Here is a 66,120-nt window from a genome sequence, read left to right on the forward strand (position 1 = left end):
GTTGTTGTAACCTTTTAAGTATTTCAAATTCCATTTGGAAGTTTTAAAACTTCCCATTATCTCTCATTATGGCCTTAATGAGGCCATAAGTATTCAACCGTTATGCTTGGATGACAAAAGGCCTGTAAAGGAGCCATTCCTTGCATCTAAAAATAATACAACACAAAGTCTTCTTCTTGCTCTCCTAGTCTCTCCTTACCTCCATTTTCTCTTTTACAATTACATATATTATTTTATATTTTGGGCAACCAATATAGATTAGGTAATATGCCTACTACAGATGTGCATTGTAGATTAGGTCCGCTGTGAGCTGTTGGGTTGTATCTAGGGCTGGAAGTGGGCTCGGGCCGGCCCGAAGCCCATCGGGTCGGGCTGCCCGCGGGCCGGGCTATGGGCTAGGGCCAATGCATTTCGGGCCGGGCTCGGGCTGAATAATTAAGCCCGTTTCTATTTCAGGCCGGGCTCGGGTATCTCATTGGCCCGGCCCGGGCCCGACCCAAGCCTGCGCCCATACTCAGCCCGAACGCGGCCCGTCCAAGCCCGAGCCCGTATCAGCAATTTGCCCTAAAGGAAAACCTAAAGGCTTGAATCGCGACTCGCTCCGTCGCTCGTCACCATTTTCGACCCGAGGGATTTGCAGAGGCGGCGCGGACGAGCGGTGGAGGCGACGAGGCGCGGCGCGTGGAGCGGTGCAGGCGACGAGGCGTGGTCCGCTCGTCCACTCTTCCATTTCTCCGGTCGTCATCGTCGTCGTCGTCGTCGTCGACCGTCCCGGCCACCCTATCGTCGGCGAAGCTAGATTTTGAGGTACGATTTCTTCGTTTTGGTTGGGATCTTCTTCGTTTTGGTTGGGATCTTCTTCGTTTTGGTTGGGATTTGCCGAGGCGCAGAGTGGATGAGCGGCGAAGGCGTGGAGCTAGGGACCTAGGGTTTCTCCGCTTCCGGCTTCTCCTTCCGGTTTCTCCGCTTCCGGCTTCTCCTAATCTCCTTGCACTACTGTTTGATGATTTCTCTTTATGCTTTATAATTATGCTCGGTAGCAGCCTAGTAGGGTTTTAGTTGTGAGCATCAAAGGAGTATGGTTTTTAACAAATTTTAAGGGACCTCAACCTGCCTCTTTCTTACAGATAAAAGTGGCTGCTGATCCCCCTCAGGCCTCATGTGCTATGATGGAGCTCTTTATTCATTTTGTAGAGCATCATAAATTGATAATCTGATATATCTGTTGAGATGGTATGAACATATTGCGCGAGATATTCTGCTATGTCACCAAAAATATCAACTGAGATTGAACCGAAATATTGATGCCTATACTTTTTCATATCGGCAGATAATTTTTTAAAAAATAGTTCCTCAATTTTCTTTCTCGATATCTTGGCTAAGATAACAATATAGTCCTATATTGTGGTATCTTGACCGTGATGCAAAATATCTTATTTAATTATTTATATTATAAATTATTTTTTTAACATGAGTGCATGACAAGATAGTGATTTGTTATTATTTATTTGTTTATTTATTTATGGGTTCAATTTTCAAATGAGTTAGTAAATTTTTAGTTGAACTGGCAAGTTGATCATCTTTGTTATGTTATAGCAACTGGAAGTTTTCATGCTTTCAATTATGATGCCTGCTGAGGAGAATTGTTACAATAGTTGCAATTTGTGATATTTATTTTGTTATTTGGGCAGATTATTTTTACTAATGTCTCATTCTAAAGTGGGTGAAAATGAGATTGTTGAAGATTTAAGGAATGAGGATGATAGAAATAAAGATACTGCTGAAAATATTTGTGACAATTCTTCTAGAAAAAGATCTTGGGTATGGAATCACTTTATCGAGGAAAAAAATTCTGAAGGGTCAATAGCTAAGTGCAAATATTGTAAAAAAGTTTTAAGTGGGAGCACTAAAGGAGGAACGAGTCATCTAAAACGCCATCTTGAAAATGTTTGCAAGAAGTATCAAAAGAATTCGACTAATCAGTTGCTCTTACTACCAAGTTCAAAAGATCCGATAAAGTGTCTCAAATTCAATCAAGAAGAGAGTAGAAAAATTCTTGCAAAATTTATTATATATGCTGAGCTTCCATTTCGTATTGTTGAGCACACTGTTTTTCTGGATTTTATGAGATCTCTTCAGCCATTATTCAAAATTATGGGTCGTAAGACTGTAAAACATGATTGTATGGCTTTGTATCAAGAAGAGAGGAAAAAATTGCATGATGTATTCAAGAACCTAAGTTCTCGAGCTAGTTTCACTACTGATATTTGGACATCAAATCAGAAAATCGGTTCTATCACAGCACATTATATTGATTCTGACTTTACTCTGCATAAGAAGATTATTAGTTTCAAGAAACTTCCATACCCTCACACCAGCTTTGCAATTGAAGATGCTGTAAAAAAATGCCTTGTTGAATGAGAATTGGATTATAAAATATGTGCTATTACTTTGGATAATTGCAGCACAAATGATACTGTAATGAGAAGGCTCTGAGATCACTTTTGTTATTCAATGTTGTTTAGTGGGGAGTACAGTCATATTAGATGTTGTGCACATATATTAAATATTATGGTTCAGGATGGAATGAAAATCATTCATGAAGCTATTGAATGTATAAGAGAAATTGTTAGATATGTCTCTGCATCCCCATCTCGAATGCAAGCATTTAATGAAATTCTACAGCATATGAGACTTCCTGCTAGAAAAGGACTCACTTTGGATGTTCCTACAAGATGGAATTCTACTTATGAAATGTTGCATGATGCACTTGGTTATAAAGATGCTCTTATTAGATATGCAACTGAGCATTCATGTGTATGCCCCACCAATGATGAATGGAAAAAGGCTTCTATAATTCTTAAATTTTTAGAAGCCTTTCTTGATGCCACTAAAGTATTTTCTGGTTGTAAGTATCCCACATCCAATTTATACCTAAAAGAAGTTTGGGGAATTAGGGCTTTATTGATGGATGAAAGTATCGATACTGATGAAATAGTGAAGCAATTAACAAATGAGATGCTAAAGAAGTTTAACAAATATTGGTCTCAGTGCAATAATTTGTTGGTAATTGCTTCTATTTTGGATCCCAGATCAAAGTTGATATTTGTAGAATTTTGTTATCAAAAGGCATTTGAGTTGGAGGAGTGCAAGAAAAAGATTGATGATATTCGTGCTTGTCTTTTTCAATTGTATAATGAGTATGTAGATGCAACAAGAATGCATCCCTCTATGAGTTCAAGTGAGCGAACATCTAATTTTGGTGGACAAGGTGATATAAGTTCAGTTTCTTCCAAAAAAAAATTTGGTATGGATTTTGCTCAATTTAGAAGTCAGAGTTCTTCAAAACGCCCTAAGAGATCCGAGTTGGATAGTTATTTGGATGATGATGTACTTCCCGATTTGGAGAATAAAGAGTTTGACATCTTGGCTTGGTGGAAGAGCAATGCAGCAGTCTATCCTATACTATCAAGAATGGCTCGAGATGTTCTAGCTATTCCAGTCTTCACTGTTTCATTTGAGTCAGCATTCAGCACTGGTGGTAGAGTTGTGGATCAGTATCGAAGCTCTTTGAGCCCTTCTACCGTAGAAGCCTTAGTGTGTACCCAAAATTGGCTTCGTGAACAATATGATGAAGGTATATAAATCTTTTAAATTTATCTAATATTTTTTATTTGCTTATTGTACTTATAATTTAAACATTTATGATTGATTTGTGTGTTAACAGTTGCAAATTGCTCGAGTTCTGTAACGTTGAATGTAGATGACGACACCCTGGACTCCTGGAGTGGGCAATTTGGGAGAACTGAATGACGATACCCTCATCAGATCTAGTTCATACCTAAAGTATCAAGTATGAAGTATGTTTGTTGATGGAGTATTTTCATGTGGATCATGGTTATTTGTTGCAAAATTTTATGAGAGTTGTATGATTTTGAACTGCAGGCCTGAAGCTGACTTCAGGGGGTTTCTCTATTACATGGATATGATGAATATATTATTGTGCAGGGAACAACGACTTCAAGCCGATGATTTTTTTATCCTCCTATTTTTGATGGAATCCTTTTGTTTGGTTTCAGTTGTATCGTTGCAGTTGGTTGCATGGAATGAATTTTTTTGCAAGTTATCTTCAAACCATCAGATGCTATTTTGTTAATGATCTGTCTGATTGCCTACTTGGTCCATCTTATATTTGATTTAAGTTGAATAGGTTGTTTGCTTGTCGACATTTTTGCTTGTATGTTTCATGTACTTGTATTTGCACATACACCTCTGTGAAATTGTCCTCTGTGCAGCCGTGCAGCCTGTGCAGGTGATCTGTCATTTGAGCGTATTAACTTTACCTCAGCAATGCAATCCAAAGGTACGGACTCCTTACTACAATACTACTACACATTTGTCGAAGCATGTGTGTCCACGCCTCCACACATTATTTATGCTTGTGCTGAGATGTACAATGTCTACACTTTCTTGAACCAGAGCACAATAATCATTTTTCTGCTATATAAGAATAGTCTCTAATGCTCTCTCTATTTGGAAGTAATCCCTTTCCTTCTTCTTTTATCAAAATATCTGTCACTTTTAGAGTATGATCATCAGATACCAGCTTTTGAATCATGACGCCAACGTAATTCGAATGGAGAAAGCATGTAAGACAAGCATAAATAATATATGGAACTGATAAAATTAGCATGTGAATTGCAGCAAACGAGCTGGCCCAAACGGGCTGGCCGGGCTCGGGATCGGCCGGGCTGGGGATCGGGCCGGGCTCGGGACCGGGCTGGCCCAAACGAGCTGGCCCAAACGGGCCGGCCTAGGTTAGGGCCCAACTGGGCCGGCCCAAATGGGCTCGGGCCGGGCTCGGGCCGGGCTCGGGCCTTGTTCCTTAAAAATTTTTCGGGCCCCGGCCCGGCCCGAAGCCCGGAAAAAAAATTCGGGCCGGGCTTGGGTAGGGGTTTGGCCCGACCCGGCCCGGCCCACTTCCAGCCCTAGTTGTATCTGGGAGCCGTCGCTGACCGCTAATACCTGCACGTGGGGAGGCAACAACGGCTTTAGGACAGTGCGTCTCTTGGCGTGCGTCTTACACCTCATAAGCCAGATATTTTCTTACTACTATTTTATTATAATTGTTAGATTTTCTGTTCATGTGATTTAAATATTTTACAAAGCATCTTGCTGGACCAATATTCTAAAGCCGTTGGTACATTGTTCCATATATATATATATATATTCTGCAAGATGCATTGTTGAATACTGTTCTTGTTAATCTCTATTAGAAATTATTGTTAGTTTAGCTTTAGATTCTTAATTTTAACATTAAACTGTTTAATAAAAAAACAACAGTTTACTATTTTAATCAAGAAAAATAGTCTACTATTTTAATAAAAAAAAAGTTTACTGTTTAATCAACAAAAAAGTTTAATGTTTAATTAAAAAAATAGTTTACTGTTTTAATTAAGAAAACAGTTTACTGTTTAATAAAAAAAAGTTTACGGTTTAATAAAAAAACAGTTTACTGTTTAATATAAAAACAATTTACTGTTTAATTAAAGAAAACAGTTTACTGTTTAATTAAGAAAACAGTTTACTGTTTTAATAAGAAACAGTTTACTGTTTAATTAAAAAAATAGTTTACTGTTTTAATAAAAAAACAGTTTACTGTTTAATTAAAAAAACAGCTTATTGTTTAATAAAAAATAGTTTACTGTTTTAATCAAGAAAACAGATTACTGTTTTAATTAAAAAATAGTTTACTGTTTAATTAAAAAACAGTTTACTGTTTTAATTAAAAAATGTTTACTGTTTAATAAAAAAATAGTTTACTGTTTAATTTAAAAATTATATATATAGTTTACTGTTTTAATCAAGAAAACATATTACTGTTTTAATCAAAAAATAGTTTACCGTTTAATTAAAAAAATAGTTTACTGTTTAATAAAAAAACACTTTACTGTTTAATTAAAAAACAGTTTACTGTTTTAATCAAACAAAATAGTTTACTGTTTTAATAAAAAATAGTTTACTGTTTAATAAAAAAAATAGTTTACTGTTTTAATTAAAAAAATAGTTTACTGTTTAATAAAAAAATAGTTTACTGTTTGATAAAAAACAGTTTACTATTTAATTAAATAAAACAATTTACTGTTAAACTAAAAATAAAAAAATAAAACAGTTTACTGTTTTAATTAAGAAAACAGTTTACTGTTTTAATATAAAACAATAGTTTACTGTTTTAATTAATAAAATAGTTTACTGCTTTAATAAAAAAATAGTTTACTATTTAATCAAAAAATAGTTTGCTGTTTTAATTAAAAAATAGTTTTGGCGAAGATATATATAAAAAAAAGTAGGAAAAATTAAAAGAAAAAAGTTTGACTGATTGAAGTTATAATAAGTTTTGGAAGATCAAAAGAATTTAATTAGAATAGTTAAAAACAAACTCTTAGAATTTTAATTTTTGATAAAAATTTGCTTCAAGCAATAAAATGGTCATTTAATGAGAATTGTAATCATTTGCTTGCAAGTATTAAACCTATTTGGTGACATTGGTGTTGTTTTTTTTTGCAATTATTAATAAAGTTATTGTTACATAGTATATTATTAAGAGATACTCTTAGTAACATTTTGTTTACATTTATTCATTAGTGACGTTATCGTTATTATTTTTTCTCACAGTTGAATACTCTACTGTCCTTTTAAACTTTAAAATTTTAGAGTTTAAAATTTAAAATGGCAAATATGGAAGAAGCTAATAGTATTAAATCCGAAAAATTTAGTGGACAAAATTTTCGTAGGTGGCAAAAATAACTTAAATATTGGTTGACTGTGTTAGGACTTGTATCTGTTATAGAGGAACCACAGTCTAATCAAGAGTTACCTTCCCGGATGACTAATGAGCAAGTAAAGTATTGCTGCTATAATAGAATACTCAGTGCTTTATCTGACCACCTTTATGATGTGTATCATGCCACTACCTCAAGTGCAAAAGAACTTTGGGATGCTTTAGAGGCTGAATATGGGATAATAGATGCTAGCATTTATCGGTTTACTATCTCAAACTTTAATAGTTATAAAATAGTAGACAATAAACTAGTGGGAGATCAAATTCATGAGTATCAAGAACTTCTGAGAAGAGTTGAGAAAAAGAAAACCAAATTTAGTGAAGATTTTAAAGTCTCCTATCTTATAGATAAATTGCCATCATCTTGGAATGATTTTGTTAGGACCTTTAGGCATAAATAAGGAGAGTTAACCTTAACCAAAGTCATAAACTCTCTTAGAGTTGAGAAAAAGTATAGAGCCAATACTAAGAAAGAGGATGAAAAGACCCCTTATGAAATTTGGAAGAAAAGAACACCTAATCTTAAAATCTTGAAAGTGTGGGGGTGTTTAACAAAAGTAGCAATCTCTGAGCCTAAGCGAAAGAAAATAGGGCCTAAAACTATATATGTTGTATTTATAGGGTATGCTCAAAATAGTAGTGCTAATAGATTTTTAGTTATAAACTCTGAGATTAATAAAATTTCAAACAACACAGTTATAGAATCTAGACATGTTACCTATTTTGAAGATATATTTTCTTATAAAAATAAAATTTCACAACAAGTAATAAATAAATCATCTACTAATGATAAACTTTCCACTAGTACAAGTGCATCAAAGGAACCAGAAACACAATTAGAGTTAAGAAGGAGCAAAAGGTCTAGAATAAAGAAAAATTTTGGAGATGAATTTTATACCTTTTTAACAGAAGGAGATACTACTACCTATAAGAAAGCTATGTCTTCTTTAGATGCTCCATTTTAGAAGGAAGCTATACAAAGTGAGATAGAGTCTATTATTTAAAATAACACTTGGGAGTTAACTAATTTATCTCCTGGAAATAAAGCTATTGGGTGTAAATGGGTGTTCAAGAAGAAGTTAAAACCTGATGGAACCATAGACAAGTACAAAGCCAAACTAGTGGCTAAAGGTTTTACACAAAAGGAAGGAATATATTACTTTGATACATATTCACTTGTATCTAGGATAACTACTATTAGAATTTTAGTTGTCTTAGCATCAGTGCATAATCTAGTGATTCATCAAATGGATGTTAAGACTGTCTTTCTAAATGGAAACATAAATATATATGGAGCAACTTGAAGGTATTGTAGTTAAAGGTCAAGAACATAAGGTCTGTAGGTTAGTCCTTGTATGGTTTAAAACAAGCTCCAAAGCAATGGCATGAGAAGTTTGATAAGATGATCTTAGAATATGACTTTAAGATTAATAAATATGATAAGTGTGTGTACTGCAAAAAGAGTAATGGAGAACATGTGATCTTATGTCTTTATGTTGATGATATATTAATATTTGGGATAAATTTGGAGATAGTAAATGATGTTAAGTCTTATCTTTCGAGAAAGTTTGACATAAAGGATTTAGAAAAAGCCTATGTAATTTTAGGAATGAAGTTGGAAAGAACACCGAATGGAATTACTCTTAATCAAACCAGTACAATAGAAAGGATGTTAAAAAGTTTAATTATTTTGATTGTAAATCTATATCAATACCATATGATCTAAATGTGCATTTGAAAATAATAATAATGGTGAACTAGTATCTTAACTGAAGTACTCACAAATGATTGGATTATTATTATATATAGCAAATATAACTAGGCCTGATATAGCATATGATGTTGGAAGATTTAGTAGATATACTCATAATCCTAGCAAAGATCATTGGGTTGCTTTAGAGAGAGTCTTTAAATATCTTAGAGGAACCATGGAATACTCATTGTGTTATAAGGGATTTCCGAATGTCGTTGAAGGGTATAGTGATACGAATTGGATAACAGATAATATGGATGTGAAGTCCACTTCTGGGTATGTATTTCTTTTGGGTGGAGAAGCGACATCATGTTAGATGTATGCCCTAGAAGCCAATCTGGCTGATATATTATTAATTCTGGAACATAATTTTGTACTTGACGTTATTATTATTGAATAATAAATAGGCATCTTTTTCATTCATATTATTTATGTGTCTATGAATCGTCCAAAAAATTAATAAGATGATGATACATATTCTCAAGAGTTGAGAATTTGAGCCATGTATCATTGGTGATTAATTTCTAAATGCTCCTGATCAATGAATCATCACGAGGATGGTGATCGATCCGATGAAATCAGTGCACAGATCGCTTTCCTTATGGATGGACGAGACTCGAGTCCACAATATAGAGACACTAAAGTGATAGTATAGGTGCTTGTTAGAGAACAAGGGTACTGAGTGTGACCAAGACAAGAAGTCACTTGGGATGTCTATCCACTCGTCAGTGACTTACTTGATGTTGCAGTAGTATGACTGGTTCTTTGACCTGCAGTGCTTCGGCTACTCACAGTGAGATTATTATAGTTTGACTACACATATACATGGTTTCTAGTCATATGGATCCTTGTAGTGTAGATTGGTTGCAATAGGTTCACTGTAGGAGTAGGGTATGCACCTACATGAAATCTATCGATCTTAATAGATAAGGAGTGTTCCTATGTAATTTATAAGACTGAGTTCTAAGACCTTTGCCAGGGCAGTATATATAGTGGAGAAAGAGTTTTCCACTCTCGAACTCAAGTCAAATAAATCTAGGCATATGACAGACGACGGAATTTGATGAGTTATCCATGACCTCCTGCCTGTAGAGATCCATGATAGAATGACTGTATCATACGATAACTGCACCTAGAGGTTCATCATTCCATTCTGCTGGGTAGCCACTATATGCTGCTAGGTGTCACTAGTGGATGGTGAGACTCACAAGGACCATCTTGATGGTCGATAATCCCTAGTGAGTTGAGTTGGAATTGTTTCAACCCATTAAAAGGAGTTTTCAAAGATATTATGATAGAGATCGCAATATATCTCACTACCAGACAGAATAAAACCTATGGGGTCACACACATTAGAGGTATTGACTGATTCGATGGTTGAATGTGATTAAGAATCACAAATAATCAATTTAATTGATAATTAGATAACTCGCAAAGATTAGTGAGTTGAAGAAGGAATAATTGCAATCGGTTTGTAATTTAATTTAATTAATTGGACTTGATCACGAGTCCTACTTGGAGTAGGATTCTTGGAGTCCTAATTGGATTAAGATTTCAAATTAAATTAGAGTCCTACTTGGAGTAGGAGTTCTAAAGTCCTAATTGGTTTAGGGCTGAAATTTGAGAAGTCCTAATTAGATTAGGAGTTCTTAAGTCCTAATTAATTTTAATCTAATTAATCCAATGACTTCCAATTGGATTAGGATTGAAGAGTTCAATAGAGTCATGGTTCAATTAAATCCTAATTGGATTAGGATTTGGCATGAAAGAAAATGGGTGCACCTAATTCTATTTGGAATAGAATTGAACCCTAGCATAGGACCCAACCCAATCACCACTTAATATGATTAAGTGGTTGATTGAAATTGGATAAGAGGGAGGGGCGTACGCCCCTCCCTTGGTGCTGTGCGTGGAGAAAAGAGGAGGGGCGTACGCCCCTCCTAGCTAGCCAAATAAAGGGATAAAAATGAGCTCCTAAAAATTAGGAGCTCATCCTTATCCCTTAGGAGATTAAAAACAGGAGGGATTTCGGCCCCTCCTCTTGAGGCTTTCTCTAAGGAATTCGGCAGCACCTCTCCTCCTCCCATTCCTCCTTTCAGCCGCAAGAGAGAAGGGAAGAAAAGAAGCCTTGGCGTGGCCTCTTAAATCCCCTTCCTTGGTTCCAACGCGAAGAAAATAAAAAGGCTGCGAAGGGTTTTTGATCTTCTTCCATTGAACCTTCCTTCTTCTTCCTACTCTCAAGGCAATCAAGAGTTGATTCAAAAAAGAGAATTTCAGCCATCAATAGCTATTTCTATAAGGGAGCTAGCACTCTGGGGAGATACGAAACCTTCGATTGGTTCACTACTTCGTGTGGATACCCGTAGAGGCCGGACGCATGTGCGGCTTCCATCGAACCTTCAACAAATCCATGAATATTAGATTTGCGGAGACCATCTACCCGCACAAGGTGAAGATCTGATCTTCATAATGATTTAAAAATAGTTTAAAAGAATTAATCCTAATCTATTTATAAACGAAGTTTTAAAAATACATTCATACGATGAACGGGATCTCGCGCATGCCTTCCGCTGCGATCTGAAATTTTTTTGATTTTTCTGCGACATGCATGGGATCCTAACAGTGATATGAGAGCCAGGTTATATAGATTAAGATTAGGATTAATCATTAAAGGTATTTTAGATCTAAAATTTAAAGGATTATGCTTGCTGAAATTTTCTGCATGCAGAATTTTCAGCTTGCTGATTTTTCTGCATGCTGATTTTTGGATGCTTAGATTAATGATTCTATTGCTTTGATAATCTGATTACAAATATTTAGAATCATATCTTGCATAAGCAGCAAGTCATGAGATGAAATAATCAGTTAAATTACAGATCTGAAAATAATATTTATGCATGAGATGCGTACGGTGATGATCATGGATGAACACTTTTGAATGTGTTGAAATGTTCTGCGATGTTCTGTGATGCTATGTGATGGCATGTAATTTTAATTTTCAGATGCATGCGTGCATCTTAAATTCATGTATTAGAGACCTGCGTGTCTCATGAAAAAGGGTTGTAATTTATTCTTTTATTTAATTTAATTTTTAAAATAATTTAGGATTTAATCTGTAATGTGTGTTGCACGTCGATGGTTGATCGATGCGTACATCAACAAGCTCAACATGCGCGGATCAAGATCAAAGGTTGATTGAAGATGGATCAAGAAGTTGATCACAATTGGACCTAGGAGATCAAGATCGAGTCAAGAGTTGAAGATGACCTAACCATTTGACGTGCATGTGCTTGTAAAATGACCCCATCTTGAATCCATGATCATCACCAGTTATATTTATTTGTTGATATTATGCCTGGATGTTTATGCTTATGTCTATGCGGGTAGATATGTATTTGCATGAGATGTGAATAGTCGATCGAGAGAGACCTAAATACAAACCTCCTCAATCAGTCGAGAGTGAACCAACATGAGCTAGTCATATTAGATTAATTGATCTAATTGGTGTCTAGGCAAGCCTAAAAGGTGGTTATTTAATTAGGACCTTACTCTCCGAGTAAGGGGAGCCCCCCACCTGCTTACCTGGCCAATTGCTCGATTACCTCTTATGAAGAGCTCAAGGTTGAAAACACTAAGACATGATTACACAATATTAAGTCCATAGGTCTACCACCGTAGTAGAGTTGCTAAGATCTTTTCGGTGTTGATTTATCTCAGCTGGACATAGTGGGCAAGTTGCATCGGAGGACTGGACCTCTCTATTAGACAATGAGATGTTGCAGGATAAAGGTGGGGTTGGGTGCCAATAACTGTTAGGTGAGGATCCAATGACGACTTTATTTCTGCGGTTATACGGTGGGTCTGACTTAACTAAGTAATGGGGCCAATAACTGTTAGGTGGGGTCTTCATGACTTAGAGACTAAGTACCACTGCAATTTGCTTAAGAAGCATTGTACAATAGTTGTACACTCATCTATTTATATATTACTAATAACTGTTAAGTGAGGCGACATGTAAATCGGTGAGACTACAGTACCCACTAGAAATCCTAGTCGCGTTGGATTTTCGTTTCTCCATCAGGAGAGTATGAGAGGTTCGAGAAAATAGTGGGAGCACATTTGTTTTTAAAAGTCTCTAGAACAAATTAAGATCAAGTACAAAATCTAACTAGAATCTTTACTCTCTACAAATCACAATTTCAGCTTCGAACCCTTTGACCAGTATCCTTGAGACCAACCGACTGACCGAAACCAATTACAAAGACTGGCTTAGAAACCTCAAAATCGTTCTGAGTTGCGAGAAACTAGGCTATGTACTCGAGAATGATATTCCTAGGTTACCATCACGTCCGACCGATGATCAGCGTGAGACGCATGAAAAATGGACGGACGATGACATTAGGGTCAAGTGCTATATCATGGCATCCATGACTAATGAACTCCAATGCCAGCATGAGAATATAAAGACTGCTAGGGAGATACTGGCACACCTGCAAGAGTTGTATGGTGAGCAGAGCCGCACAGCACGCTTTGAAATGTCCAAGAGGCTCTTCAAGGCAAAGATGCGTGAGGGGCAGTCTGTCCATGATCACTGTCTGACTATGATTAAGGATTTAGAGGAGCTTGAGAAGCTCGGTATGACCATGCACAAGAAATTGCAAATAGATCTAATCCTGCAATCTCTTTCTGATTTATTTGGGCAGTTTATAGTAAACTACCATATGAATAAGATTGAATGTACTAAGATTGAATTGTTGAACATGTTGGTAACTGCTGAGGGAGCCTTGAAAGGTTCAAGGGGCTCTATTCTTACTACTGAGATGACTTCTGGTTCCAAGAGAAAGTCTACTTAGAAGAAAAAAAGCCTGCAAAAAAGCAGAAGAAAGACAAGAAGTCAAAGAAGGAAGTTCATAAGAAAAAGGCTAATGACAAAGGAAAATGTTTCCACTGCAACATTAATGGCCTCTGGAAAAAGAACTGCCCTTCATACCTCGAGAGCCTGAAGAATAAAAAGGCAGACGCACCTTCAGAAAGTATGTTAGACTTGCTCGTAATTGAAACTAACCTTACAGTTTCTTCTACTTCTAGTTGGGTTATAAATTCTGGTTCTAGTGCTCATTTGTGCACTACTATGCAGGGTCTAAAGGAAAGTAGGAGGTTGATAGAAGGTGCAGTAACCCTTCGGGTTGGCAATGGGGCAAGAGTTGCTACTGTAGCTATGGGTACCTATCCTCTGCGACTACCGTTTGGTTTTAGTTTATTGCTTAGATACTGTTATTATGTCCCTGCTGCTAGCAAAGTTTGATTTCTGTTTCGAGTTTAGCACAGGATGGTCATATTTTTACATTTGATAAAGACTGCTGTTCTATTTATTTTAGAAATAAATTAGTTGCACATGGTTTCATGATTCACAGTCTCTATCACTTACATATCAATGTGTCTGTGAATGTGTCTGAGCAAGTAGTGAGTGCCATAGGATCCAAAAGATCCATAAATAAGATAAACTAGAAGTATTTGTGGCACCTCAGCACTACAAGAAAAAGGAGCTTTGGCGACGCTTTTGAGGCTTTTACCGATGCTTATAAGCGTCGGTAATTTTCTTTCCGACGCTTTTCAAAGCGTCACCAAAGCGTCGGCTATGTCGGAGTGGAAAAAAAATTGCCGACGCGTTTGAAAAGCGTCGCTAAAGGTTATTTTTAGCGACGCTTTTAAGCGTCGCTAAAATTCCTCAACCAGTTCAATTAGCGACGCTTTAAAGCATCGTCATAAATTTTTTTATGGAAAAAAATATAAAAATACCCAAGAAAACCTTTCTGTCCCCTGTAAAAAAAAAGAAAAAAAAATTACTGGGCGGCCTCAGCGATGGTGCTGTTGGCACAGAAGTCGTCGCGGGTGGCGCCGTTGCCGTCGGGGATGAGGAAGTGGGCCAGCTGGCCGGTGTTGGCGACGAGATTCTCGTTGCAGAGGAACTCCATGCTGCACACCCGCTCCACCTCGCGCTCGTAGTCGTGGACCAGCACGTCGGTGGGCCCCGGGCCGGCGGAGCGGGCCATCACCGCTGCCGTGAAGATGGCGGACATCCTCCCGGGGAGGTGGAGGCGTAGCCGCGGGGCCCGTACACGAGTATGACGTCCCAGGGGATGTCGTAGAGGGCGAGGCGGCAGTCGGAGAAGAGGAGGTTCTGGACGGGGCGGCAGTCCCCCCGGCGGCCGCGGCGAGCGGCGGCAATGAGGTCGGGCATCTCCCGGGCCTTGGTGGTGTAGGCGATGTCGTAGGCCTCGAGGCTCGGGAGGCGGCCCTCGAGGTGCGCGATGTAGTACTCGTTCTCGTCGAGAAAGACGGTGCCGCCGTAGTTGAGGGTGCGCCAGAGAGGGGTCTCATGGCCGAGGCCAAAGACGAGGAATTTGCAGGGAGCGCGGCGGCGGAGCACGGCGGCGATGGTGCGGAGGTCGGCGTCTCCCATCTTGCCGCTGGAATTTGAGGCGGCGGCGTAGTTGACGAGGGCGTCAAAGACGGGGTCGGGGAGACGGGAGTTGTGTCGGAAGGAAGAAGGGGCACGGGCAAATTGGTTAGAGGAGGAGAGGCCGGGGTCTCGAGGGGTGGTGGTAGTGGTGACGAAGGCGAGGAGGGCGGCGAAGGTGAAGAAGGAGGCGAAGGCGATGAGCCAGAGACGGTGATGAGACCCCAGGAGATACAACATGGGCGCCGCCGTGGATCCACCACCGGCGCCGGCGCCACCTCCGCCACCTGCCTGCTTGGAGGACTGCAGGAGGATGAGCTTGGCGTTGTTGATTCCCTTCATCTCTTTTGTGCGCTGCTCTAATTTACAATAGGAGGAGGGATCGGGGGCTTGGGTGGCCTGAGAAGGCATGGAGCCTACGCCGGAGAAGAGGGAGGAAGCTCCATCGAACTCCATCGACGCCGGAGAAGAGGGATCGGGGGCCTGGGTGGCCGCTCTCTCTCTCTCTCTCTCACGCTTCTTGGAAGGAATCTAATCAAGAATCGGGAGGGGGTTAGAGATTTGTAAGGGAGGGGTTTGAGGGATCGGGAGAGGGGAGGGGATTTGTAGAGAGGAGGGGGGAGGGGGCGAGCGGCGGAGAGAGAAGGGGAGGGGGCGGCTGGATGGGTTAGGGATCGGGAGGAATTTGCAGGGAGGAGGGGAGGGGGGGATAATGGCCTCCGATGACGCTTTCTAAAGCGTAATTGGGAGGAAAAAAATAAAAAAAAAAGGATTTTTACTTCTGCCGACGCTTATGGGTTTCAACGACGCTTATAAGCGTCGGCGGAAGCCAGACTTCCTAAAAAATTACCGACGCTTCTACTTAGCATCGGCAGACAAAAGTCGGGAAATATAGTTTTTCTTATAGTGCAGGCTTGGCCATATTGGAGAGGACAGAATGAACAAAATGGAGAAAGATGGGCTTCTCAGCTCATTAACTTTCGAGTTGATGACCCAAAGATTGATTTAAAGATTGATTTTGATGATCACAAAACCTTGAAGTATAAATACTAATGTTTGTGTTGCAAGAAGAAAAATAATTTGTTTTGCAAGGAACATAGCAAGTTGGAAAAATACAAGAAGGCTTCAAAAGCTCTCAAGAAAAGTTGGAAGAAAGCTACACTTTATTGGCCCAAGTTTCAAGTTCAAAGGATTCAAGTTGGAGGAGCAAATTCAAAGAAAGATTCAAAAGAATAGTCCTCGAGTCGACTCTTGGAAGTTCAGAGTCGACTCTCGCACTCTGGAGTTTCAAGGAACAGTGCTCGAGTCGACTCCGGAACTTTACGAGTCGACTCCGACTGAGAATAGACAAAAAAATAGAGAGTTGATTTTCAGTGCCCAAATAGACAACCCAAGAGGAGGGGTGAATTGGGTTTTAAAATAATTATTGCAATTAAAAGACTTTGTGAGTAACTAATTAAAACTTTTGCGAGTGGATTAATTAGTTGCTATATGCAGTGGATGAAGGGAAAGGAAAAGACAATGAAACAATCACAAACACAAGCAATTTTATAGTGGTTCGGAGCTAATCCTTGCTCCTACGTCCTCTCCCCAAGCCTCACTTGGGAGTTCACTATAATCCCTCGGATTACAGCTGGTTGTTTTACAAGTTCACAACCCAACTGGTTGTTTTACGAAATCACAACGAACTCGATCGGTTTTCACAGGCTCACCGACTAGAACCACCCGATTGTTTTTTCGGGATCACAATCAAACCCTTACACCATTGGTTTTAACCTTGGCTCACCAACAAACCTTAACACCCTTGATTCAATCCCCTGATTGAATCAAGTAAGTAACAAATAGTTTGACACAAACAAAAAGGAAGCTTCTCAAAAGCGTATTTAAACAATTTAAGCAAGGAAGAGTAAGAAGCCCTCAAACTGATTTTGGAGATGGAGGAAGGGGCTTTTCAAACTCTTTGACTCCTCTTGAATTTGATGTAGACTTGCTGTCAGGAGGAGAGCCTTGAATGTGAGGAAGACAGTTGGAGAGTCGACTTCAATGCACTTCTTCCTTCTTTTTCGTGTAATCACTCTAGAGAGCTTTTGGTTGGTGGAAATCCCTTTAGCTTTGAATGGAGTCTCTCTTTCTTACTCTATTACTATTCACTCAGGCTATTTAAGCCATTCTCAAAGAAAAATAGCCGTTAGACACAGATTCAAGGCCGTTCTGCACATTCTGCAACTCCTGACAAAATGCCCGTTGGGATCGGAGTCGACTCGCTCGATCAGGAGTCGACTCGAGTGTTGCTGGAGTCGACTCATGCTTTACTGGAGACGACTCGCCCACTGTTCAAAATTTGAAATCGAGTGCCGTCCCGTTCTCGAGTTGACTCGGCTGAACCTGGAGTCGACTCGCCAATTGTCCGGAGATGACTTTCCCTTCTGGAGACGACTCGATCTTCAGGCTTCAAAACTCATCCTCTCGGTTTTGCTTCCTCGAGTCGACTCGAATTTTCTTGGAGTCGACTCGGCTCTCAGAGCCTGAAAGACAGGTCTTCTATCTTTGGAGTTGAACTGCCTTGGAGTCGACTCGGACTTTGCGGGAGTCAACTCGGCTCTCAGACATCGAAGTTGGCTCTCTAACTTTTAGCCTTGCATTTCTCTGGGAGTCGACTCTTACTTCCTTAGGAGTCGACCTGCCAACCGTCGGAGTCGACTCGAGTTCTTCGGGAGTCGACTCGGCTCTCAGAGTCCAATATGGCTTCTCTGTCTTTCTGTCTGTTACTCCAAGGAGTCGACTCGTACTATGCTGGAGTCGACTCGGCAAGCATCAGAGTCGACTCGAATTCTTCAGGAGTCGACTCGTTGACAGGTTCTGAGATGAATCTTTCTGTCCGGCTGTCTGTTCTCAGTCGGAGTCGACTCGTAATGTGCAGGAGTCGACTCGAGCTTGTGCTAGAGCTTCTGATACGCTTGGAGTCGACTCGTAATCTTCTGGAGTCGACTCGAGATTCAGACTTTGGTTCAAATTGAATTCCTTACTTATCCAAAGTGTATTGAACCAAAGCTAGAGACACTTGAACATAAATTTATAAATATTTGACTGAAACACTAGATTGAATTCATTAGTATAACATAAGATATACTCAAATGCTTTGAGCTCATCAAAATCAAATAGGGTTATAATCAATCACTCCACAGTGCTACAGTGCTCGAGTCGACTCCGAGACTGCAGGTCGACTCCAGGACTACAAACAGACAAAAAACAGAGAGGTGATTTCCAGTGCTACAGTGCTCGAGTCGACTCCTACTTTAGCCGAGTCGACTCTAACACGCTAGGAGGCATAACGGCTAGTTTTTTCTCAACTCCAATGGCTCTATTTTTGTCTCCAACGGCTAGATCTTTATTCCCACGCCATCCAAAGCTATAAAATCAAGGAAAGAGCTAGGGAAGAAGTTATGGAAGTAGGAGAGAGCACTTAGGGAAGAGATTTTAAAGAGATTTCAAGAAAAACCTTCCAAAAGCACAAAAGGGCCATTCAAAGCAAAATAGAGAGAAGAAGAGCATCCAAGTGAATCCCAAAGCTTCCTCTCCAACTGTGTGCTACTTCAGTGATCCTCTACCTCGTGCCAAATCAGAAAGAGGGTCAAGTAAAGAAGAAGCCGAGTTCCTTCATCTTCAAAACTTGTTTGAGGGCTTCTCTTTACTCTACTTGTTTACATTGCTATATTTGTTTGTTTAAGAAGCTTGTATTTGTTTTAAATTCTTAGTCTAATATCTTGTAACTTGATTCAATCAAGAGATTGAATCAAGGGGTTAAGGTTTGTTGGTGAGCCAAAGGAAAAACCAATGGTGTTAAGGTTTGTTGTTGAGCCAAAGGAAAAACCAACGGTGTTAAGGTTTGTTGGTGAGCTAAAGGAAAAACCAATGGTATAAGGTTGTGGTTGGTGAACCGGGAAAAACCAACTTGGTTGGATTGTGAGCTCGTGAAAACAATCGGATTGGTTCTAGTCGGTGAGCCTGTGAAAACCGACCGAGTTCGTTGTGATCTCGCGAAAACAACAAGTTGGGTTGTGAGCTTGTAAAACAACCGGTTGTAATCTAAGGGATTATAGTGAAATTTCCAAGAGGTCTTGGGGAGTGGATGTAGGTGCTGGGGTGCACCGAACCACTATACATCTTTGTGTTTGTGATACCTTATTTCTTGCGTTTCATGCCTTACATACATACTAGACTGTGTAATATCTCTAGCTTTATTTCCTAATTGATTATAAGAGATTGTTTAGAACTTGCTTAGCTTTCACTCTATTCTTACCATTCACATAGATTAAATTGATCATACAACTATAAGTTAATTTAGGATCAATTGCGCCCTAAAGCCATAGTATAATTGCTCTAGCTTAATTTATCACTACATAACTTGTAATTGCCTAGAGCTTAAGTAAGTAACATCTTATCATTCCGCTGCATTCAATTTAAAGTAAAAAATTAGGAAACATAATTTTTAGAAAACCCAATTCACCCCCCTCTTGAGTTGTCATCTTGGGCAACAAGTGATATCAGAGCAGGTGCTCTAAAATTAATTGTTGATCTTACGATCAAGAGCCAAAGATCATGACAACTCAAATAGATAGTTTCTAGGAGAGGGACAATTAATTGATAGACCTCCACCATTTAATGGCATAAACTACACACATTGGAGAGCACGCCATGCGCATTTTTATTCAATCACAAAACTATGATTTATGGAATATCACAATAAATAATCTTCACACACACTCTCAAGCTGTCAATGAAAAAGACTTAGCACAATTGAATGCTAATGCTATGAACATTCTATATTGTGCTATCCATGAATCTATATTTCATAAGATTTCTGCATGCTTATCTGCTAAAGAAATCTGGGATACTTTAAGAAATATTTATGATAAATCTCAGATTAGCTCACATGTGCTTCAATTGCATACTAACAATGAGACTGCAGAATCGTCCACATTAGCCGAGTCGACTCCCGGTTTGTCCGAGTCGACTCCTAGAGAAAAATAGTCTGAAAGGCAGAGACTCAGTCCTGGAGATCCTGTGAACGAGTCGACTCCAAGTATTTCAGAGTCGACTCCCAAGTTAGCCGAGTCGACTCCAACAAGGCTCGAGTCGACTCCGAGGCAGAACAGTTCAAAAGACAGAGAATCATCTTTTAGGCCTCTGAGAACGAGATGTCTCCTGAAGATCTCGAGTCGACTCTCAAGTCAGTCGAGTCGACTCCAAGTAAAATCTGAGTCGACTCGATGAAGAAAGAACAACAAAAAAATTCAAAAGCTTCCTAAAGACAAAGAAGAAGAGGAAGCAAGAAGAAAGAAAGAAAGAGATAAAAGGAAGAAAGCCTTGACCAAGGAAGAGTCAAGCAAGAAAATGAAAGCTAGGAGCAACAATGATGATATTAGCTCCAAAGAACTACAAGAGGTAACTAAGTTGTGCTTTATGACACAAGAAGATAAGGTAAAATCTGAATCTACTTTTACATCAAATAATTTTCAAGAAGAATTCCCTTATGATGAATTATTAAATGCTTTTCATGATTTGTATGGTGAATGTAGAAAATTAGCTATGAAGAATAAAAATCTTAAGAAACTAAATCTAAAAATTTCAAAAGAAAGAAATTCTAGTGATGAAAAACAAGATAAACTAAATTCTGAAAATGCAAGCTTAAGGTTAAATTTTGAACAATTGATTCAAAAAAATCAGAATTTAATTAAAGAAAATCAAAACTTAAGTAAAGAAATTAACCAATTAAAATCTTTATTAACAAATTCACTGTAAGTTCAGAAAGATTAAAAATGATGTTTGAAAGCCAATATGTTGCATATGATAAATCAAAACTTGGCTTGACTCCTTTACTTAACAATAAATCTCTAGAGAAAAAGGTTATCAATTCACCAAGCAAACCATTAAATAAGATAACTTGTTTCAAACATGAAAAGAATGGGCATAACAACTTTACCTATCGTTCTAACATAATTAAATCAAGTGGTAAAGTTATTACAATTAAACAAATTTGGGTTCCAAAAGGAATCATATGTCCTAACTCTCAAGGACCCAAGCAAGCTTAGGTACCCAAAATGAAAATATGAGGATGTAGATGTAGGTGTGCCAAGATACCCATGGAACAAATAGAACTTTCATACAAATGGGTGTTCTAGGACACACGTCAAAAATGAAACTTAAAATATACTTAAGAAAAGTAATTAAAAAATAATAATAATGAAATCAGTAACCCTTGCATCTCATCATTATTTTTGTTTTAGTATTTGATTAAAATATGAATTGCAAGTATTGATCAATTTTCTGATATAGAAAATACTTTTGGAAATATAATCAAATCACTTCATTTTATAGTATGCTTTACTCACTATTGGATAAGTTGCTAAATGATTAATCAAGTTATTAAGAATAACTCTATGAATTCTCTATATGCTTGATTAAGAGTTTTTATCCATGGCATTATTGTTTATTGATCATAGATATGAAAATGTGTACTTGGTATGCCTTTGAATATATGCACTATGAATACCAAGATTAAATAAACCATCTTTGGCATATAAAATCAACTCATGCTAGTATGTACTTAATCTCAAAAGACCTTGCTATTGGCTTACTTAGATTATCTTCTGAAAAGTCAAAGTTTGCTATAAATGTTTAACTAAGGAAACAAACAAAAATCAATTTCTAAATCTAAAGATGTTGTTTCCATCACTAAGTTATCAAAAGCTTACATTAGTTTTGTTCTTGGCACTCAAATTGAAATATTTTCTACATTGGCACAAACTCACAAAAAGGGTTCAAATGAAAAAGGTTTGTAAACTATGAAATAAAGAAGTATCATGGCATAGTTTTGAAAACCAATTTTGTATTAAGTTGTGCATAGAAAATAATATTGAATACAACTGTTTCTGCACCAAGAACACCATAAGTAAAATAGGATTAATAGAATCCTTGAAGAAATGAAAAAGGCAATGTTGTATGATAGTCATCTACTTAAATGATTTTTTGTTAAAAGCTATCATCATTGCTTGTCATATATATGGTTTTTATTAGATCTATTTTTGATGAAAACTCCATTTGATCTTCTGAAAAATAGAAAATGATCTATTGCATATCTTTCATATTTTTCAGTAGTATATGTTATGCTTGATATGGTCTTTTGAAAATAATGCCAAATCTGATAAAGATATTTCTATCTTTGGATATCATTCATCAAGCAATGCATATAGAACATTCAATAAAAAGATTCTAGTTGTAGAAATATCAATTCATTTTATTCTTTATGAGACTAATGATTTATTATCAAGATACTAAAATCAAATTATATATGTATATGGTTAATATTTTATATATAACAATCTGAAAACTTGTTAATAATTAGAACCAATTGAGTTTTTCAGAAATGCACTTAATGAAGAAAAATTGATGACTACTAAAAGACTAAATCAAGAAAAGATGAAATAGATCTTGATGAAATTCTTGCATGATTAGAAGCAAAGATCACCATTATCATTTGCTTGCTTTATGAGCTTTATATTCTGTCAAATGAATGTGTAGAATACACTCCTATGTGGTTATTTCATTAGAAAAGATCTATGTAAAATAACCCACCTTATTTGAAAACACTCATTACAAATATGATAAAGCAATATGTGATTTGAAACAAGCATCAAAAGCAATGATATATAAAAGCTTGAGTAACTTTTTGATAAAAAGTAATAATGATAAACCTATACATTAAAAAGAAGAATTTGTGATATGTTGCTTGCTCAAAGCATACATTGATGGCATCATTTTTGGTTCTACTAATGAAGATTTATATGGAGATTTTACTAAGCTCATGCAAAGTGAGTTTGAAATATGTATAATGAATGAATTAACATTTTTTCTTGAACTCCAAATTAAGACAAACAAGAAAGGGGATCTTCATTGACCAAAGTTAGTCCACAAAAAAAACTCTTATGGAAGATTGGCATGAAGAAGGTATGTCTATGACCCATCTTGTAGAATTTTGAAAAGGATGAGCAAAGTAGATCTATTGATTTAAAGCTGTATTGAAGCATGATAGAATAATTATTTTATCATACAGCTAGTAGACCAGATTGTATGCTCATTATGTGCCCTTGTGCAAGACTTCAATCTAACTCTAATGAATCATATTTTATTGATAACAAATGAATCATAATCTGAATTTTGATAGAAACAACTGTTTAAGATAAATTGATTAAAACTTAGCTAGCATGTCTTATTGATAATTATCTTAAGCAAATAGACTCTAAGCTAAATTGATTTTGAAAACAAGAAATTGATTTGACCTTGATGAATCTTCCTATTGCCTCACATGCTTGTCCTTGAACCATCTTGGTTAATGAAACTATCTCTTTAGTTCAAGTGACATGTGCTTGCTTATATTTAGGCAATCTTTTGAGTAAAGTGACTCAACATTCAATTATTGTCATATCTTATGTTGAGTCATCTAGTTAAAAAATATGCTATATGAATGTTTTGTATCTTGAAGAAACTAATGACTTTCTTTCAAGAAAGAAAAGAATTTTGTTAATAATGCAGGATCCTTGAGCAAGAAAATGAGAGATTTCAACTTGAAGGATATCTCTACGTAAGATACAATAAATATTCACATGCAAACAAGAGAGAGGACCTTCTTCAGCCAAAAGTTCATATATAAGAAATCTAGTAGGTATTTGACTTGAAGAATGCATAATGAATCGGTAATTTTAGTTACCTCTCTCATAAATTAGCTGAGCAAAGTCAATAACTTAAATCTTATTGTGGCATGATTAAAATCTTTAAATATTAATTTCTTGATATCATGTCTATATATGTATTAATTGACTTATGCTTTTAGAAATTATTTCATGATTTGCTCAAACTAAAATATTTCTTTGCCTATATCATAACCATGAAATACACAAGTATATGCTTAAAATTTTAATTTAAAATAACTTGTGAGAAGTTATGAATCCTTGAGCACAATGAAAATGTTGTTTGCATGATATTACATCTATATGATAAATAAGATTATTTCTTTAGTCTGGCTCTTTCATGTAAATTACTTGAGAATAACCAAAAGAGAGAGAGATAAAGAAAAGAAAATGAACAATTATTCAAGGAAAGTAAAAATCTAAGTAAAAGCAAATACTCTAATTTTAAGAAAAAGCAAACAAGCATAATATACTTGGCATAGTTGTGAGACTTATATGAGCATTCTTTTGAAAAAGATAAAATTCGTAATTATTTACACTTAAATAGGGAGAGTTTGAAGTGAACATTTTAATCTTTCTATATTGCTCATCATAGGGATGGTGCCAATGGGGAGGCTAGTGGTAGTACCCGGCACTATTTGACCCAACTATTCGGTGTAAGGTATATTAGGGACGGCACAAGAGGGAGGCTAGTGGTAGTACCTCGTGCCCCTTCCAACTTCACCAGATATGGAGCAAATAGAGTATAAAGCATAAGAAAGTAAAAATGAAAGACAAAGTAAATGAAAGTATATAAGAAGAATCAAGTCAAGTTTTTAATCACTTGAAAACACACTTTAAGGATGAAATCAGTGCAAGATTATATTTTAAATAGGAGGAGTGTATTTTATAAAAAATTAATTTTGATCCTTGACATGCTTGTTCTTAATATTTTAATGCATGACTTAACACATAATATATTTTGCATGTGGCATGATGGTTTGAATTATGAGTTCTCAATATTTTGTAATGCTCCATGCTTGGATAATTTGATTGAAAATTTGAAATACTACATAAACTTTTGTTGGTATTATTAAAAAGAAATTTCAGATTTATCGTTCACTATCATCTTTGAAATCTGAAAGTTGAATAAATTTGTAAAAAAAAAAAGAAGAAGAGAAGGATATCTCTATTCAAGAAAAAAATGAATTGACTTTGTTTTATCCTTCGACTTGCCTAACTTTGATACACAATGTTCTAATTCGTACTAAAATTCAACATTAAATACAAAGATTCTGAAAATACTCTAATATATTTGAAATATATATTTTCAATCATAATGATTTAAGATGAGCTACAATGTGGAAGATACATATCTCAAATTATAACTTTGAAAGCCTTCTTGAAAATCTTTTATGAAGTTTAGAATCTGATTTTGTATAAAAGCTTAAAACTCAATATGATTTCTAGATAAAAACTACAGTTTAAGAAAAATAGAATAATTTTGATGCCTTGTTTATTTGCCTCGATACGCATCTGAAACATACCATTTCTTATATTTAAAGTGTACTAATATTGGTCTAAATGATGTGTCTTTCAATGATCTTGATTGCAAGCAAATATTTTTAAATATATGATTTTATTTTTGATATTTAAAAAGATTTATTGTGATTCATGTATACATTGCTGAAAAACTATGATAAAGAAATTGAGTTCTATAAATATATACCTCAATGATCATCTATATGTTTTTTTTTCTCTCCCTACATTATTAAATACTTCCATCAAAAAATATATATATTTTTTAAAAAGAGTGAATGATCTTAAGTCTAGAAAACATTTCAGCTCACTCAAATGATTCTTAAAAGAAAGAAAATATAAATGCTTTTTAAAGAAATTGAGCTTCAAATGAATCATTTTCTGATTAATATTTCTATACATTTTCTCAAATATTTAGAGGAAGCATAACTTGTTCTTGAAGGATTAAAAAAGAGTGATTGCTATAAATTTTGAATAAATCTAGATCACTCTACATTCTTGATATCATAGAATTTCTGTTTTTTTATTTTTTATTTACGCTTATCATTAAAATCTGAAATTCAATAAAAAGAAAAGAATGATTAAAGAAGAATGCATCTTTGAGGGGGAGCTTAGACATATCAAGATTTTACATCTTATTCAAAAGCCACCATCATATGATGCATATCTTTTATATTTTATGGATTGATTTTGATGAACCTCCTTATATTGCATAACTTACTTTAGTTATATAATAAGCTTATACCTTGAGATGAGTTCTATAAAGGTTGTCTTATCTCAAACCTTGAGTCTTATGAAAATATGCTGAAACTTATAGAACATATACTTTCCAGATTGACAACTTGAATGTTTTATTGAACATTATCTTCAAATTCTAAACTCTTAAGTGGAATGATCAATTAAGGGGGAGAAAGAAAATTTCATAATGAGAGATCATATGGAACTTAATCGCATAAATCCATAACTAAAGAAGAGAGAAAGAATACTAAATGAGAAGTGATCCTAATATCCTCCAATAGGTATTCATCTGAAATTTAAATATAAAAATCTTTATGATACACCTTGAGGCTTGTTATTTGGTTAATATATCTTATGCATAAATCATGAACCAAATTGCAATTCAAACAGTTGTTCTTAAGAGCCTCTAGCTTAATGAAAAAGGGAGGAGAATAATGTGTTGAATTTCTTGAGTATCTCTCAGAAATTGGCTTGCTCTTTAGAACTTAAATTTTGTGCCAATTCATATTTTTATGTATCAAATTGTGCTTATTTTTAAGGAATAAAAGAAAGTCTTTAAAAGAACTCTAAAAGAACTTTCAAAGCTTTGCATTTTATGTATGCTCTAAGATATATCATAAATTTCATGAATTCATATTTTGATATGTATGCCACAATATTTTTTTTCATGAAAGAACTTTGAAGCCATTAAAAATTAATGATCCAACATGATGTTATATATATATTTTTTAAAAAAGTTTTGTCCTTATACTCTGAAAATTAGTTCAATTGCTCTCATGTTGCTAAAATACTTAATATATTGGGCAAAAGATCTTAAATGAACAAGCTTTCATACTTATTACTAAAGAAGGGTTAGATTTTCATTCATGCTTTCTTTGAATATCATTCTTGGTACTTCTTGAATTAACTTGGGAAAGATTCCACCTACACTTGATTTGAAAACTATCTTTGGAACCACATTCGATTGTGTTCTCATCATAATTGGCTCTGATCTATGCTCATTAATCTTTTTCTAACATTATTGCCTTGAGTTATATGATTCATATTCTTGCAATAATTTGACATGCAAATCAGAGTACAATAAGAAAAAAAAATATTTGAGTATTCTTATCTTTGTGCTTAATGTTTCACTATCTTTTTGATGTTGTCAAAAAGGAGGAGAAATATCTAAGTATATGCTCATAATGCTTTATGTGTTGATTATGTTAAGTTGATTAAATCTTAAAGCATTATCATGAAGTATATTTTAAAGATATATATTTTCTACTTCAAACAACTTAGCTATGCATTACTTCTAGAACACAATATATCTTATATTGCATATACTCCAAGTTTTGTCATCATCAAAAAGGGGGAGACTGATGACCCAAAGATTGATTTAAAGATTGATTTTGATGATCACAAAACCTTGAAGTATAAATACTAATATATGTGTTGCAAGAAGAAAAAATAATTTGTTTTGCAAGGGAACATAGCAAGGTTGGAAAAATACAAGAAGGCCTCAAAAGCTCTCAAAGGAAAAAGTTGGAAGAAAAGCTACACTTTATTGTGCCAAGTTTCAAGTTCAAAGATTCAAGTTGGGAGGAGCAAATTCAAAGAAAGATTCAAAAGAGTAGTCCTCGAGTCGACTCCTGGAAGGTTCAGAGTCGACTCTGGCACTCTGGAGTTTCAAGGAACAGTGCTCGAGTCGACTCCGGAACTTTACGAGTCGACTCCGACTGAGAACAGACAAAAAACAGAGAGTTGATTTTCAGTGCTACAGTGCTCGAGTCGACTCTGAGATCGACTCCGAGACTGCAGGTCGACTCCAGGACTGCAAACAGACAAAAAACAGAGAGTTGATTTCCAATGCTACAGTGCTCGAGTCGACTCCTACTTTAGCCGATCGACTCTAACACGCTGGGAGGCATAACGGCTAGTTTTTTCTCAACTCCAACGGCTATATTTTTGTCTCGAACGGCTAGATCTTTGTTCCCACGCCATCCAAAGCTATAAAATCAAGGGAAGAGCTAGGAAAGAAGTTATGGAAGTAGGAGAGAAACACTTAGGGAAGATATTTTAAAGAGATTTCAAGAAAAACCTCCCAAAAGCACAAAAGGGCCATTTAAAGCAAAATAGAGAGAAGAAGAGCATCCAAGTGAATCCCAAAGCTTCCTCTCCAACTGTGTGCTACCTCAGTGATCCTCTACCTCGTGCCAAATCAGAAGAGGGTCAAGTAAAGAAGAAGCCGAGTTCCTTCATCTTCAAAACTTGTTTGAGGGCTTCTCTGTACTCTACTTGTTTACATTGCTATATTTGCTTGTTTAAGAAGCTTGTATTTGTTTTAAATTTTTAGTCTAATATCTTGTAACTTGATTCAATCAAGAGATTGAATCAAGGGGTTAAGGTTTGTTGGTGAGCCAAAGGAAAAACCAACGGTGTTAAGGTTTGTTGTTGAGCCAAAGAAAAAACCAACGGTGTTAAGGTTTGTTGGTGAGCCAAAGGGAAAACCAACGATGTAAGGTTGTGGTTGGTGAACCGGGAAAAACCAACTTGGTTGGATTGTGAGCCCATGAAAACAATCGGATTGGTTCTAGTCGGTGAGCGTGTGAAAATCGACCGAGTTCGTTGTGATCTCGCGAAAACAACAAGTTGGGTTGTGAGCTTGTAAAACAACCGGCTGTAATCTAAGGGATTATAGTGAAATTCTCAAGAGGTCTTGGGGAGTGGATGTAGGTGCTGGGGTGCACCGAACCACTATACATCTTTGTGTTTGTGATACCTTATTTCTTGCGTTTCATGCCTTACATACATACTAGACTGTGTAATATCTCTAGCTTTATTTCCTAATTGATTATAAGAGATTGTTTAGAACTTGCTTAGCTTTCACTCTATTCTTACCATTCACATAGATTAAATTGATCATACAACTATAAGTTAATTTAGGATCAATTGCGCCCTAAAGCCATAGTATAATTGCTCTAGCTTAATTTATCACTACCATAACTTGTAATTGCCTAGAGCTTAAGTAAGTAACATCTTATTATTCCGCTGCATTCAATTTAAAGTAAAAAATTAGGAAACACAATTTTTAGAAAACCCAATTCACCCCCCTCTTGGGTTGTCATCTTGGGCAACACGAGTCATATCCAGTTTGCGAGTCCTATCTTCAAGGAAAGATGGCTAGACTATCCTTTGTAGGACATGAGGAGAGGACTACTGAAATACTTACCCTGGTTCACACTGATGTGTGTAGCCCATTCGATGTGCTAGCCAGGAGCCGTTATTCGTACTTTATTACCTTTACCGATAATTATTCACGATATGATTATGTGTATCTTATGAGACACAAATCTGTATCTTTTGAAAAGTTTAAAGAGTTCAGAAATGAAGTTGAAAAATAAACTGGAAAACCCCTTAAGGCTCTTCGATCAGATCAAGGAGGAGAATACCTTAGTGAAAAATTCCGGGACTATCTCAAAAAAAAATGGCATAGTCTCACAATGGACGCCTCCGGGTACACCTCAACTCAACGGATGTCAGAGAGGAGGAATCAGACTCTATTGGATATGGTCCGATCCATTATGAGCTTCATTGATTTATCTATATTTCTTTAGGAAGATGCTTTACTTACCGCAATTTACTTATTGAATAGAGTACCCTCTAAATCCATTCCTACCACACCGTATGAGATATGGCATGATAAGAAGCCGAGTCTTAGTCATCTCAAGATTTGGAGGTGTCCGGCCCATGTCAAGTGACTACAGGCGGACAAGTTAGAGGCTAGGACCATAAGTGCTCGTTTTATTGGATATCCTAAAGAGTTATTAGGATACAATTTTACGTCTCAGAGGATCACAATGTGTTTGTGAGCCGACATGCCATCTTCTTAGAAAAATAATTTATCCTTGATAGAGGGAGTGGGAGAAAAATTGAACCTGAAGAGAGAGTCTCTGAAAAGCAACGAGTCATGGAACCTACAGAACCTATTCACATAGAGCCAGTACACGAAGTTCCTCCTCCACCTCGTAGATCTAGTAGGGTCTCTCATCCTCCTGATAGATACTTAGGTATGCTTATAGAGGATACGTAGGAAATGTTCCTCATGGGAGATAGGGAACACGTACAGGATCCCAATTCCTACAACGAGGCGATATCATATATTGATTCCGAGAAATGGCTGGAAGCCACGAAGTCAGAGATAGACTCCTTGTATTCCAACCAAGTATGGACCTTAGTAGATCCACCAGAAGATATAGTACCTATTGGATATGAATAGATCTACAAAAGGAAGATAAGTTCGGATGGAAAGGTAGAGACTTATAAGGCAAGGCTAATGGCGAAAGGGTATAGTCAGTGCGAAGGCATTGGACTATCGGGAGACCTTTTCACCTGCAACAATGCTAAAAATCCATTCGAACATTGCTTGCCATTGCAGCATTTCATGATTATGAAATTTGGCAGATAGATGTGAAAACTACTTTCCTGAATTGATATCTTGATGAAGATATCTATATGGAGCAGCCTTTGGGTTTTACTTTCAGTGATGGAGATCACAAAGTCTGCAAACTGCAAGGGTCCATCTATGGACTGAAGCAAGCATCTCGGAGTTGGAACACTCGTTTCAATGATGCAATCAAATCGTTTGATTTCATCAAGAACGAAGAGGAACCATGTGTTTACAAGAAGGTTAGTGGGAGTGATGTCGTGTTCCTCATACTATACGTGGACGACATCCTCCTGATTGGGAATGATATTTCCATGCTAACCTCGGTCAAGGTCTGGTTGTCAAAAGAGTTCTCCATGAAAAATCTTAGGAAAGCATCCTGCATTTTGGGGATTAAGGTCTAGAGGGATAGATCTATGATGTGGAAATTTATTTCACACATTTCTTAGTCTTAATTATTTTGTTTTATAGTGTTTTGTATGTTCTTAGCTCATTTGTCTAGAATTTAGGTGTCTTTTATATTTATTAATTCTTGAAAATTCTTGGTATTTTGCAGGTGTTTAATTATTGAATTCGGTTGAAAATAGGCTGGTCTAGTCAACCCAGAATACTGTTTGGTTTTTAGATTCTAACTAGAGTTACAGACCTCCGTTTCATATGTTGTTTAGCTTGCTGGAAAGATAAGAGGTAGACCTAAAACTTTTATGAAGATCACAAAACCAATTTCTGCCGTTTTGAAGTCCAAAACTTAGCCGAAACGGAGAAGTCCGAATCTGTCCAGAATTTTACTGCGGCCCAGACCCTGTTTCGGTTTTCAGCTTGTATATGGAGTTATATAAGTCAGAATAATGCAAACCTAGGTGCGTTGGAAAGCTGAGAACGAGATCTAAAACTTTCATGAAGGGTTCAACTCCAAAGTATATCATTTTGGTGCTCTAAATCTAGTTGGGAGTCGAGTCTAAAAATCAGCCTAGAATTTCGGGATTTCAGCTAGCAGATAGGGAGGAAATCTGTTTTAAAATTCAAAAAAAAAGAGGAAATTCCCAGAAGAGGAGGGGGGCCAGCCTATACGAAGAGGAGGATAAGCAGATAAAAAAAGAAAAAACGCAGAGAATCTAAAATTCTGAGAGGAGGAAAAGCTAGAAATTCCGAGAGGAAGAAAAAGCTAGATTCTGGGAGAAAGAACGGAACGGAGGATTTTTGCAAATACAGAGTTCTTTTCCTTTCTCTTATATATATATATATATATTATTTTTTTATTTTCTAAATTGTTATTAAGAATGTTGAATGCGAATTTATGTTTGAGAAATAATTGGATTGATTTATTAGTTATGATTTGCTAGTTTTCTTATCCTAGGGCTAGGACGTAGTCATTGAATTTTTGATATGAATTGAGTATGGTTGTATTGAATATCTTTTGTTAATTGCAATTTGATGATTTCGGTTTTTATTCTTGCAATTTACTGGCCATGAATTGCATGCTTAAGATGTTGAATAAAGTAACGAAAGTTGAAGTTCAATATTAGTTGGTAAATTTATCAAACATTGGTGGTGTAGTTTAGAAATAAATGCACACCCTTGTGACCTACAATCAAGAATTTCACAGATCATAATGAATTTATATTAATTTCTATGATCACGAAAGTAGACATAGGATTAATGTAGGTATAGGTGTTATGCCTTGAAAGAGGATATCACATAAAAAAAAGAAATTCGGTCATTGTAATTAGCAGAATATTAACAATCAGATTTAAATTCATTGAAGGAATTCAATTGATGAAATCCAAGCCCTAGGAACCTTTTATATTAGATTTTTCAGGTCAAGAAATTGCAGTCAGTCACATCAATTTGGGGTCGTCTAAATAATATAGAAAATTTATAAATTGGTACTTGAATTGCCTCCTTGTGGAAACGATACTCTTTTTACCCTATTCTACTTGTCATGACCCATGCACTTGTGGTAGAGTCTAGGGACTATCAATCTAAAAGGATGCTTGGCCTATCACAGAAGATATACATAGAGGAGGTGCTGAAAAAGTTCAGCATGGAAAACTTCAAAAGAGATCTATTACCCCTAAGGCATAGGATTCATCTCTCCAAGAAGATGTGCCTCAACACATCCGAAGAGATTCAACGCATGAGCAGGATCCCTTATGCTTCTGCAATAGGGAGCCTCATGTATGCCATGCTATGTACACGACCTGATATAGCTCTTGCTATGAGTGTCACTAACAGATATCAGTCGAATCGAGGCGAAGAGTACTAGACAGCTGTGAAGAACATTCTTAAGTACTTGAGAAGAACTAAAGATTTGTTCTTGGTCTTTGGGTTAAAGGTAGAAGAATACACAGATTCAGATTTCATGACTGATATTGATGATAGAAAGTCTACATCTGAATATGTGTTCTTATGCAATGGTGGTACGGTAAATTAGAAAAGTTCCAAACAACCGATCATTGCTGATTCTACCATGAAAGCTGAGTATATCACCGCCTCTGAAGCTGCAAAGAAAGCCTTTTGGTTCAAGAAATTCATTGCAGAGCTAGATGTAATGCCATCAGATGCCATAACACTCTACTGCGATAATAATGGCGCCATAGCTCTTGCTAAGGATCCAAGGTCTCATCAGAAGTCCAAGCACATAGAGCGGCACTTTCACCTCATACACGACTACCTCGAGAAGAAATATGTCGAGGTGCAGAGAGTAGACTCTGCGGAAAATGTGGCAGATCTGCTCACTAAAAAGCTAAGTCAGCAGAAGACTGAAGCCGACCTTGAGAAGATGGGATTAAGATATATGACTGATTGGCTTTAGTGCAAGTGGGAGATTGTTAGATGTATACCCTAGAAGCCAATCTGGCTGACACATTATTAATTCTGGAACATAATTTTGTACTTGACTTTATTATTATTGAATAATAAATGGGCTTCTTTTTCATTCATATTATTTGATGAGAGCACAAAAGTGTGATCTACATACCACTTAAATTAGTCTTATTGTTAACAGATGATGATAATATCGTCGAGTTAAATTGTATTTTGTGTTTCGCATAGTCTTATCGTAAATCAGAGATAAAATGCACATTTGGTACAGGTTTGGTTCAGAAAGATGCTTAACCCAAGCTGTGCACACCCAATCTCGCCATATCCTAGTCGAACCCATCATTTATCAAACTCACAATTATGGGCAGCAGCCAGGCCTGACCATATTAGAGCGACACTTGACGACCATCCACATGGAATGCACCAGAAACATCCGAAGCCCATCCTTCCGCATCAGTCTGCATCCCAAAACACCCAAAGCACCGCATCCTCTTCCTCTTGATTCTCCTGCGAAACCAGCGAGCAGCACCCCACATCATCTTCTTTCCCCGTAATCCCAGCTTCCGGATCAAGCAACGCAATGCCCGTGATCACCGCCCAGCCATCCGCCTCCTCCACGGCGTCCGCCTGAGCCCGTAATCCCAAGCATCAGCAATCTTCCGGAGTCTCAGATCCACGGCGTCCGAGCTTCTCCCCCGCGAGCAATCTTCCGTGATCATCCTGCGATCACCTCCCAGCATCATGCGTCCGTGAACCGCGTGCCAACCTCCAGCCCAAAATCCAGCGACGGATTGATGCCTCCGCCTCTGCAGCACCCGTTTCTTCCTTCTGCAGCGCCCCAGCAACGAATCCATCTTCCGCGATCAACGTTCGAGATCCCTCTCCTTCCGCCTATGAAGCACCGCAGCAGCCGCTATCACCGCCCCGGCTGTCCGCGTCCTCCTCCGTTCCAACGCTCGTGATCACCTCGAATGGGAGGCGGTGAAGATTGTTATAAGAGGGGGAAGAAGAGAGGCGTCGGGGGGGCCGCCTGCTGGGGTTGAAGGAAAAGAGAAGAAGGAAACAGGGATGCCCTGTTTCCGAAAATAAAAAAGAAAAAAAAAAGATATAGAGAGAGGAGTAACAGGGGAGAGTCTTTGATGTTGATGGCTGGCTAATCCTTTAGGTGAAGGGTGATGGAGGAACCCTTGATGTATTGCTATTTTTGAAGTAAATTCTAAACCTTTAATTCTTATAGATTTATATTTCCAATATATTATGGATTCTTGCATAATTATTTTGTAGATAGTTCTTTAATGGTTTATGTTGATCGACATGTGGACCGCTTTAGTATTTGATTTGTCGTTGATGTAATAGGCACGATAAATGCTTAGAAATAGAGTTCATATGTCCCTAAAATATATCCCATGCTTTGATCTATCCTACATTTATATCTTTAATCAAGAATCGAAGAATTTATTTCTTGAATGTAAAATTATCAAGGAGGATTCCAGATCCCTACTCCATCTTAATCTATCCATACTTTGATTCTCTGTGTACTGATTTGTTTTCTATTTGCAAAACATCATCTTAATCAACAAATTAACTGAATTAATTAATCTGAGATTACGCTAATAATTCATAGATCGTTCCCTGAGGAATCGACCTCGGACTTCCGAGTTATACTACTTGTGTGAATCTCCTGCACTTGGGAGAACATTTTTTCGAAAGCATCATTATTTATGTGTCTATGAATCGTCCAAGAAATTAATAAGATGATGATACATATTCTTAAGAGTTGAGAATTTGAGCCATGTATCATTGGTGATTAATTTCTAAATGCTCCTGATCGATGGATCATCATGAGGACGGTGATCGATCCGATGAAATCAGTGCACAGATCGCTTTTCTTATAGATGGACGAGACTCGAGTCGACAGTGTAGAGACACTGAAGTGATAGTGCAGGTGCTTGTTAGAGAACAAGGGTACTGAGCGTGATCAAGACGAGAAGTCACTTGGATGGCTATCCACTCATCAATGACTTGCTTGATGTTGCAGTAGTGTGACTGGTCCTTTGACCTGCAGTGCTTCGGCTACTCACAATGAGGTTATTATAGTTTGACTACACATATACATGGTCTCTAGTCATATGGGTCCTTGTAGTGTAGATTGGCTGCAGTAGGTTTGCTGTAGGAGTAGGATATGCACCTACATGGAATCTATCGACCTTGATAGATGAGGAGTGATCCTATGTGATTTATAAGACTGAGTTCTAAGACCTTGATCAGGGCAGTATATATAGTGGAGAAAGAGTTTTCCACTCTCGAACTCAAGTCAAATAAATTTAGACATATGACAGATGACGGGGTTTGACGAGTTATCCATGACCTCCGGTCTGTAGGGATCCACGATAGAAGAAATGTATCATACGATAACTGCACCTAGAGGTTCATCATTCCATTCTGATAGGTAACCACTATATGCTGCTAGGTGTCACTGGTGGATGGTGAGACTCACAGAGACCATCTTGATGGTCGATGATCCCTAGTGAGTTGAGTTGAAATTGTTTCAACCCATTGAAAGGAGTTTTCAAAGATATTGTGATAGAGATCATAATATATCTCACTATCGATAGAATAGAACCTATGGGGTCACACACATTAGAGGTATTGACCGATCCGATGGTTGAATGTGATTAGGAATCACAAATAATCAATTTGATTGATAATTAGATAACTCGCTAAAGGTTAGTGAGTTGAAAAAGAAATAATTGCAATCGGATTGTAATTTAATTTAATTAATTGAACTTGATCACAAGTCTTACTTGGAGTAGAATTTTTGGAGTCCTAATTGGATTAGGATTTCAAATTAAATTCGAGTGCTACTTGGAGTAAGAGTTCTAAAGTCCTAATTGGTTTAGGGTTAAAATTTGAGAAGTCCTAATTAGATTAGGAGTTCTTAAGTCCTAATTAATTTTAATCTAATTAATCCAATGACTCCTAATTGGATTAGGATTGAAGAATTCAATAGAGTTATGGTTCAATTAAATCCTAATTGGATTAGGATTTGGAATGAAAGGAAATGGGTGCACCTAATTCTATTTGAAATAGAATTGAACCCCTAGCATAGGACCCAACCCAATCACCACTTAATATGATTAAGTGGTTGATTGAAATGGGATAAGAGGGAGGGGCGTACTGTGCGTGGAGAAAAGAGGAGCCAAATAAGGGGATAAAAATGAGCTCCTAAAAATTAGGAGCTTATCCTTATCCCTTAGGAGATTAAAAAGAGGAGGAATTTCGGCCCCTCCTCTTGAGGCTTTCTCTAAGGATTCGGCTGCACCTCTCCTCCTCCCATTCCTCCTTTCAGCCGCAAGAGAGAAGGGAAGAAAAGAAGCCTTGGCGTGGCCTCCTTCATCCCCTTCCTTGGTTCCAACGTGAAGAAAATAAAAAGGCTGCGAAGGGTTTTTGATCTTCTTCCATTGAACCTTCCTTCCTCTTTCTCCTCTCAAGGCAATCAAGAGTTGATTCAAAGGAGAGGATTTCAGCCATTAATAGCCATCTCTGCAAGGAAGCTAGCACCCTGGAGAGATACGAAAGCTTCGATCGGTTCACTGCTTCGTGTGGATACCCGTAGAGGCCGGACGCGTGTGCGGCTTCCATCGAACCTTCAACAAATCCACAAATATCAGATTTGCGGAGACCATCTACCTGCACAAGGTGAAGATCTGATCTTCATAATGATTTAAAAATGGTTTAAAAGAATTAATCCTAATCTATCTACAAACGAAGTTTTAAAAATATATTCATACGATGAACGGGATCTTGCACATACCTTCCGCTGCGATCTGAAAATTTTTTGATTTTTCTGCGACATGCATGGGATCCTAACATATCATGGGGATCTAAGAAACAAACTATTATCTCTCGGAGTACTATGGAGTCAGAACTTATAGCTTTAGATACAATTTGCTCTGAGGCTGAGTGGATTAAGAACTTGATGCTTGACATGCCTTTAGTTAATAAACTCATTCCTTCCATTTTCATACATTGTGATAGTAAGGCAGTATTAGAGTTAGTAAGGCAGGCACATACTAATAAGAAAATGAATAGACATTTGCAAGTGAAGTATAAATCAGTTAAAAGTCTATTGAATAAGAATATTGTGTCTTTGGAATTTGTAAAATCTGAAAAGTTTATAGCTGATCAGCTGACCAAAGCTCTTTCTAAGAGAGTTGTCATTGACTTGTCGAGGGGGATGGGCTTAAGCCCATAAGGGAGTCACCTAGGGAGGTAACCCAACTTTTGTGATTGGAGATCCTATGAAGAAGGTTCAATGGGTAGAAACAATCCATACTGCATGACTCATTTCAGCACTACTTTTAAGGAGAGAGTCTCCTGCTTATCCCTATGGCAATAGTGCTTTGATATGTGATGTTAAGGAAGGGTGCCCTGAATAAGCCCGAGGCAGGCATACTCCTGCAGGATACAGGTCACATGTATTCTTGGAGGACTCACCTAAATGAGAGTTGTCGTGAGGCCGTGATAAGTGCTAAATAATGCATAAATTAACCTCTTTTCATAGTACTTATTATCATTTTAATACACATATTTTATATTTAAACATGAGAAAATATGTTTCCTTTCATCATTGCATTTAAATAAAGTATTAAAAATAATTCAAGTTTGATTCTTTTTATTCTTATTATTAGTTGAGTCTAATGTATGCAGGTCGATTCAAATGCATTTGGGATTCAAACTCATTTGGGATGATTCCTGAACCCAAATCAGATCCTCTCAGATTTCTGATTCAGCCCAACTCATCTATTCTTTATCGCATCCGCGATTAACTATTCAAAGTCTTCCTAAAATTCCACATGCAAGCCATCCACATGTGAAGTCTTACACATCATCTCCCTGTGTCCGAGATTCTTCCACCGTGTCTCAACCACGTCATGATGTCTTCCACACATCTTCAGTCATCCGGACCCTGTTTCACGACATGCATCTAGAACCAAGTCTAGATTAGTTTCTAAACAAAATCCCCTGTTCTATTCCCATTCTTTCCCAAGTTTATCTTCTCAGATCATGCGTCTAAGCTTAACAAAACAAAGCCTTCCACGCCCAGCCGAGATCTCCTCAACATCTTCATCTCCACTGCGTTGAAGCAACATCAGCCCATTCTCTGGATTAGATCATCTCCTGGAAATCTTTCATTCCATTTACTTCCAAACTCCCTAGCTCCCACGTTTCCGCGTTCATCCTCATCCATCCTAGCCGAGATCCTCTCAGCTTCACGCTCGACTTGGCCATTCGCATAAGATCTTCCGCGTCTAAAGATCCCCTGTTCCCAGCAGAATCCAGCCTTCATCCCGTTCGCAGATTGATTCCATCATCCACGGAAAAGATCCAGCTTTCCTTCCAAACCTCCGCGATCAGTCGTATCCCAAGGACAACATCTCTTCATGAATCCAAATCCACTACATCCATGAACCAGATCCCATCCTCTTCGGATTCTTCTCATTCGCGATAGCTTTCCTCCCGAGCTTCACGGCATCCAAACGCATCCTCCCCTGCTTCGAAACTATCATCCTTATCTTCTTCCGAACCAACCCAGTGTTTCAGATTGAGCCTTATCCAGCATCCACGGATGAGCTCATATTCCGTTGCCAGCCGAACAACTGCCTTTCTTCTTCTTCTTTTGCTCACCCCATGCATGCGATCTTCAGCGCGTCAACCCCTTGAATCAGTTCGGATTGATCCTCTTAGATTTCATATTTCGGTCAACCTTCATCCCGTTGCAATGAACTTCCATCACCCACGGGATAAAGCCAGGCGTCCGTAGATCCCACAATCTTCACATCCACGGATCCCGCACAGCATTCAACCACGTCCATAATCAGCTCCCCTGCATCCCAGCAGAACAGAATCCCAGCCACTCCGTGATTGAAGCAGCGTCACCTCCGTTCGCAAGATCAGCATCCGTGTCTTTCCCCTTCCAATCCAAAGAATAGAATCTCCCACATCTCCCGTCCAACGAACAGGGCTCTATTGAGAAACAGAGCCAAATCCTCCGCGTGATCCACGGGCTTCCAAGATCTTCCTTGCAGCTGACATTTCCAAACGTCCGAACCATCCGGATCGTAACCCAGCGAATCCCTACGGCTTTGATCCATCCTTATCCGTGATTCAAAACAGGGGAGGAGAGAGGGAGTGGGGCAGCTTATAAAAAGGGAAGTCGACGTCAACAAGGGGGCAGTTCTTTTCTAATCCAAAGAAGTTTGTGGCCTTATCATAAGGGAGTCCCACGGGAGAGGAAAGAGCCAGAAGGGAAAAGAGAGAATAGCCAGTCATAATGAAGGACCTCTATGCTGCTGCTGTCGTCCATGACTCTATGAAAGGCTGAGCTCTTCACTAGGGCTGGATGTAGTCCTAACAAAGGGCCAAGGGTTTTGTATTTTTGATTTCTATTCTTGGAGTTGTATAAACTTTATTTTGTTCTTAATGAATATTTTATTTCATCTCATATTTAATTTCTATGATTTTAAGTATGATATTTATACAACTGTTCTTCATGATCACTAAGTTAATAAAAGATCACTCATGCTTAGCAAAGATGCAGTGCCCTGCCACATTAGTTTAAGGTAGACATTTCATGCCAACCGAAGATGGATGTTCCTAAATTACTTTTGTGAGATTTTATTTGAATGCTTATTAAGCTTGTAGCTAATTTGCATGTTAATCCAAGAATAAATTAAAATATAATTAATCCTTGTTGCTTTGTTAGTGGTGAATTCCATGTCCTAGGTTCCCTCAAACTGATATCATTTTAATTGCATTTCTTGTTAAATTGCTCAGTTTAATAGTCTTCACAAACTCTCTCTTTCACATTATTTTCAAGAAAACAACTGTACCCCAATCTCCGTGGATCGATACCCGTAATCACTGTCCTACTAGATACGTGCTATTGCGTGGTCTTTAAAGTTGACTATCAGGCCGCGACTGTGAGAATTGGGCTGTTCTCTAATAACTCTCATGAGAATCAAGATTCAGCGCATGGCCATAAATAGTGCTAACCCGCATCAAGTCTATATCAATACTATGTGTGTGGCATGTTAAAATCTGGTCCAAAGGGTCTAGTTCAAGACTTAGTTCACTATGATCCTTCAGGTTAGAGCTGTCAACACTAAGTGTAGGTTCAAGTCCGGAAGACACCTGCACCCATTGCATAGTATAAAGTTGCCCAAATTTCTATATATATATGTGTGTGTGTGTGTGTGTGGGTGTGGGTGTATGTGATTTTATAAAATTTTGAAACTTGTGGGGGACTGTTAGAATTTGAATGAGTTTTAAATGTTTTAAAGAGGTGTAAATAAAAAGAATTTGTAACCCCCAAATTTTTAAAAGAGTTGTTGTAACCTTTAAGTATTTCAAATTCCATTTGGAAGTTTCAAAACTTCCCATTATCTCTTAGTATGACCTTAATGAGGCCATAAGTATTCAACTGTTATGGTTGGATGACAAAAAGCCTATAAAGGAGCCATTCCTTGCATCTAAAAACAATACAACACAAAGTCTTCTTCTTGTTCTCCTAGTCTCTCCTTACCTCCATTTTCTCTTTTACAATTACATATATTATTTTATATTTTGGGCAACCGATATAGATTAGGTAATCTGCCTACTACAAACGTGCGCTGTAAATTAGGTCCGCTGTGAGCTGTTGGGTTGTCTCTTGGAGCCATCGCTGACCACCAATACCTGCACGTGGGGAGGCAACAACAGCTTTAGGACAGTGCATCTCTTGGCGTGCCTCTCACACCTTACAGGCTAGATATTTTCTTACTACTATTTTATTATAATTGTTAGATTTTCTATTCATGTGATTTAAATATTTTACAAAGCATCTTGCTAGATCAACAAATTCTTCCTCACCGGAGATTGCCACAACCCAATGCACTTTTCTCTATATTCTCCTCTTGAAAAACTGTTGATCGGGCTCAATATTCTCATCGGAGATTGCAACCGAGCCTTGTTAGAACCCTAGATAAGGCCTTTAGACCCTTTTCACTTTCTATTCTTGCATGAATCCCCATCATCGGCTATGAAACTTGTCGAAAATTAACCAAGGAAGATCGGTCTTCTCCACCACCGGCACTAGCTGCCAGAGATCGGGACCCATCGCCTATGTCTACTCTTAGCCATTACCGGAGCCTGCTGCCGAGGACCATGAAGAATGGTGGGGTGAAAATGCTTGTTTTTGGTCATTCTCTTTGTTTGTTTCCTCTTTTTCTATCGTCGGACGTCCTATTGCGGGTCCTCCTACTGTCAACTACCACCTTAGCCACCTGCCCATGGTCCTCCTCCTCCTCCTCCTCTTCTTCTCCTTCTCCTTCGTCTTCTTTCTTCTCCTCTTCTTCTCCTTCTCCTTCGTCTTCTTTCTTCTCCTCTTCCTTTGTCTATCTTATTTCCTATTTATTTCTCTTTTCTCTCTCTTCTTAGGCTTTTCTCTCTCTAGCTAGTGGGTGACCCTAGAGGATCCTTCTCTTGTAACCCACATTATTTTTGATAGAGGGGTCCTGGTCTTTGGTCACTATGTAGTATGCCAGCCTCTACCTTGGTCCTTATCAGACCTCACTAGATTCGGATATCCTCAATTGCTGTAAGCCAATTGTATTTTGGTCTAACTTTTGGTCGAATAAAATTAGCTTGATCGGACCAATTAAGTTGTTAGGCCTTACTGCTTAGCCAACCCTGTCCTCCTCTATTCTTGTCGGGCATGAAATTGTATCCCTAGTAGTACCTCAATTTTTAGCTTGGTTTCTAAAATCATAAAAATTAATTGAGTTTTAATGACATTGAATAAGTGAAGCCGACTAGTCGAATAGAAGTAGAATTTTGAAGCAAGAAGAGGTAAGTAACCTAATGATTTAAAGTTTACTTTCTAAATGACTTTTAAGAAATTACAATTAGCTTATTAAATTTGGTTATGATCTTTATTTTATATTTGACTAAATGGATCAAGCATGTTATTATTATGGTCATAATTTTTTTAAAATATGTTATGTATTCTGATATTTTGCTACAATTAATTTTGATACTTTGATCGGATAATTTATAAAATTATTTTATATATATATATATATATATATATATTCTCAGCATGGCTATAATCTGGCTCTGTCAATGAAGATTATACATTGGCCCAGTCGACTTAGAATTTGAGAAACTAGTTTCAACACCGAGTTACTAATGAATAGAATAGTGGTAACTGTTATTTGTTATTTGGCACTTTGTGTACCCTGTATCTACTATCTGGCATTTGTGCAACGTATATTTGTAATCTAACCCATGCTATTGGGTTACATGACTATAGCCTGATGTTGGGTATGGTATCAATTTATGAAAAATAAATATTAAAAAGAAATATATGTATTCTTTAAGATTTGATTTCTTTTCTTTCAATATTATGTTTCGAATTACTATTTGATTATTAATTTATTTGGTATACTTGGATCTTACTTTGATATGTTATGTTGCTTACTGAGATAGTGTAGCTCATTATCATTTCGTCGTCTATTTTTAAATACTAAATCATAATTGCTCGGAATTACTTGGAGGAGTATGCTAGATTCCTTAGAGATATTTAAATCAGCCAAACTTCTAGCTTAGTTCAGTTTAGCTTAGTTTAATTTATTTTTGGATATTTTATTTGGCTTGAATGATCATAATTAGTTGGAACATTATGACTCTACTTACTTTGAGATATTTGTTTATTGAAATGATTTAATTGGATCTTTATTAAATTGATTTTTAAAAAAATTGAAAAATTACCATTATTGCTCTGAATTATTATGATTTGATTAGTAGCCTTTCATGTCCTCCAAGCATGCAATGTCTATTATGCTCTAGATTCAGGGTATGATAATTTATGATCCCAAGAGATGTTGAGACCATGAAAGCACACAACCTCCAAGCTTTCCTATCTACAGGTACATCAGTCTATGTGCACAATCCTTTAGACCTTTATTCGCCTCCAATCTCCAGCAAATCACATGCTAAGGGGATGCTTTGTAATAATCTACTGCTGTAGATCAATCTCTCATTATCTCAATGTCACGTTTTCTCTCTTTTCCTTGGAAAACAAGCCTAGGGATGTCACGCCCTTTTCCTCTTTATTGCTTTGCCATGTTTCCCTCATCCTCATAGCCACATCCAACTAGTGAATGAATATGAGAGGCTCTAGGGTTTGTGCCCAGTCCTAACACTAGAGTAGAAGTTGGACTCTTTATCTTTATAGCATCCTTTAATTGGGCGCCCCTCTATCTGATTAGGAGTCAAACTCCACATGGAGAGTTTTTCTTCCAATATGTAGAGGAGAGAAAATGAGAGGGTCTGCCCACTAGGGAAAGTGGCTGCCTATACCTCGTCCAACTAGGATTAGATGAGGTTCATTCTATATATTGCTTGATTGGGCTTAACTCAATCCATCCAGACTTTGCTAGACCTAATCCTAGACTCAATTAATGCTCCAATTAATTTTAAAGCTTAATTGTTTAATCCAAGACTAATAATGAGAGAGTAAATAATTAGAATTTTATTTAAATTAATAACTAGAGATTGGTCATACATGTTAGGCATGTTACTGAGATAGGTCAACTTATGTTCCTTGCAGCACTGATAATCTACCCTTTCAAGTTTGCTATGTCATACATTAGTAGTGTGTCCCCCCAAGGGGACATGGGCACCATATTCCTACATAAGTTATGTACTACAACATAGTTCCCCTTCACTCCTGTATCCTCGCATGCTTATTGAGAACATATGCATATTTGACACATTGTCATGCGATGTCCCATTAGGAACCCAAATCATGTCATAAACATTTAGATAAAACTACTCATGCAAAACCTTTACAAAATAAATAATTATTAAATATAATAATTGTGACAAATTAAATTAATTACTTTTTAAAATATAAGTAACTATTTCGGTCCATGACTCCTATGTTTGAACATGTCTTTGTCCTAATACAGGCACAATGCCTTATGATGGTTTTTTTGTTTGATGTCTAACTCTCACTCACATCTGAGCATAGTAAACCATTATACTCCATATCAAGGATATGATCCAAGGTATCATGATCGATAAATGGGATGACCCCTATTTACTTATCTATAGAATACAATAAGGTGTTTTTTCGTTTAGGTTAAAGTATCACATGTAAACAGTGCACCTGATTCATACCTCAATCCTTAAAAATGATTTTCGAGGTAGACTTGCAAAATTGATTATTCAATATAATTGCACACCAGAATATAAGTGCAAAATCACCATCTTAATAAAGAAAGAAATTTATGTAGTCATTGTATAATTGGGCAGGTCGTATGAGTCCAACATCAAGCCTCATTTGGAGCTATGAAGATATTTCAAATGTTAAGGAATATCCCATCCTTCCATGATAAACACTCCGACCACTTAAATATTTTATAGGAATACTCATGCTCTTTTCTTACTCCAAGACTATTGTGTGATACATATCCAATGCTATTTAGTGGCCATGTAAATGAAACGTTCATGCTGTATTTCAATCAATGTTAAAACTACATATAAATAGCTTTTATGGTGTATAACCTATTCTAATATATTATATGACAAGCCAAAGACTTTCCTTATTTCAATCACCATGTTCCCCTAAAGATTAAAAATATAAAAAGCTCGGTGACTTCACTGACTGGAATTATAAAAGTAAAGATTACATCACATGCTGTTCTTTTTTCTAATCAGAACATCTCATGCTATATATTTGTCTTTACTTTTACGTTTGCACCCTACTAATGCAGCTTGGGCTGTGGTGTTCATTAGCAGCCCAGTTGCGTGTCCTTTTGCTCCATTAGAATACCATAGATGGGTATATAGAAACTTATAGAATAGATGATAGGCTGGAAGGTCCAGTCATTGTCCCAAGACAAGCAATGGAAACTGAGCATGTTGCGTTTTTTTCCATTATTTAGGGTATGTTTGGTTGGATGGAGTTGGACTCTGGAATGAGCATAGAAAATCGGAATGAGTAACTCTTATTCTAGCCATTTGGCTGGGAGGAGTCCTGTTCCCATTCCGATTTCAAAAATAATAGACATGCCCCCCAATCCTCCAAAATTCAATTTTTACATTCTCCTAGTATTCAAATTCTTCAATTCTGATTCCAATTTCAGTCATGAATCAAATAAATCGGGGGATATGACCATTCTAATCAATTCTGATTCCAAATCCTATTTAGATTCCAGTTGCAAAATCTTTTTTTTACTTTACTCAATCAGTTGTATTACTTTACTCTTGGATATAAAATAAAAATCCTTTTTATTGTGGGCTATGAAATTGGATCCTGGGGTGGTGGAAAAAAAAATGTGAGTGAAAGATCCCACTGAATGTGGCACCACTTTTTGTACCATTGTTCGAACAACATACCACAGGCTGAAAGACAGTCATTGTCCACCAAAGATAATTAAGCTAAACAATTATGCAGAAGAAAACCATATAAAAGCAAGCCAATGCCTTCAATTGTCAAAAATGTAATTATAGCATTACATCACACGCCTAACAGTTGCACCCCTCTTCCATCTAAGATGTGATTTTGTGTTCAAATCTTAAGATTTATCTCTTAAGTGTTTGACACAGATAATAGTGACCCATGGAGCTACCACTGCCATCCAAAAACAAGAAAAGTTTACATAACTTTAATCCTTATTTTGTATAATTTGCTAGACATACTATGGTTCTGAAAAGATGCATGCAAGGTTTAAGATAGTTGTCTACATTGTTATTTCCCTGACAGAGAACCGTTCCCAATGGAAGATGACAATATGTATCAAAGGTGCAGTAGGCACCTCAAGGACTTTCCCTCTGATAGCAGCTGAAGAGCTTTGTTTATGTCAGCGAAGGGCAGCTCATGGGTTATAAACCCATCCAGATTAATTTTAATTTCCTGCAAGAGTGGAAATAGGAAAGAATATGAGGGGATATTGTTGCCGAAAATTACTATGAGGAGAAGATTTAGTCACACAAAAAGTTTCTAAGCTGATGTAGCACTTTGTGATTCCAGATTAATTTTAGTTTCTAAGCTCATGAGCTATAACCCATCCAGATTAATTTTAATTTCCTGCAAGAGTAGAAACAGGCAAGATTATGAGGGGATATTGTTGTTGAAAATTACTATGAGGAGAAGATTTAGTCACACAATGAGTGTCTAAGCTGATGTAGCACTTTGTGATTCCACAGCAGCCCTATGAACAAATCAGTAGTCTTTTCATGTTGGGTAGCACAAGAAACATTTTGGAGACCAACTAGCACCCTCTAACACTACCCTCTTTGATTTTCTTATTCTTCAATCTCTCTCTCTTCTCTTTTTTTGTGATTAAGAGCATTATTTGTTGTTATTATAATATATAGGGTTGTCAATTGGCTGGACCGGCCCGAACACCTGGTCTGCAGGCTCGATTTTGAGGACTGTGGGCCAGGCTTGGGCTTGGATATTGAAGCCCGGTCAAATCTCAGGCTGGACCTGGGCCACCTAAAGGTGAAAACATTAAGGGCTCTTTGGGATGGCCCAGCCTGAGAGCACACACCGAATTAGCTCGGAGTCGGGCTTGTCACCTTCAGGCCAAATCCAGGCGAGGCCAGGCTCCGTTCTGAGGTTCAAACCTCCTGCTTGCTTCGGGACTAGGCCCGACCCGGTCCGGCCCAATCTATTGGCACCCATATATACATAGTATATGTGCTATGAAAAAAGAATATATTTGTTCTTATTTCGGTTGCGACACTGACCCCATTCATATATTTGTCCACAAAATCCGGCAACTGGGATTTCCCTTTAAAATCGCCAAAGACACTTCCAGTGATCCTTCGGCCATCAAAAAGCTCCATTGGATGCAACGGCAACAACCTTGGTATTGGATGGATCCCTAAAATCACCGTAAAACCCCATCCCTGTTCATGCAAGAAATATAATTAAGTGGACTTGGTAGAGATCTAAGAATTTTATAAAAAATAACAAAACTTCCGCAAAGATTATCAATTAAGAAAGATATCACGAATAAAAGTACCTTAATTTTTCTCAAAACGTATCTTGCAACTGAAAAAATCACAAGTCAAACAGTCAACATGCTTTTCTATTTCCCCATACTCTTGATGATTTGTCTATAGGTTCTAGAAGATTGAATGTTATGCTACAAAACAAAACTTCGACGTAAGAAAATATTGCTAATTAAGCTAGGTCGTAAAGGCTAGGAGCCTCGATTCTTTTTCTCTCTACATATTTCCCATGATTATTAGGTCATCTCTCCCAACATTTTTCTTTTCCTATCAAAACTATGACTATTTGTAGCCCTCCATCCATATATCTTTAATGTCGGCCAATTCGGTCGATGCTATAATTTGTCGGATCCCCGGCAGACTAATCCTTAGCTAACACAAGACCAGATATTTTGTTGACGTTGTCCAATAAGACCGGTCAGTTTAGGGGGCATGATCCACTAAGCATTGGAATCTTCAGCCGAAGATAGAAGGCGATGACCAACCATATGTCCCTCGGAAGTAAAGCTACCAGTCTTCATGCTTCCATTCCCTGGTTTGGGCTTCCCCGTCTTTCAAGTTATGGACGGTACTGACAACGTGGAAGGCCAGGCAATGACTATTATAATCTAAAGGTGGCCATTTATGAGCATGAATCAGAATTCAATTTGTCCAAGGAAAGGGATTGGCACGAAACGTACGTCATGGGTTGACAAGAAAGCTTCACGGAGTACGTCCAGATTTCCCGCACACTCGAAGCTGTAGTCCACCCCTCCATTCGTCATTTCCCTGATCACCTGCATTATTTCCATCAATGTGTGAAGCAAGCAAGTGTGGTGAATTTGTATTGTTATCGAAATTCATTTTTTTTTCCTGCTAAGAAGCTTAGGATAGATAAATTTATATAGTCTATTTCGAGGTATATATATGTGCATTCTTTGCTTTTTATCTCTCTTTATAGTGTTCAAATAAGCGGGTGAAAAGAAATCACATATAAGGAGGTTCGAGATGGTCTCTAAAAAGCATTCACAAAATTTCATGAATGAACACTGTAAAGAATTTAGAAAACTAACATGACATTTTAAATATTTTCTTTGCAATTTTTTTGAATTTTGATACTTAAGCCTTGGAAATACTGGCAAGCAGTCACATGTCATGGTTTAATTATAGCACAACCAATTTGGATATTGCTTGTTAGAGAATGAAATGGTTATCATACCTCGTTCACCGGCTTGTCGCAGTCTTTAGGGTTGATAAATTTTGTGATGCCCATCTCTCGCCCTACATGATCAGCAAAGATAGATGAGGAACCTCTCGTACGCTAGCTTGACTTTTAAATCAAGGAATAAGCTTGCATTGTGAAAGTAACATCAAGGAATAATTCTTTGAAGCAATTCAAGTTGGAACAAAGCAGGTGATCATTCAACAATCTATAACTTAATATGTTACAGCAACAATCTACACATAATTACTGAAAAGTAAATCTCCCTCGATGTGTTTGTCTAGGTGTATGCATGTGTGCATGCATGCATGCGTATGTATGTGTTTGTGTGAAAAGCCGGGATCATGTGCTTAGAAGGTGCAACCGTGAAAAGGGATAAAACGTAATACATAATCTTCATAAGTTATCCTCTTTAACTTGTCAGTCATGGAACATGGTAAAGACTAAATGATTTCTCAACAACAAAACTAATGTTAAAATGCTTGGTATTATGCTCCTAAGAATAATGGAAAAATCTAAAACTTATTGCATATAGAAGCTATAGTGGAAAAGTAATACAACAAAATCATGTTTAGTTTATTTCTAATTAATGAAAAATACTTGATGGCATAAGATTTTATAGAAAATGAAACGCATTTAAATTGGATTTTTTCAATCATCCAACTCTGTATTTATCTTTTCTCTCTTAACATAAGGATTGAGGTTCTCATCAAATTAATCTAGTCTTTTCATACATGAGAAAAACATACCTTTCACAAATTTTTCCAAGTTAATGTCAACACCAATAACTTCGGAGGCCCCTCTCAGTCTGGCACCTTCTGCAACCTGCACAATATTTTATAATTAGAAATTTTCAACCACAAAAAAGAGAAAATGCTACAAATCTATGTGTTGATAAATTATATATATGGTAGGAAATTGCAAACCGCAAGGCCCACAGCACCAAGCCCGAAGACTGCTACGGTTGAACCCTCCTTTAGATTTGCAGTATTCCACACAGCTCCCACTCCTTTCAGTTTAATAAATATTCAAAAGCAAAACAGATTAAAAATAATGTTACCCAAAAAAATAAAAAGGACAAGAGTCTTGGACAATGGGGCAAAAAATAGTTGATTTAGATTCTGTTTTGGAAAAAAATATGGATTGTAATAAGTAAAATGACAAGTGTAAGCAAAATAATCTCACTAGGATATAAAATCAATCGAATTAATGGTCTAGTTGCATATTAAGATGAAGTGCAAGTTCAGATGTTTCTATTGATAGAAGGAGATTAACTAAGAGTTTTATCATCTTTTCCATCGATCTAGTACATCTTGGGAGAGCTATTGGCAGTAGAGCATTTGGAAGTAGAGTTTTCTGAAGTAGAACATTTATAAAAAGTTGTTTGCTATTTAGTAACTATATTTTTAAAGTGTTGTGCCAATTTAACATGTGTTTGATAAACAAACTAATAAAGTACTTTTGGTATAACAAAATGACCATAAAAAACATTGCATAGTATTATACAACAGAGCATAATAAAATATAATATATATTAATACATAAATATATGATATAGTATAATATTACTGTAATGTAATATAATATTATTATAATATAGTAATATAATATTATACACTATAGCATAATAATTTAATATAATATTAAATTATTTAACAAAATATATTAATGTATTATGATATAGTATAATATAATATTATATTTATAGTATAATACAATAATAAAGATATAAAATATTATAATTATTAGCCTAAATTAATTTTTCATAATATAACAAATTTTCTAGTTAGGTGATAAAATTGGTTAAACAATTGTTAAAGAAACATTTTGTGTAATTGTTATATTTTATTACAGGTATTTTGGTTAAAAAAAAAAAGCTTTTCGACCGAGCCAAAATATGCTTTTCTAAAAAGCTCGAAATTGGAGTTTCTTCCTCAAAGTTGTTTTTAGAGTTTTTCGAATTTTTTTTACTAAACACTCCTATTTCATCTAAAAATACTTTTGGAAGGCGAAAAAGTATTTTTGACCTTCAAAAGCTCTTCCAAAAAGGGCCTAAGTAATTAGTTCGCCCATTTTATATGCAGTATATATGACATGAAAAAAAGGGCTGTTTTAACTGGTGATTGGCTTCTAGCCAAGACGGATCAACTAACTGATCAAGGTCGTGGCGTACCTGTGGAAATGCCACAGCTAAGCAAGCACATCCTTCGGAGGGGCGCCATGGGGTTAACTTTAACGACGCAGGCAGAGTCGAGCACCGTAAACTCGGTGAAGGTGGAGGTGTTGAGGAAGTGGTAGATGGGGCGGCGCTCCCCGGCCCGGTTGATGACGGAGAACCTGGTTCGGCCGTCGCCGGCCATGGTGCTCTTGAAGGGATCCACCCGGAACCGGGCACACAGGTTGGTCATGGGGGACTCACAGTGGGTGCACTTGCCGCACTCCCCGTTGAAGATGGGAACCACATGATCCCCCTCCTTCAAGTCTTCCACGCCCTCCCCCACGCTTTCCACCACCCTGTCCGCATGCAGCCAAGCCTCACATTAAATTTAAGAACGTCATGTATTTATAATACGTTGTTATATATATATATATATATATATATATATATATATATATATATATATATATATATATATATATATATTAAGCTAATTTGCTTACCCGGCTGCCTCGTGGCCAAGGATTCGAGGGTATACACGTTGCATCTCATTCTGGTATCACAGGAGGAGGGAGACAAGCAACAAGAAAAGCATGGAGAGAAAAAATAGATGCAAATTAATTGAAGGAAGTATGAAGATGAGGAGAGAAATATCTGATGTATGATAACATATATAGTTTTTGGTAAATTAGTATGAAAGGAGATTGGTGTTTTCTTTTAGTTAGAATTATAGGACAATACCAGGCCTTTCCAAGCACCGAGATCGGTGTGACAGATGGAAGTGAAGAGGATCTTGATCCGGACCTCCATTTTTTGAGGGGGCTCTACTTGCACCTCTTCTATCACGAGGGGTTCTTCTGGACCCCATACCAACCGCAGCTTCACCCAGTAAAAAAGATTAAGAAACATTTAGATTTAGCACACACAAACCCACAGAGAGAGAGAGAGAGAGAGAGAGAGAGAGAGGAGAGAGAGAGAGAGAGAGAGAGAGAGAGAGACTTGATACCTTTACAAGTGATGACTTTGCCGGCGGTCTCATTGGCTTGGAAAACATTGGAGAACCTATTGTTAGAGCAATGGAAGCCATCACCATGTTCTTGGCAAGCGCTCCCCATCTCTCTCTCTCTCTCTCTCTTTCTCCTCTCTCGGGGATGCGATGTCGGTATGGTTGCGTGGAAATTAAGAGCCAAAAGAAGACAACGGTATCTCGATCTCAGAGTCATAAATGTTATAGCCAAAAGAAGGCAACGTTACCATAGGGTTGCCATATACAAAAGATATGATGCGAGCAGGATAGTCGGATAGAATATCTTATCTTACCAATATATATATATATATATATATAGTCGGATAGAATATCTTATCTTACCAATATAATATATATATAATATATATATATATATATAAAATAAGGACTAAATAAGAATGCCTATTAAAGATATATCAAAATCAAGTGAACGAAGTTGATATTTCAAGATTAAATATAAAATGACGGTCAATCCATAAGTGCACATCCATTTGTTCAATTACGTATATATTTATTTTGGGAGAAAGTATCGAAATAAATAATATGAAAATTACTTTCAACCCTCTATAAAAGAAGTCAATTACAGCCACTGAACGATTGCATAAGAAAAATCTTGGCCAGAAAATGATGATGGTATGTGATGCCTCTTGTGGTCTGTATGACTTCCTATTCTTGTCTAGATAATGTTTATATTTGATTTTTCTAGCACTATGTTTAAAAATGGAAATGTTGAAATTTAAAAGAAATTAATTAGTAAGTATGTTTTCTTTTCTCAAAAAAAAAAAAAAATATTTTGTATGATAGATTTTATTCCTAAGGAATCGGTCGAACCTGTCAGATCAATTTTGTTCAAAAATTCGATTTACATAGTTAAAATTTTAAAAGACGATGACTGATGAAACGTTATGCGTATCCCAGCGGCCAGGCCGCCACCTTTGACCCGGCTCTTTTCATTCAAGGTGTGGGCCCCATGGACCTTTTTCAGAAGTACGCTCGAAGGATTCCGAGTTCTCATGTCATCACCTCGTAAAGGGCCATGTCCCCAGCCACGGGGCAAGTCAAACCTGTATCGAACCTGAATTATTGGGGCCATGCTAGAGATATTGTGAATTGAGCTCAGTAAGTTATTGGGCCAAGATTGCATAGGTAATGGTCCTTGTGGTAAATTATCACTCAGCTCTATGAAGACATATTTATATATTTATTTTTGTGTAAATGTAACAAAGATATACCGGTATTATATATTTTTAATACTTTTGGTTCTATTATATTAGTTGAAATATTATTTTAGTATCTAGTTCTCTCTCAAGAAAGAAATTAGTAAATGGATCAGATCCATCATAGACTTAACGTGAAATGAATCTGATGAGGGAAATATCGGACACGTCGATCTCAGACTGAACTGACCTCTCTGATCTCGGTATAAACTGATGTAGATGACTTCAGATTTAGTCGAGCAGCCAAAAATAACTAACAGTTTTGGCAGCCCGCGGCTATGGCAATACTGCTGCAATCGGTGCGTGGTCAGGGCTATACATTGCCTACACAAAGCGACGCCCGGACCGTATACATTGACCTGACCACTAGTGCAGATCACATCAGGTCAGGTAATGACAAAACAAGCTGCCCTATATAAAAGGATAGCCCAAGAGACCTTAAGTAGGCGATATCATTCACAAAGATCTCAATTCTACTAAAATCTCTCTCTTATATATTGTTGCTTCTCTATCCTAACTTAGACATCAAAGGGTCCCTCACCGAAAGCTCTCCAGCAAGCAGACTTCTTGCAATTTATCCCTATAGGAGAGCAGCTATCCCTACTTCAGCCACCGGTTCAGCTCAGCTCCCTGCCGACCTTAGGGCATCCAAGCTATGCTCCGACCTCGGTTCGAATTCAAGCAGCAACAAACTAGCAATAGAATAATGGCCCACCCCCCAACTATATTGATATCAATTAGAGGAAAAAACAGTTAGCATGAGGTTGCGAGGAGCACATGGTTGTCTCATGCCTCGCAATGTCATGCTCCAGACCTCGCGAGAATCTCTATAGAGCCCGAAACCTTGCTCTGCCGATGCAACCCCCTGCACTTGTGATAATAAATAGTTCAACATGCTCATTACAACAGGTGCAGACTCTAACCGTGGCAGTTTAGGGCTTGCAACATCAAGCTGCACGATTGAAACCGATCCGGCTAGAATTAACTCACACCAGCCACTATTTTCAGCGACCAGCACACCATATTGTGCCTAGTCAGTCATCACTCTCGACGCCAAGACTTAGAGCAATTTTGTTAGAGTCATCACACCTGACGAGAAAGTCCTAGCCATGATGGAAAGCGGCATATCAAAGTCCCATTATGGCAAGGACTCCACACTAAGCCTCACGCCTTCTCGCCATGTGGAGCCCCCGCTCCAGCGGGACGTCGACCTCAATATAAGAATCAAAGAGATGGATTGAAAGACTCAAGCCCTTAGAGGACATGCACTGACGGTGAGCAATAACCTTAACTTCTCCTTGAAGCCCCCCTTCACCCATCATATCATGAAGGAATAGATCCCACCTCGGTTCAAGCAGGAGCGGCCCAATGTATTTGGGGGCTAAGGCCGTTTATCTTTCAGGCCTTCTCTGCAGTGGGCGATCTAAGGCGAACTTACAGAGAGCCTTTTTTTCTTTCTATTTTGTCTTTAAGATCTTTCCTGCGATGGGCCTTTTTTGGGCTAGGGCCTTAGACGACCGCCTAAGTCGCCTAAGAATTAGGCCGACCCTGGGTTCAAGATGTCATAAGTAGAGTTGTATGATGGCACCTCGGATTCTCTGGATCATTTGGAGAGCTTCAAAGCTCTAAATGATGTTGCATGGGGCTACTAATGCTGTGCTTCGCAAGGCCTTTTCTGCAACTCTTCGCAAGGTCGCTCAACTCTAGTCCTCAAGACTTCGGCCTAAATCCATCTACTCGTTCGAGCATCTCTAGCACCTCTTCGCTTTGCACTTCATCTCTGGCTGAAGACAGGCACTGCGGCTCCAACACACTACTCGACATCAAGCAACATTGAAAGTAACATTGAAAGTTCGCGACCTTGATCAGTCAGTTGCAATGTTAACGATGAAGAGCAGCCTATATCTGTCACACTTTCTCTTCTCCTTTGAGAAGTACTTCTTCACTGACTTTGCCAAAATATTGGCATGGACAGACAAGTATGCCAACACGGAGGAAGCTATGGCCTTCCATCGTGAGTCCGCTGGCTAGAACCTCCTTGAGGAGGCAAAAGGAGGCGCAGGGAGGGAGGTGAATCAAGGAGTGCTTCACCTTGGCATGAAAAAAGTGTAAGGAGACTTAACGGATCTGATCCCAATTTTAAGAAGATGAACCGCCTCAAACCATAGCACTTGGAGACTTCCTTTCGCTGTTAGAGGCATGGATCACTGGTTCTTTGATGGTGGAGGAGAACAAGAGCCAAGCGGAAATAGAATCTTCTTCCTTATGGCCTAAGTTTCTTGGGGGACGGCGGCTTACGTGCATAAGAGGAAGAGAGGAGAAGAGAATAGGATTTTCACGAAGAAAGGAGTATCATCTGATTTCATTCCATCCATACACAAAAATACGTCAGTGTATATATACATGGTTAATCATGACTCAAATCCAAAATCTCTCTAGGCTAAATCATGTGAGAAAGCACTCAACCCAAACCCATGTACACCCATGACTTGTATGCTCTCTCTCCCTTTGAGCCTAAACCTAGCCCAATAATAGTTAGCCCCCTCAAGACCCAAATACTAGAGTCTTAAGCAAGTAGAAGTCCAAATACCATCTCTACCAAAATCTAAAACAGACTAGGGGTCGACCCTTTAACAGCATAAGTCGACCCTTGCTCTTCAGGGATCGACCCTTTAAACAGCATGAGTCGACCCTTGCTCTTCAGGAGTCGACTCATTAACAGCATGAGTCGACCCTTGCTCTTCAAGGGTCGACTCATTAACAGCATGAGTTGACCCTTACACTATTTTCACTGCAGTTTCTTGCATTCCTTACTTTGGATACGCCACACTGTACCCACAAAGAGCTCATGATGGCCCAATAGCCCTCCTCGAAAGTTTGAAAGGTACACTTCTCTTACTGTCTCAACGACTCAAAATTCTTATGGAGATTGAAGGCTGATGCTACCTGCGCCCTCTGCATCGAATGAAAGCCCCGACGACAAGAGAGACAAGAGAAAATACTACCGCTTCCACTGAGACCATGGCCATGACACTAAGGAGTGCCTCCAGCTCAAGGATGAGATTAAGGCATTCATTCGACGTGGACGATTGGATCGATATGTCCATGCTCGACATGATCGAGAAGTGCCAGTCTTAGCCTCTGATCTGCCGTCCTAGGAGCCGATTGACAATTGTCTAATTGCTGGAGTCATCAACATGATTGTTAGCAGTCCTAACGAGCCTTAAGAGGTCGAAGCTGCCCCAAAGAAACAATGCACAAGAGACATCATCTTCTTTTATGACACCGACTTAGGAGGAGTATAGAGTCCTCATGATGACGCTATAGTTATTTCTCTTTCTATCGCAAAATACGACATAAAAAGAATACTTGTTGATAATGAAGTTCCACCGATATATTATTCTACGATGCTTTTCAAAGATTGAAACTACCTTTTGAATAACTCTGAAAAGTCAACATACTCCTCATCAGCTTCTTAGGAGAGTCGGCTCCTATGGAAGGCATGATCAATTTGCCCGGTCGCCGCAGGACAAGAGCCTCGAAGTAACACTTTGAGTCTTAACTTTCTGGTTGGTTCGTGTCCCCTCAGCCTACAACGCAATTTTGGGCTGACCTGGTCTGAATGCTTTCCGAGCTATGGTATCTACCTATCCACTTGCTCATGTAATTTCTCCACAGAGAGCGGGTGGGAGAAATACGAGGTGACTAAATGATGGTTCGTCAATGTTACATGACCACCCTCAAGAAAAAATAAAGGTAGAAATTCCACCGATAGGATTGGACACAATGGACGAATTGAAGGAGCAACAAGGAGAATTGGCCAAAGAGTTGGTTCAGGTCCCCTTAAAGAAAGATGAGCCTGACAGAACAATTTAAATCAACTCCAACTTAAGTGAAGAAAACTGACACAAAGTAATCAACTTTCTCCACATCAATGCAGATGTTTTTTGCTTAGTCGGCTACTAACATATCAGGTATAGGCTATGAGGTGATGGTTCACAGGCTTAACGTGGACCTGACTCACCGACCTATGCGGCAGAAGAAGAAAACTTTCACCGTAGAAAGACAACAAATCATTGACCAAGAAGTTGACAAACTCTTGAAGGTCAACTTTGTTGTAGGTACATTATCGGATGAATTAGATCGGGAAATGGATCAAAGCGCACGAAATGGTCGCAGGTGAACTATTCCGATTGGTTAACCAACATGGTATTTGTGAAAAACGCTAATAAAAATGGCGAGTTTGCATACACATACTTGAATTGAATCAGCTCTCGAGGATTGGTCTATAGATGCAACCTTGGACATCAGTTGCTAACCTTTATGGATGCATTCTCTGGGTACAACTAGATTAAAATGGGACTCAAGACAAAAAGAAAATAGCCTTTCTCACTAGCAGGGCCTCTGCTACTACAAGTATACCTTTTGGCTTAAAGAATGCAGGAGCAACTTACCAACACCTCGTCAATATGATCTTCAAGGAGCAAATTGGCCAAAACATGGAGGTGTATGTCGACGACATACTCGTGAAAAGACGAGCAATAGGGCAGCACATGGACGACCTAGAGAAAATGTTTTGCGACCCTCGAAAGGTACCAAATGATGCTCAATTCGATAAAGTGTGTCTTCGGAGTCACCTCGGAGAAAATCTGAGCAGTACAGGAACATGCAGTTCCCACAGACCGTCAAAGAAGTTCAGCGCCTGACTAGACGGGTCACTGCACTGGCAAGGTTTGTCTTTAGATTGGCGGAGTGTTGCCTTCCATTCTTCAAGGCCTTGAAGCATCAGAAGAACTTTTCAATGGACCGAAGAGTGTCAAGAGGCCTTCGACCTACTAAAGAAGTACCTTAACATCGCCTCTCCTAACCAAGCCATAAGTCGAAGAAATGTTTTACTTGTATTTAGCCATTACTCCTTCTGTTGTGAGTTTAGTCCTGGTGTGAGAAGAAGAAACATACCAGAAATCGATCTACTACACAAGTTGGATTCTGCGAGATGCTGAGACCAGATATTCCAAATTGGGAGAAGACGGTCAACATCCTTATCATCTTAGCTCGGAAGCTTCGGCTATATTTTTAGGCCATTCAGTGACAATCCTAACCGACCAGGCAGTAGGCATATTATGAAAAAGTTGAAAAACAAAGGTCGGCCAACAAAGTGGACAGTGGAGCTAAAAAATTCGACCTAGAGTATAGACCCTCGTCATCCTTCAAAGCATAAGTGTTAGCAGACTTTCTGGTAGAATACACCATCCCTAATAAAGATCCTTTCGAGCTCCCCAAAATGAAAACCACAGACAAGCCGTGAATCCTGCACGTAGATGGGTCATTAGGCCCGTGGGATTGTGAGGTTGGGCTCATTCTTACCAGCCTAGATGGAGAATCACGCTCTGGGATTCGAAGCTCTCGACCTCAAATAATCAAGGCCGAATATGAAGCTCTCATTATTGGGCTCAAGCTTCCAAAGAGCTCGAGATCGAGCGGCCTGAAGGTCTTTAAAGACTCATAATTGGTCGTTCACCAAGTTCACAAAGAATTCAAATCTCGGGGACCATCGATGATCTCATATCTACAAGAGGTAAAGGACATCACCTTCACCATACATAAGTTTGAAATATAACAGATTTCTCGGACGAAGAATGCAAGGGCTGATTATTGTCAAAATAGGCCACCTCAGAGACTACCAACCAGACCAAAGCTACATACTCGAAGTCCTAGAGATGTCGAGCAATCGACGAGCTCGAGGTCATGATGAACACTACTGGTGAGATGAGCTAAGTTAGATAAATCCCCTCGTCGATTTCTTGAAGGACGAAAAATTTTCTATGGACTAGGCTAGAGCTCGCCGGATAAAGCTACAAGCCTCCCACTATGCTCAAGTCGAAGACAAGTTATATCAGAGATCATTTTTATTGTTGCTCCTCTAATGCCTCCATCCAATCGAGGAAGATTATGCACATCGTGAAGTGCTTGAGGGATCTGTGGTAATTACCTTGGGGGTAGTTCTTTGGCCTACAAAATCTTGTGGCAAGAATACTACTGGCCGGCCCTACAGAAGGATGAGGCTAACCTCGTCAAGAGATGCGACCGATGTCAACTCCATGCAAGCATCCTCCGTGAAGAGATGCGGCCGATTAGGGCCCTTGTCCATTTTGCACAGTGGGGGAATCAATTTTCTCAGACCTTTTCCTAATGGCAACCAAGTAGCGTCGTCTCCTTTTGTAGCAAGTGGATTACTTTTTCAAATACGTAGAAGCCCAAACCAATGGCCTGGATTACCAACGTGAAAGCTCAAGACTTTGTCTGGAAGGCCATAATTTGTATGTTCGGACTTCCTTGGGTGATCATCACCAATAACGGGCATCAATTCGAAAATGCCCGATTCAAAGAGTTCCTCACTGAGCTTGGCATCGATCATTAGTTAACTTTAGTGGCGCACCCCCAATCCTATAGGGACTGAAGGCAAAACTGGACCAAGCAAAGGGACTATGGGCTGAAGAGCTCTATAGTGTCTTGTGGGCATAACGAACCACGTCTCGAGTTCCCACTGGGGGGACACCCTTCAACCTTGCTTTTAGAATGGAGGTAGGGATCCCACTGGAGATCGAACTTTCGTCACTTTGGGTGGAAAGCTTCGATGACCAAACAAATTTGGATCGGCTCCAAGCTAACCTCAATCTACTAAAGAAAACCAGAGGGCAAACTCAAATCTACATGGCGACGTACCAATGGAAAACAACTTGGTACTATAACATAAGGGCCGAAGGTAAGTTCTTCCAAACTAGCAATCTTGTCTTAAGAAAGACCAAACCCTCCCAATCAGGAGAGCTCAAAAATGTGAGCCCAAATTGGGAAGGCCCATACCAAGGGGCCGAAGTGGTGCGACCGGGAGTGTATAGGCTGGAGCATCTTGACAACACTCCAATTTCATAGATTTGGAACTCAAACAATCTTTGCATGCATCTATTATCAGTAAGGTTCATTATAGTCCGAACTTATTTTTAATAAAATTATTTTGTTGTGTGTCTTTTAGATCGAACAATTATGACAAACATATTTGACTCTGGACATCTTGAGAAGATCTGGGCCCCAACCTAAGACCTCTGAGGTCAATGATAGTCTGGTAAGAAACTGACTCCAAGAAGACATCTCGAGCTAACTTGGGACCTCCTCAAGTCAAGATCACTCGGAATTCCTCCAGAGATGAACTCCAGAGAGGCCAACCAAGGAGATACCCTAGCCTGACCTGAGACCTCCTCAGCCGAGCTCACTCGAAATTTCTCTAGAGACGAACTTTGGAGAGGCCAACTAAGGAGACATCTAGGCCGACCTGGAACCTATTCAAGCCGAGTTCACTTAGATTCCTCTAGAGACGAACTCCATATAGATCAACTAAGGAGACACCCTAGGCCAACCTAGGACTTCCTAAAGCCAAGCTCATAGGAATTCCTTCGAAGACCTTCTTTGGAAAGATTGACCGAGGAGCCCAAGATAGGCCAAAAATCTCTGCCGATCCTCTAGTTAGAATTGAATATAAGAAGAAACATCAAAGAAAAGTTCGGTGCAACAACCTGAACTCAAGTAAAGAGTAGACAACACAAGCAAAACTGAAGTTAGGTACTTTGAAAAATTCTTTACTTTTATTACTTTTGAATATATATATTAACCTTGACAAAGGCCAGGCAAAAAGAGATGTACATCAACCTAGGTAAAATCAAGTACATCAAGGCCTGTTCTTGCCATCGCCCTTGCTGCCTCCTCTGCCCTTGCTGCCTTCGCCACCTTCACTATCCTTTTTGCTTTCTTTGCCAAAGTCAAGTTGAAGGATGAACAAGTCCATCCCTGGGGAGAGTAGCTCGGCCCGAGCTCGGTATTCCTCAAAGCCCTTTCGCAAAAGCATCGGTCATATTCTCCTCATACTCATGCTTGAACTAGTTCGAGGAGAGGTATTCCTCGACCACTTTGTCATCCCTCTGTGTGGCTTGGATGATGAGCTCCTTGGCCTCGACGACCTTCCCCTCGGCTCAGATAACAAAATCTCTAGGCCTCGTTGGCTTATACTCAGCCTAGACCAGCTTTGCAGAAAGCTCTGTGGCTCGCTCCTCGATAGCTCTAAAGGCCTCCCTATCTGTGGATAGTTGGCTCTCCTTATTTTTTTCTGAGTCCACGAAGTCAAGGCATGGGCTTCCACCGACTCGATCTTGTCTTCAACCACCTTCGCCCTTTTCTTGGCCTACTAGGCCCACTCCTCGGCATGTTGGGCCAACTCCTCGGCAACCTCCCACCTCGTCTTGAGGTCCAAGCCATGCCTCGTGAGCGTCATGATCGACTCATACATGTAGCCGACCTCATGAGCATGTTGAAAAGAAGAAAAAGGATTATATACCTAAGTAAACAACTTAGTGAAGATTTTTAAGTTAGAAGCCTACCTGGATGACCGAGGTGAAGGTCCTATTAAACAACTCGCTGATGCTGATGGAGCACATGATCTCCCTGTTGGCCTGGAGCTGCATAGCTCGGACCATCTTCTTTGCCACCCTGAGGGACAACGAAGTTGAATCAAACTCTTGAACTGACCACCTCAAGATGTAGGTCCTAGAGGCACAGGCCGGAGATGAAGGGCCCTCCTTAACTAGAGCGGACGAGCTTGGGCCTGACTGAGCTGAGGCATAAGTCGAGGCATAAGCCTTGGAGGACAACTGGCAGGAAAACATGGCAGCAGCAGAAGGTTGTGCAAGGACGACCCCCTCCAAATGTGTTGACCTGATCGACAACATAATATTGACCTTGAGGTCGAGCTCCACAATCTCCCTTCGAGGTACTGGCACCTTGGGGGAGACCTCAGGAATCAAGGCCTCGGTGGTAGCTTCCGCAGCGACCTCGATGGTAGCTTCAGCAGTAGGGGTCGATGAGGATTCTTGCCTCGACTTCTTTTTTCTTTGGGGGGTTTCACCCGGATGCTACAGCCGCCCTCTTCCAGATCTTCTTGTGGATCACTGCCATATCGGTCTTCATCGCTGTGACAGCTGTAAAATCGAGAACAAGGTCAGAAAACAATGTGATGAGGTGAAAAGAGAAAAAATTCAGAAAAAAACTTATCCTAGGGGTCGGCCGAGCTTAATCCATGTTGGTCAGCATCTCCTCAGACAACAACTCCTGCAAGGCAGGAATCTTAGGGAAAGACTTGAGAAGTTTGTCCAAGGATCCTTGATCATCGTCAGAGAACTTCGGGGCCGATTCATAGATCTTTAAGGTGTCCTCCATATGGTTTCAAACTGCTAGGGCTACTTGGAGGTAATAAAGAAGAATCTCCATTTCCATCCTTGAATGGAAGAGAGAGTATCTTGGATCAACTAGTGGCCTTTCCAAGAAGAAAAGTACCACCACCTACTATTTTGAGGATCTCTTTAGAGTGAAGCATCTCCAAAAAAGTGAAACCAAGACTGGAATGTTCCAAAGAAGACAAAGAGTAAGAAAGCTGGTGAGAATCTGCCCAAAGTTCGGGACAAGTTGGGTTGGAATGAGGGTATAGACCCTCATCATCTGGATAAAGAAGGGGTGGAAGGAAAGTCTCAACCCAGCCCTAAGAGTCTCCTTGTATAGGCCGAGCCGAGAAGGAGGAGGTCTAACCAGGTCGTTAGGACCGGCATGCTCAAAGATGAACTCAGAAGGAATCAAGTTCTAGGTTCGGACGAGGTCCATCTCCTCTTGTGTGAGGACGGACACCTCGTAGCCTAAGCTCGATCAAACCTTGGACTTAGTCGGAGGTGATGGCTGCTGAGCCTAAGGAGAGTGGTCTGACGACCAACTCCAATATGAGGCGTTAACCTCAGCATCACTTATGGTGGGAGAGACATAGAGAAGGACAAAGGAGAAGACAAAGAAAGGGTCGAGCAGCGCTGAGCAAAGTACCTACCAAAAATCGAGTAGCATAGAAAGCATCGGTGCTGAAAGATGGAGGCCTCGTCAGAGCACCACCCGGAAGCTTAAAAATGTAAGCACTCTGGCAGAGGAGCAAATGAAGTAAAGATTGTAAGCTGAGGAGAGGGGCTGCCCTTATATAGAAGCATGAACGACCCTAATCAAAATGCTAGGCAGATTAAGCCACAGGTCAGCTCGAGATAAGGCACGAACAGTTTACCAGGATCGCTACATTAATGGTGCCTTGGGACAACCCGGTAATGATGGCGCCTCAGGATAGCCTAAATATGTTGTCGCTTTGAAGACCAATCAACATATTTATTGCCCTCTGACAAAAGTTCTATCCTTGATCGAGGTGACAACGTGACTTCAGTCACCCAAACTGAAATGCAACTCATCCTCGAAAATGAGGGACAAGTGATGAGAGAAATATTGGACACCACAACCTCGGACCGGACTGACCTCTTTGATCTTGGTATAAACAAAGGTGGATGACTTCAGATCTAGCCAAGAAGCCGACTAGCCGTGGAGCCATTCGACACCAACTGACGAAGACTGAAAGTATCTCGAATTAGACAACTTCATCCCTACCCAAGAAGCCAACTAGTCAAGGAACCAATTGATGCAAAAATAAAATTGTTCTCCCAAGTGCAGGAGAATCGCACAAGTAGTAAATTCTCGAAGTCCGAGGTCGAATCCTCAGGGAACGAAATATGTATGAGATTACTTAGTATAATTTCAGATTAATTAATTCAATAAATTTATGGATCAAAATGATGTTTTAATTTCAGAAATTAAAAGCAGAAAATAATATATCAATAAACAAAGTTCTATGAAATAAAGATGGTAGGGATCTGGAATCCCCCTTGATGATATTGCATCCAAGAAATAAACTCTATGGTTCTTGATTAAAAATGAATTGTAGGATAGATCTAATCATGGTATATGTTTCATGAACATATGAACTCAATTTCAAAGCATTCGTCGTGCTTTCTACGTCTACGACGAATTAAATACTAAAGCAATCCATATATCAATAATCATAATCCATTAAAGTGCTATCTACGAAATAACTATGCATGGATCAAAAACTTATCAGTAAATATAATTCATTCAAGGCAAAAGTTTAGAGTTTACTTCAAAGAGCAATACATCAAAGGTTCCTCCATCTCCCTCCCTAAGAAATTAGCCACTCATTGAAAACATTAATCCCCCTTTCATTTTCTTTCTTTTTTTCTTTTTCGGAAACAGGGGCTCCCCTGTTTCCCTTTCTTCTTTTCTTTCATTCAATCGCCAGCTCCTCTGTTTCCTCTCTTTTAAACCCCCGAGAGCCTCCCTTCCCTTCCCAGCCGAGAGGGACATGCGGTGGAGATGGCCGGATGAGATGAAATCCCGGGAGAAGGGGATGGACGTGGACGGCTAGAGATGCTCGCGGACGGAAGGATGAAACTGTGGATCCGGAAGAATCGGACGCTGGATGGATCGCGATCTTCGCGGGATGCACGCGGAGCTGGGAAGATGATCACAGAAGCTGGGATCTCGGAAGAAGTTTGAGGTGTGGAAACTGGATCACGGACACCTGCGGGAGAAGCGGAAGGAAGCTGAGATCTTTGCTGGAATCTTGGATGCGGACGCGTGCGGGATCTGGGAGAAGTTGAAGATCATGGGATGCTGGGATCTTCGGACTCGGATGGGAGAAGCGCAACGGATAGCAGGGATGCTGGGACGCGTGGACTGATCACGAGTTGATGAGCTGCATGCGGACTGGGAAGCTTCGCGGGGATGAATGCATGGATTCGGATGATGTGCTGTGGGTTGCTGGCGCAGAGAAGACGGAAAACAGTTCCTTGGGGTCGCAAATTCGGAAGACGCCCGGATGGATCGCGCTCTTCCACGCTGGCGCTGTGAACTGGGATGACCTGATTGCGGGTTCCAAGAGCGGGGAGAAAGGGTCTTCGGACGTGGCAGCTGATGCGGGGGTGACGGCTGGGATGAGTGAACTCCAAAAGCCTTTGAAATGGGGGAAAGAAGAGAATGCTCATTTCTTCCACGCAGGCGGAGACGATGAATAGATGCCGGCTTGCAAAAGACTGAAGCTGCAACGAAGTAGACGGCTGAACTTGACCTCCTCCTAGTATGCAACTGGGGTCGACCCATGCGGTTGGCTGGTCACCTGCGGTGATGCATATTTTTGGACCCGATGCACATTTCAACTTGATTTACGATCACCTGCACCCAACAAAAATAAAATATTAATGCAGCACTGTTATCATTATTTGTTAGCAATAATGCTAATTTAAGTAATGTGTAGATCGCACTTTTGTGCTCTCATCACCAATCGACATGTGCCAATAACAACTGATGGTTCTGGCAACCCATGGTTGTGGCAGCACTACAATCGGCGTACAATCAGGATCGTACGCAGCCTACACGGGCGATGCCTATTCCGTAGACGTACACCTCACCACTGGTACACGTCACATTTGGTCAGGTAATAACAAAACAGGCTGCCCTATATAAAGGAATAGCCCAGAGAACCTCAAGTAGGTGATATCATTCACAGAGAACTCAACTCTTTTGAAATTTCTCTCCTCTATAAGGTTACTTTTCTATCCTAACTTAGGCATTAGAAATCCTCCGTTGGAAACTCTCTGGCAAGTGGACTTCTTGCAGATCATCCCCAAAGAAAACCAGCTATCCCCACTTAGGCCAGTCGGTTCAGCTTGGTTCCTGCTGATCTTAGGGTCATCTGAGCTATTCTCCAACTTTGGTCTAGATTCAACGACAATAGAATCCATCTAAAATAATTTTGCCCTAGATCTCTGGTGGACATGCCTACCTAATAATTTCTCCTCTCAAAAAGGATCTAAATTTTTTTGGCTTTTCATTTTCTAAAAAATATAAAAATTAACTTTTGGTCCCTATGAGATTTGGAGCTGAAGTTGGAGTTGAAGTCTTTTGTTGCTCTTCACGTTTTCGGAGATCTAGTGATGAGATCCTCCGAACTCCTATCCAATAGAATTATATTAGTATAAGAGCCAAATTGACATACCTTGACCCTCTATTTTTTTTTTATTTGCATCATGTCGTAAAGGAGGAAAAGAAATTAATTGATAGAGTTGCGATCGACTTTGATCATTACTGATTACTAGGCCTTGTTGCTTGGTGGATTGGCAATTCACCATAGATTAGATGGGTAGAAGCTAGAGGTCAACTAGCCACT

The 66,120-nt window shown here is 38.7% G+C and overlaps 2 protein-coding genes and 1 pseudogene across 2 annotated transcripts; 1 reads left to right on the top strand and 2 right to left on the bottom strand.

The window, feature by feature from the left end:
* Positions 1–14,400: 14,400 nt before the first annotated feature.
* On the bottom strand, positions 14,401–15,525 carry LOC120108998 (annotated as a pseudogene).
* A 30,492-nt stretch (positions 15,526–46,017) lies between these two features.
* Positions 46,018–51,825, bottom strand: LOC120109000 (alcohol dehydrogenase-like 3). Its single transcript, XM_039122735.1, has 10 exons — positions 51,739–51,825; positions 51,474–51,611; positions 51,236–51,285; positions 50,748–51,088; positions 49,501–49,583; positions 49,324–49,399; positions 48,572–48,633; positions 48,054–48,149; positions 47,107–47,268; positions 46,018–46,267 (listed from the first exon to the last, which is right to left on the bottom strand). Exons 1-10 carry the CDS (start codon positions 51,823–51,825, stop codon positions 46,151–46,153), a joined length of 1,212 nt encoding a protein of 403 aa, XP_038978663.1. The 3' UTR covers positions 46,018–46,150.
* A 3,038-nt stretch (positions 51,826–54,863) lies between these two features.
* On the top strand, positions 54,864–57,568 carry LOC120109001 (the record flags this gene model as incomplete). Its single annotated transcript, XM_039122736.1, has 3 exons — positions 54,864–54,990; positions 55,774–55,860; positions 57,420–57,568. Coding segments are annotated over exons 1-3 (363 nt in total), but the record flags the coding sequence as incomplete, so codon positions are not given.
* Positions 57,569–66,120: the final 8,552 nt, after the last annotated feature.

Source organism: Phoenix dactylifera, unplaced genomic scaffold (assembly GCF_009389715.1).
Source record: "Phoenix dactylifera cultivar Barhee BC4 unplaced genomic scaffold, palm_55x_up_171113_PBpolish2nd_filt_p 001706F, whole genome shotgun sequence".
Classification (NCBI taxonomy): Eukaryota; Viridiplantae; Streptophyta; class Magnoliopsida; order Arecales; family Arecaceae; genus Phoenix; species Phoenix dactylifera.

Bases quoted from the DNA above. Each gene is read 5' to 3' on its own strand.
- LOC120109000 (XM_039122735.1), bottom strand. From the start codon at position 51,825: ATGGTGATGGCTTCCATTGCTCTAACAATAGGTTCTCCAATGTTTTCC. The intron at 47,269-48,053 runs GTACGTTTCGTG...TTGCATGAACAG, and splicing joins CTTTCTTGTCAACCCATGAC to GGATGGGGTTTTACGGTGAT. The intron at 46,268-47,106 runs GTCAGTGTCGCA...CCACTCTTGCAG, and splicing joins TGGACAAATATATGAATGGG to GAAATTAAAATTAATCTGGA.